This window comes from Chiloscyllium plagiosum, unplaced genomic scaffold (assembly GCF_037043375.1).
Source record: "Chiloscyllium plagiosum isolate Xiang-an unplaced genomic scaffold, Cpla_swu_hap1 HiC_scaffold_12, whole genome shotgun sequence".
In the NCBI taxonomy this organism is placed as follows: Eukaryota; Metazoa; Chordata; class Chondrichthyes; order Orectolobiformes; family Hemiscylliidae; genus Chiloscyllium; species Chiloscyllium plagiosum.
The window spans coordinates 59,539,947-59,612,035 of NW_028270150.1; the positions used below are offsets into that span (position 1 = coordinate 59,539,947).

Sequence of the window (72,089 nt, forward strand, 5' to 3'; positions counted from 1 at the left end):
ATTTTGTAAACCTCTATAAGGTCACCCCCTCAGCCTCCGATGCTCCAGGGAAAACAGCCCCTCCATGCTCAGCCTCTCCCTGGAGCTCAAATCCTCCAACCCTGGTAACATCCTTGTAAATCTTTTCTGAACCCTTTTAAATTTCACAATGTCTTTCTGATAGAAAGGAGACCAGAATTGCACACAATATTCCAACAGTGGCCTAACAAATGTCCTGTACAGCCGCAACATGACCTCTCAACTCTTGTGCTCAATACTCTGACCAATAAAGGAAAGCATAACAAATGCCTTCTTCACTATCCTATCTACCTGCGACTCCAATGAGCTCGCTATCACTCCTTCAGGATTGAAAATAGGTCTAACATGCTAGGGCTATTAATCTGAAGCAGAGAAGGTTAAATAATATTTTAATAGGTTGAAGGAGTTAATAAAATAGAAGAAAGCAATGCAGTGCAACAATGGAATGAGAAACTGTTGTCCTTTCAAGTCCCTTTGCATTTTAAATGCTTTGAGTAAAAAGCCACAATATTCTGAATTTAAGAGTATGAGTTCAAATAATTTATCCTTATAATTTAATTCTTGAATCTTGTTATTATACTAAATCTGCACTGTATTCCCAATAAGACTAGTCTATCTTTTGAGGTACAGTGCACAGAAACCAATATAATTTCTGATGCGGTCTAATGAAGCTTTTATTTAACTAAAATACTACATTATCATCGTGATTTCTCATCTCCTTGGGGAAAGAAGTCATGTCTACTTAGCTGCTTAGGCTAAAATGCCTGGAGAAAGTGGAAATAGCATATACAGGAAATATTCTGATTGCTACCAGAGTCTGACAACAGATGCAAAAAAAAATCATTTTCAAGTGATAAACAAAGCTGGTCGTTAATAATTATCCTGGAAGAAAGTGAGCACTGCAGAGGCTGGAGATCAGAGTCAAAAAGTGTGGCGCTAGAAAACCACAGCAGGTCAGGCAGCATCTGAGGAGCAGGAGAGTCGCCACTTCGGGCACAAGCCCCCCATCATTCCTGATGAAGGGCTTATGCCCAAAACATCAAATCTCCTGCCTATTGGATGCTGCCTGATCCGCTGTGCTCCTCCAGCGCCACACTTCTTGACATTATTAATTACCCTGCCCATCAAGTGATGGGTACAAATTTAAACATGATATTAAAAGGCAGTGATAAAAACCAGGCAGGTGCAAGGACTCAACAATTTTGTTTTTATCAAAGCCCATCTAAGTTCAGTCAAATAAATATAACTAGGTAATAATTCTCATTATTGCTGAATCTATGTACTTAAAAAGAAACAAAGCCAGTTGATTTCCTTGATCAAAAACTTCAATAATGAAGTAAAGGAGCTGATGACTTTGATGCAGCTGTCTAACTTTGCCTACTACACCACCTTGTGGAAACAGGAGCCTCCTCCTAATTAACTAACACCATTCTGTGGCCTGCTCTCAGCACATTCTTCATCCTCCTCCTGTTCCTCTCACTGCCTCCTTTTCTTCAACCTCCTTTCAAAGATTTATGCTTATTCTTATAAAACAGCCTGTTCTTTGTTTTTTTTAATTTATTCATTTTGTGGGATGTGGGAATTGTTGGCTGGGCCAACATTTGTTGTCTCCCCAGTTGCCCTTGAGAAAACTAGATTAGATCAGATTACTTACAGTGTGGAAACAGGCCCTTCGGCCCAACAAGTCCACACCGACCCTCCAAAGAGCAACCCACCCAGACCCATTCCCCTACATTTACCCCTTCACCTAACACTACCGGCAATTTAGCATGGCCAATTTACCTAACTTGCACATTTTTGTACTGTGGGAGGAAATCGGAGCACCTGGAGGAAACCCACGCAGACAGGGGGAGAACGTGCAAACTCCACACAGTCAGTTGCCTGAGGCAGGAATTGAACCTGGGTGCTAACCAATGTGCCACCATGCTGCCCAAAATGATGGTGAGTGCTGCAGTCCACCTGCTGTGGGTTGACCCACAATGCCCTGAAGGAGTGAACTCCAGGATTTGAGCCTTTCCATTTGATTTGAGCAGTATCCCTAATGGTTAAAAATACAAGAACAAAAGTTTGATGGACCTATTTCCTGCTGGGAATACATTTCTCTGATGAGGCTTTTTTTAAGCTTATGGGGGACTGTCTAAAACAGATGTGGGAACCTGTTACTAATTTTAATCAGGGTTCTAGCACTTTGTGGGAACATTTTGGAAATTTATCCTCCTTGTAGCAGGTGGTCAGCATTGCTAAGGAACATTTGACATCAGGTGATAAAACCAAAGAAGCTGTCTTCAAAGAAGGATAGTTTTCATAATTAGCTTAAAATGGAGCTTTGCAAACAATTCCATCCCAATCCCACACCACTCTTCAACAACCTGCAGCATTACCCCACAGCAAAGGATTTCACTTTGGTTTGAGCTCAATAGGGTGTCTGCTCCTCATTGGATAATACCAATTCAGATTATTGCTTCTGGAGGCATAATTGACACCAGCAACACATCCAAGTTATTAAGAAGAGACCCAAAGACTAACTTTGAGCTGCCTCTTGAGGTGTGTACAATATAGTTTCTAATGTACTGTATAGGATAGAAATCTATCTCCTAAGGTTTAATAGCTATTTTTCTGCCCCTTCCCATGTTTACCACTTTCTACTGATTATCCCATTTCATCACAATTGGTGATCCCTCACAGATGAAGATGACTCTCTTCCATTCTCAGGGTGCACCCACAGGAGGCTAGACAGTCTGATGGGACTTGCGCAGACTTGACACACTTTGGACAGAATATGATTGCGGGAAGGGGTCTCTAGGGCAATGGTGTGACAGTGTACTCCTCCTGCTGTTCTTGCCTGGCTTATGCTTATTCTCAATATTCTTCGAGTGTTTGATGCCTTCCCAGTGGTCCTCCTTCACTTTAGACGGTCTTGGTCCAGTGATTTGCAGGTGTCTGTGGGAGTGCTGCATTTAACCAGTGAGGCCTTGAGAGTATTATTGAAGCACTTGCCCTGTCCACCTGAGGTTTTCCTGCCATTTTGAAGCTGGGAGTAGAGTACCTGCTTGAGGAGTCTTGAGTTGGTCATGCGGATGACATGCCCAACCATCGTAGCAGGTCAAGGGGGGGGTCAGTGCCTTGATGCTGGGCATGTTGGTCTGGTTGAGGATGCTGGTGTTGGTGCTATTTCCTTCCCAGCGGATTCGCAGGATCTTGTGCAGGTGGCACTGGTGATACTGCTGCAGTGCCTTGGGGTGTCTGCTGTGGACAATCCATGTCTCAGAGCCATACAGGAGGCTGCGAACCACCACAGCAAATAAACCATGAGCTTGGTGTCAGATCTAGTGTTTTTACTGAAGGCTGCACTAGCACACTGGAGGCTCTTCTTCAATAACTGCTTTGTTGAGAGGACACTCCTGAGATATTGGAAGTGGTCAATATTCTCTATAAGGCCCCTTGTTGATCTTGATGATTGGATGTTCGCTCCACAATGCCGGGCCAGAATGGTGGATGACCTTCATCTTGTGGGTGTTCAAGGTGAGGCCCATGAACTGATATGCCTCTGTAAAGGTGCTGACAATGGTTGGGTATGTGGAGCTGCAGCAGAAACTCTTTGCCTCTGCACTTCAATGCCTCAGTGGGGATACCGTCTGCTCTTAAACTGGTTGACGGTCTTCTCCATTTTGTGCGGGACTGGGGTATTGCTGAGCTTGTGGCATGCTGTGAGATGCCATCAAGGATGCTCCGATCAACGGCAGAGTCCTGACTGCGGAGGTCCCTGAAATGTTACCCCCCGAAGTTTTTTGATGGTTTCTTTGTCTTTGATAAGACTAACTTTGACCTTGGGCACCATTGGAGTGGGGCCTTTGGTCTGTAAATGATCTTGGCAGCTCAGAAGAAACCCTACACACCATGGCTGTCAGCCATTTGTTGGAACTCCTGTGCTTTCTCTACCCACCATCTGTTTGTTATGTCGTGGGTTCGTTGTCAGACCTCGGCTTTCAGTCGCTTGTGGGTCTGCCTTTTCTCTTCTGAGTGCGGTTGCTATTTTACACTCAGGAATACCAGGCGCTTCCAGCTTATCAGTTCTTGGATCTCCTGCTCATTCTTGTCAAACTAGCCTTGGTGTTTCCTGGTTAAGTGACCGACTGGGTCTTTGCAGCCATTGAGGGCAGGCCAGAGGCTGTTGGAATCCTGTGACTCAGTGTTACCTAGAGTCACTAGGTTTGAGGAGAGGTGCTGGTTGTATGAGGCTATCTTTTCTGGGTCTTTGAGTACCTCAACATTGAATTTCTTGCAGCACTGCTTCTGTAGTCTTCACTGTGGCAGATCTATATTGTGCGCCCGCGAGGAGGTTGAGCAATTCATCAACTTCACCAACACATTCCACCTGACCTTAAATTTACCTGGACCATCTCTGACACCTCCCTCCCCTTCCTGGACCTCTCCATCTCCATCAGTGACGACCGACTTGACACTGACATTTTCTACAAACCCACCGACTCCCACAGCTACCTGGAGTATACCTCTTCCCACCCTACCTCTTGCAAAAATGCCATCCCATATTCCCAATTCCTCCGCCTCCGCCGTATCTACTCCCAGGAGGAGCAGTTCCACCATAGAACACACCAGATGGCCTCCTTCTTTAGAGACCGCAATTTCCCTTCCCACGTGGTTAAAGATGCCCTCCAACGCATCTCGTCCACATCCCGCACCTCCGCCCTCAGACCCCACCCCTCCAACCGTAACAAGAACAGAACGCCCCTGGTGCTCACCTTCCACCCTACCAACCTTCGCATAAACCAAATCATCCGCCGACATTTCCGCCACCTCCAAACAGACCCCATTACCAGGGATATATTTCCCTCCCCACCCCTCTCCGCCTTCCGCAAAGACCGTTCCCTCCGTGACTACCTGGTCAGGTCCACACCCCCCTATGACCCACCCTCCCATCCTGGCACTTTCCCCTGCCACTGCAGGAACTGTAAAACCTGTGCCCACACCTCCTCCCTCACCTCCATCCAAGGCCCTAAAGGAGCCTTCCACATCCATCAAAGTTTTACCTGCACATCCACTAATATCATTTATTGTATCCGTTGCTCCCGATGCGGTCTCCTCTACATTGGGGAGACTGGGCGCCTCCTAGCAGAGCGCTTTAGGGAACATCTCCGAGACACCCGCACCAATCAACCAAACCGCCCCGTGGCTCAACATTTCAAATCCCCCTCCCACTCTGCCAAGGATATGGAGGTACTGGGCCTCCTTCACCGCCGCTCCCTCACCACCAGACGCCTGGAGGAAGAACGCCTCATCTTCCGCCTCGGAACACTTCAACCCCAGGGCATCAATGTGGATTTCAACAGCTTCCTCATTTCCCCTTCCCCCATCTCATCCTAGTTTCTAACCTCCAGCAACACTGTCCCCCTTGACTTGTCCGGACTTGTCCGACCTGCCCAGTTCCTTTTCTACCTATCCACTCCACCCTCTTCTCCCTGACCTATCACCTTCATCTCCTCCCCACTCACCTATTGTACTCTATGCTACTCTATCCCCACCCCCACCCTCCTCTAGCTTATTTCTCCACGCTTCAGGCTCTCTGCCTTTATTCCTGATGACGGGCTTTTGCCCGAAACGTCGATTTCGAAGCTCCTCGGATGCTGCCTGAATTGCTGTGCTCTTCCAGCACCACTGATCCAGATCTATATTTATGTCAGTCTTGGGATCAGGTGATGGTCTGTCCAGCAGTCATCAGTTTCTGACATGGTGCAGGTGAATTTCTGATCCCTCCCTGTGATGATAATGTAGTCAAGGAGGTGCCAGTGTTTGGAGTGGGGGTGCTGCCACATTATCTTGTATTTGCCCCTTTGGTGGAACAGTTAGTGATGAGGAGGTTGTGCTAAGCTGTTTGTCTCACAGCACAGGCAAGCTAAGGTTAAGCATCAATGCCTGGACCCAAGTCCTCACCACTGCAAAGCCTACGTGGTAACCGATGTGCAACAGTTTCCCCACTTTAAAAAACTCTCGCATAAGGACCTTCCACAGCCTCAGGATGAATTTTGGGATCTGGAATGTCAGGACCCTTATGGATTATCCTACCAGTGACAGACCGGAACGCCTCATCGCTATTGTTGCTTGGGAACCCAGGTGCTATGGTGCTGACACCACTGGCCTGAGTGAAACACAGTGGGCAGGGGAAGGACAACTCAGAGAGCAAGATGCTGGCTACACCTTTGTCTAGAAAGGCAAGGATGAAGAAGAGCGCCACATCAAAAATGAACTGGTGGACCAACTCAAAGACTCCTCCAACGCAATAAGTGAATGCCTCATGACACTAACTCCTCCTTACTCAGAACCAGAATGTGATGGTAGTCAGTGTACATGCAACAACGCTTAATGCAGCAGCTGAGGGCAAGGGGATATTCCACTCTCGCCTTGACCAATCTTTTTCAAGGGTCCCTGCAGCTGACAAACTAATTTTCCTTGGCAACATTCGCGCCAGAGTAGGCAAAAGTGCAGACCTTTGGGAGGATGTAATTGGGAAAGATGTGATTGGACGATGTAGTAGGGAAGCAAATCTCTAATGTAACCCTTATGATCAAATGCTGTGACACAACCTTATCATATTTATCACTGCTATGGGGGACTTATTTTTATGTTTGAGAATCAAGTTGATTGATTCTTGACCAAAGGCAAATACACAGATACAAAATTTGCTCCATCTACCAACTTATTAAATATTAACCAAACAAAACATCTGAGATCAACAATTGCAACAGTCACTGAAACAAATTGATGCCAGTTTTTCTTGAAGAATGTTTTGTTTAAAGAAATATCAGCAAAATGTTATGAAGAGCAAAACGAAACATATGAAAAACTACTGTAAGCCCTCATTTAATGTTGCCTCCAGTCAACATTGATATGCATCAACATTATTAATAATGGGTAAACACAATCTACTTCATAATTTGTGTTTATCAATAACATTTCTATCCCCAATTACGCTGTTGCTCTGCTGTCAATCTCATCCTCCATTTCTGTTTTTAAAGTCCTTGATTTCTATTGCCACCATCTCAAGAGCTTCTTCATCAGCTCATCTTCCCCTCAATCTTGTTCCCACTCTCAGCATTGAAGTTCCAGAACTTATGCAGCTCATATAGTTCATACACTGACCAACATTGGCCTACTAGGTCAAACCAAACTGAACTGAGGTGAACACAATTTATTTATACAACGATCTATATGTAATTTCTAATATTTCAACTATACAAAGTGAGTTTTACAAGTTATTTCAGCCAGGAATGTACTGTACAGTATTTCAAATGTAGTGCACAATATTTTAACATGTACATTTTTTTCCATGAGCCAAATGTGTGAAATAACTATGTTTTAAATATTAATTCCTATGGGAACTATGCTCACTTTAAATAATTTCAGTTAAAACCACAATTTTCAGTAACACAGCCATAACTTTAAGTGAAGACTTACTGTAATATGCATAGAAAAGTAGTTTTTATTCATTGCAGTTTGAATAAATCCTTAAACGAAAACAAAATTAATTGAGAACCAAATTCCATGGGTCAACAATAGATGACACTACAGTAAATGATATTAATTAGGAAAATCAACACTATTTTTATGAATTCTGAAAAGGCTATCAATAATGCATAATGTTGATCTTTAATTTGTAAACAAGTAATAACAAGAACCTATTTCCATGAGTTATTAATTTAGTTGCTGCATATTCGTAGATCCTTTCTTATTCTCTTGATCTATCCTCAGGATTTTAATCTAATTTACAAAAAAATTCAAAATAAAATTAAGTTTTCAATAATCAATTCATCATCAATAAGAGAGGAAGGCTGGAAAGCATCCAACATAAAATTAGTCAGATCACAATTGGTTTATTTGAAGCAGAAAAGTCAAGTTGTTATAGCAAATACAAATTCTGATTCGTCATTTAATGATATCTTCAACTTCTCTTTGAATTTAAACATATCCTTAAAACCTATTATTTTAGCTGTATAAAAATAGCTATCGCTTTTATTCAAAAATCATCTTGCTTTTGTTCTTTTGTCATTGAATACCAGTGAAATGGCACAATAGAGAAATTGTAGTCTTTGCTTCATTTCACCTGCAGAATCCATAAGATACAGCAGAGGGCAGTATAATTAATTGATAAAAACTACCTAAAGTGACAACTTTCATGATGAATCATGTACCTGGTAAAATTGCCCACATATTTCAATACAAATAACAGTGATGCTATCAGTTCTCTCTTTCATTAAAGAGTAATGAAATAACACAGGTACAGTTAAACACAGAAATCAGGATGCTGCTGTCTGAGGTTCGCTGCTCTTCCGGAAGTTCCACTTCACAAATGTCTCAACCAGGTAGAGTCCGTTGAAATAGATGGAATGTGAGAAGTTTATTATTATTATTCTTTTATATTCACTAAATTTAGCAGATAAAGGTTTATTTATACATTGTAGTGTTAGGGGATTTTCATGCTGTGTTAAGTATTAATTCCTGCCAAATAAACATTAAAAAAATCATTGTTACAAGAGTATAGAGTTTTGTACTTTCCACTTCTAATTATCACCAAGTTAACAAAGTGAAAATAGCATTTCTGTCCTTTCTATTTCTGCATCCAATCTTGCTTACCTTCTCTTCATTTCACCTTCTTTTAGAGATTTTACATTCAATTAAATATTCTGCTTTACACTCCTCGGAGTAGATTCTGCACGCTTTAGTAAGAATTATTTAATTGGGTTGGACAAATATTTGTTCTGATCACATGGGTGCCAAATCCTCTGGTAGATGTATTGCATTGAAATGGATTTATAATCTCAATGGTACCAGTACAAATGCCCATAGACATGTAATGGTCGGGGGCGAGTGTAATGAAACTGGGAAGTTGCTCTTGCTGATTGATTGACAAATATTCAGCTTTACCCTTGGGGCAGGTCAAAATATTGGGAATAACATGCATGTTAATGAAGTGTGTCCTATTTTAATTTTTGTTGAAAAACATATGCTCACCTTTTGGGAGCTAGAAAATAGCTTTCTCTATGTTCCCATGTGTTTTCTTTCTTGAGAAACTAGCATTCTTGTGCTCTCTCAAACCACTATCTCTGTTAATCAGCTGTCTCTGTCTCCTACTTCTCCTGGCTGTGTAGCATGCTCTCAATCAATGTGAGCAATGATACAAAATACTCCACTAGCTGAAAGAGACAGATGGTTATTTGTTACCTTCTTGTTTCCTCAGTTGTCACATTTGGTTTACAAATATTCTGGAGTCATTACAAGCTATATACGAAGGACTAGTTAATGGAAAATTTGACAGAAGCTATAAAGTATTGGAGTTATTTCTGGGATAAATTTTTAACTATTCTGAATGTCAAAACTTTGATCTGTTTCCATCTTTCCAAGGCACAATGTTTCTCCTGCTGTGGAGGCAGCAGCCTTTATCAATAGAGATGTTCTCGGATTGAGAGAAAAGCAAAGCTTAAGAATTGCCACCAGTTTTCCTTTGTTGGATTTTCCAATGATCCCATTACACACTTGCTCTTGTAACCAACTGAGCGAGAAGCTAGGCTGATGCAGGCTCATGTTGGTTTGCTGGTTGGCTTCTAGTGCTTGGCAGGGAATTGATGGCTGCTACGATGATTAGTGTCTGATTGCTGGGATTGGTTTGCTGGCTTCCTGCTACTGGTGGCCAGTCTACTCATGGACATTTTGATAATTTTTGCTGGCATTCAGGTGATGGCTAGCGGCATGTTTGCTACTGCTAGCTTATAGTGTGTAGTGATAGTGATGATGACTTTTAGCAGGTGTCTCCTTCTATTTGTTTATTGATAGTGGTAGCTGGTTGGCTTCGAACTACCATAAAGGTAAACAATGCAACTGAACAGTTTGGAATTGTTGCCATTTTTGCATATTTTTGATTAATTTTGAAACCTTCTGAACACTCTCATGTCTAAGAGCTCCAAAGCAATGGTAGCCATAACAGTATGAAAAATATATTAATGTTAATGTCATGAATTTCCATAAAAATTGTAATGTGTTTCAGAAGGATGTTGCCATGGTTACCTTGGCTTTTGTGGTTGAAATGAATCATAAATGAAATTCTCCATCTGTATAAAAGGTCCATTTGACTGAGACATTTCCTGAAAACAAACATACATCATCATGTTTATACTGGATGTTTAAAAATAATAACCCTATAGTGGAAGCTATATAATCATAGGCCAGGTTTTGATCATTTGGGGAGGGCCCTGATGTTGGAAGAAAACATCAACTACTCATGTGTACAGGCAGTTATTGGCACCTCCTCCTAAATCTTATAGGGAGCAGCCAACTAAATAGCTGCCACTAGACTTGTCAACTCATTAAGGACGATGGAACAATCCCAAGACATGCTGGTCAGTCGGAGGAGTGGCAACTGAGCAGCCTTAGCAGCAACCACCAATCTCAGAAGATCAGGGGCCTACAGCACACAGGACAAAATGAACTGAAAAAGTCGAAGAGTAGAGCACTGAAGAAGCGAAATGATCGGGGTTGTAAGGTTGCCTGCTTTGGCTGCAGTCCCCGCTTTCTGCATTAACACTTTCTCCTCTGAGGTCTCTCATTGGGAGGCCACTTCCATTTAGCATGTTGTGTCGTAAGGAAATGCCATGAAGAAACAGAAGTCGATTGAGCTTGCTTTGGTTCTGGAATGTTTTCCTTCAAGGGTTCCTCCAATTTTCTTTTGAACTCTACATTGAAATATAGAATCCCTAGTGTGGAAACAGACCATTTGGCCCAACAAGTTCCACTGACCCTTTGAAGAGATCCCTTTGGTGACATAACACAAGGCATTGTTAGCCAGAATATGTATAGTTTAATCTTGTCTAAGTTATGTTAAGTGTTTGACATTGTCATCAACATTATACTAGCTTGTTGATTATGGCTATGTCTCAAATGAAGAATTTCTAGCAACTAGTCTGCTGTATGACTCCTGTGTCTCTTTCAATTTCACCTTTAATTCTTGTCATACTGTTTACACACGTACCCTTTCTTCCTTTACTATAATTAATTCCACTTTCCCATTGATGTTCCTGAAACATTTCTCATACTCTGTTAGTTCTGAAGAGCTTCCTCTGATTCTATTGTGCTGACTCTAGCATCAGTATCCTAGCATCTGTTATGGCAAACCATGAAACAACTGAATTGTGAAATCCCAAGGGATTCAGGGAAGGAAGCTTACATTTCTTCCATAGGTTTGTCTATTATAGGAGTCCAGATATTCACCAATATGATTGGTTTGACTAGCTTCTGAAATGCATGAACAAGAAATGAAACTGGAGAATCAAGCACGAGTCAAACTAAAAACCATAGTGTCAACCTAGTGATCCTATCAAGGGTGCATACATACTAAACTGTGGAAGCAGCAGGCAAATAGAGTAATTTGAAACATTGTCCAGGAATATCCTGCCCACAAAAGGCAAGTAAATCTTATCTGACCAATTACAGTTCCATTAACCAATAACCACCAACAACTGATTCAGTTGACAGTGCCATCAATGAACATAATCAATAATGATATGCTTACTGCTGCTCAATTTGGATACTGTCATGACTAATTAGCTTCAGAACTCATTGCACCCTTGGACCAAACACAAATCTAAGAGTTGAAGTCCAGAGATGAGATGAAAGTGACTGCTCTTGATAATGAGTAGCATTTGACCAAATCCGGCATGAGGGAGTCCCTCCAGCAAAACTCAGCACTGTTTGCGTCCATACAAGGCACAAGGAAGGTGGCAGCAGTTGTTGGGAGCCAAGCATTTTGGCTCCAGGACATCACTAAGGGAGTTCCTTGGGACACTATGTGAAGCCCAAAAATCTTCAGCTGCTTCATCACTAGCCATCTCACCATCAACAGAAAGTTTCTAAGGGAGACTCACCATCTTGTGTTTAACTAATGAAGTTTGGAAAGCATTAAATTAATGGAAAAACAGATAACTGCTCAAAATTGATTGACAGGTAAAATGCAACAGATCGAATGTTTGGTCAGAATGTAAAGAATGGCAGAGGATGACTAAAAGAATAATCATAATGAAGGAATTAGAATATAAGAAAAGGATAACTAAATATATAAAAACAGATAGCAACATTTTCCATAGACACTTATAAAAGAAGTAAGTAACATGGGAATTAAAACAGGGAGTTAATGGCAGATAATAAGGAATTGGTTGTGAATTGCGTAAATATTTTAGTTCTATCTTCACTGTAGACTGTACAAAACATGTCAGCAGTAGCTGTAAATCAGGAGGTGGAGTGGAGAATTACTGTCACCAGGGAAGCAATACTTAGCAAACTGATGAACTTGTGAGCTGTCGCTGGGTCCAGATGGATTTCGTCATAGAGTCTTAAAATAAGTTATTAATGAGGTATTAGATGTGTTAGTGTTATTTTCCAAATTCTATAGATCCTACCAGAAATCAGCAGAAAACAGGAAACAGTTGTTCTGTTAGCTTGACATCTCCTTTGGAGATAATGTTAGAATTGGTCGTTAAAGAGATTTTAGCTGTGCACTTAGGTACTCAAGCTAATCAAGAGGCGTCAATATGATTTTGTGAAAAGGAAATCATGTTCAACCAATTTGTTAGAGTTTTTGAGCAAGTAGCCTGTTCTATAGATAAAAGGGAGCATGTGGACAAAATGTACTTGGATTTCCAGAGGCATTTAATAAAGTGTTATATTAAATGTCATAGTGGGATGTAAATGCTTTATGGTATGATGCGCATATTAATGGGGGTAACATTTTAGCATTTATAGAAGATTGGCTGACTGGCAAGAAACAGAGGAATTATGTGTAAGTATGTCCTTGTCTGGGTGGTAAGATGTGATGGATGGAATCCTACTGGGACTATGCTGGGGCCTCAACTTTTTACAATTTATACCAATGACTTAGATGAGAGGAGCAAAAGCATGTTGGGCAAATTTGCAGATGGTGTAAAGATACGCAGGAAATATGTTGTCAGGAAGACATGAGGAATTTGCAGAACAAATTGATGAGTTGAGTGAGTGGGCAAAATATTGTCAAATGGTGTATAATGTAGGACAATGTGAAGTTCACTTTGGCAGGAAGAATTTAAAAAACAAAGTATTACATAAATAATGGCAGAATTCAGAGGTACAGAAGAATTTAGCTGTTCTAATGCATTGTTCACAAAGTGTTAGTTTCCAAGCAGAGTACATAATCAAGAAGGCCAATGGGATACAATCATTCATTATGAGAGCAATTGAACATAAAAGCTATGTTATGCTTCACTTACACAGGGTGTTGGGGAGGCCACATCTTGTATCCTGTGTACAGTTTTTTAAAGAAAGGGTGTGAATGCATTTCAGGTTTACTGGATTGATATCTAGAATGAATGGGTTGTTATATGAGGATATGTTCAACAGTCCGGATTCGTTTCCATTAAAGTTTAGAAGAGTGAGGAGTGAGTTGATAGAAATGGTTAAGTCTGTAAGTGGGCGATCCTGAATGGTCATGAAAAGGTGGACATGGAAAAGTTCTGACTGAGTCCAGAACTAGGGGACTGTGTTTTAAAATTGAGTTGATGCTTTCAAACAGACATGAGGATAATCTTTTCCTCTCAGTAGAGTTGTTCAACTCTGGAAGTCTCTGCCTCAGAAAGCAATGGAAGCAGGGTCATTTCATTCATGATAGCTTTTCATCATGTAACGGAATCAATAGTCTTTGGGGCTAAGTGGGAATGCAGAATTGGAAACACAAACAGAGAGCAAAGACCTTGCTGAATAGCAGTAAAGGCTCAGGGGAACAGCTGGTCTATTTCTGTTCCTATTTTATTGTTTGCACATGAGTTGGTGATGTTTGCTGATCGCTGCACAAGATTCAGTACAATTTATATCTCCTCAGTTTAATGAAGATATCTGTGTCTACGTATAGGCCCTGTACAAAATTCACACTTGGACTTGTAAATGCTAAGAAATATTTGTGCCATACAAACTCAAGGCAATAATGTTTGTGTTAATTCATTCATTTGATGTGAGCATTGCAAGCTGGATCATCATTCATTGCAGAAAACTATGAGTGTGAGAGAACCTAACTACCTGTCCTTGGCATTACCACTGCTAAATCCCCACCTCCAACATCCTGGGGTTGCCATTGACCAGGAAATTAACTAGACCGACCTTTTAAATACTGTGGCTACAAGAGGAGGTCAGAGTCGGAGAATACTTTCTTCCTCTCCTTCTTAAATAGTCCTTCAGGAGAGAGGATGATTTTCTTTTACTCCAGTGTTATGGTTCCTGAGATGAATGAATAGTCCACCGATGGGAAGGTGATATTTTCTGGAGTGGGTGGTTGGGATGTTTCAGTTTTCATACCCTTCATCCTCTCTTTACACTTGACCCCTGCCAGGGTCAGTCAGAGAAACCCAAAAAGGGTTCCACCTTTGTGGATGTTTCTTTTCCAGTTTAGATAGTCTGAGGCAAGAATTCTCATGCGTTGGTTGGGATACTGCATTTTTTCAGTGAGGCTTTGAGGACACTTCCTCAGCCCTACTGGTTGATGATGCCCTCCAGCGCACCTCATCCACATCCTGCATCTCCACTCTTGAGCCCCACCCCCTCAACCACAAAAAGGACAGAAGCCCCCAGTCCTCACCTTCCACATCACTAATCTCCATATACATCGCATCATCCTTCGTCATTTCCACCACCTACAAATGGACATCACCACCAGGGATATATTTCGCTCCCCACTCCTCTCCAATTTCTGTAAAGACTGTTCCCTCTGCGACTACCTCGTCAGGTCCATGCCCCCAACAACCCCCAACAGTCCTGGTACCTTCCCCTGCCACTGCAGGAATTGCAAAACCTACGCCCACATCTCCCACCCCCACCCATCAAAGTTTCAACTGCACTTCCACACATGTCACTTACTGTATCTATTGCTCCCGATGCGGTCTCCTTTACATTGGGGAGACAGGACACCTACTCGCAGAGTGCTTCAGAGAACATCTCCAGGACACCCACACCAACCAAACCCACTGCCCCGTGGCCCAACACTTCAACTACCCCCCACTCTTCTGAGGACATACAGGTCCTGGGCTTCCTTCATCGTCACTCCCTTACCTCTAGACGCCTGGAGGAAGAACTCCTCATCTTCCACCTCGGGACCCTCCAACCCCATGGCATCAGTTTCACCAGTTTCCTATTTCCCCTCCCCTAAACTTACCCCAGTTCCAAGTTTCCAGCTCAGCACCATCCTCATGACCTGTCCCATCTGTTCATCTTCCTTCCCACCCATCCAACCCACCCTCCCGCTGACCTATCACCTTTACCCCACCTCCATCCACCTCAGCTACCTTCCCCAGCCCCACCCTCCTTCCCATTTATCTCTCCACCCCGGAGGCTCCCAGCCTCATTCCTGATCATGGGCTTTAGCCTAAAACGTCGATTTTCCTGCTCCTTGGTTGCTGCCTGACCTGCTGTGCTTTTCCAGCACCACATTCTAGTGAAACCATTGACAACTGCTACCAAAAGATGAAAATATGGGAACAAGTGGAAGAAAATGATCACAATTACTAAATGTTTTTAGACTGCAAGCAGTAATGAAATGACTCTTACCTGACTGGACCTGGAAATGCAGCAATTTCTGTAGAAAGAGAAATTGTGAATCATGGTGGAAAATACACATTTTAGATTTTAGACGTTTTATATTTTTTACTATGATCATGATCATTATAGTATATTTGCTGACAATAAATATAAATGAAGAAAATAAACTGACTTGAATGACAATATTTCTGCTAAAAAGTGACTTTATACACCTAAGCCATTAGGATCACATAATTCGATAGCCTATCAATGTTCATCTGGTTGGAAAGGATTCTTACTCTATGCTATCACTTGTAAAACTTCCAGGAGTGCTCTGAAGGTGGAAACCTTCACTTTATCATTTGTAATCTGCAATGGAGTGTTTCAATTGAATTTACTGAATGCAATGATAGGTTGATGTACGTATGGGATGGGAAGGGATTGGTGTGCAGCAGGCACTGGGTTATAATGCAGTGTGTTGGTTGCTCAGTCAGCACAGCACCATCACCAAGGAGGTGAATGAATGATGGAGGCATGGCCCTCCCTATCAGGAACTGTATGTCTCACTGTTGGGAGGAGTTTATGTAGCCCTCAGTCTCAGTGTACCCCACTGCTGACTGTTCCCAGAGATAAGAACCTGTTTTTCTTCTTACATTCCCAATAAAGGTCATTGTCAGCAAGTCTGATGTACCCAGTGCTGGTGGGATGTTGGACCCTGTGGCTGCCTTCCTAAGAAGGCCAAGATAGATACAGGAGGACTAGGGCCAATGGCAAGCTTGGAAACAGCTGCAGAGGATGAGGAGGATCCAGCTCAGGCAGAGGTCATAGCTGTAGGGCTCCTCAGGATATATCAGGGCCACAGGAGGACCTGATAGTTTTGACTATGAATCCATTTCCAAGGGTGAGTGAGGCACGGTGTTGACGCAGGCTTGATATGTCCTGGGACACTGATGGAACAATGCCAGTTGCTAGAGCGAGGCTGTGGGGCTGCAGGAGTGGGAGGCCATCCTCTCCCAGTGGATGTGAAGATACCAGCTGCATTGAACCTCGATATAACTGATTTCTTCCAGGGATTAATGGGTGTCGTGTATGTGGCTAATCAGTTGTCTACCCACAAATACCTCATGGCCAGTGACCCTGTATCTGTGCACGGATTATATCTGCCTGAGCTGGGTCCTCCTCATCCTCTGCCATTGACTATAAACACCTACCACTGAGAGGGCTATGTCACAAAGCTGTGGCATTTATCAACAGGAAGACAATATAATCCTGTAATGTCTGGCTGATCTGTGATGACCATTCCCACTTTTGTGGGGTGTATGCCTGCTACCCTGGCAGCTGCCATGACTCCTAGATCCTGGAATTACACTCTCATGTAACTGGTGTGTTTGACAGTCCCAGAGCCTTACAATGCTGGTCACTGGGGAGACATTAGTGAACAAGAGCTACCCATTGTGACCATGGCTCATGACATCATTGTCCAATCACTTGATGAATGTGAAGCAGACATACAACGCTGCACATTTTTTTGACTGGACCTGTGGTGGAGCAGACAATCAGGCTCAATTATAAGGTGTTGAAAATGTGGTTCTGCTGCTTGGATCATTTTGCGGGGGGGGGAGTTTCAGTATAGTCCTGACAGAGTGAACCCTATCATCCTGATGTGCTGCGCTCTGCACAAATGGAGCAGGCAACAAGATGATGTGTTGGACACAGAGGGAATGGGGAATTGGGAGCAGCCATCTGAGGGGGATGAGGACAATGAGGACATTGGAGAAGAGAAAACTCTACTTGCGCACAACGGACCTCAACTGTGTCAGACATTACAAGGCAGACAGGGCATGATGGAAACTCAATTCCGGCGGATGAGAGTTGGATGCAGCAGACCATTGCATAACATAGTCATTGGTCATGATGCCAGCATTTGATTTACTTTGTGGAAGTGAAATGCAGCCTAAACTCACTTTGTTTGAAGTCGCTTTTGCTGGATGTATATAAAAGCTCATCATTGGAACGTCAGATTGTTTGTCTGTGTGTGATGTTCTCCTGTTGGACAATGAAAAGATTCGGGTCTCCAGTGGATATCAGGAACAGAGTAGCGGTGACTTAGAACGGGTGCTCATATGGGATATAGGTAAGGACAGATGGAATGCATTGTCTGGTGGTTAAACAGAGACTAGAGTGAGTCAAGGGGGTTGTACATGTGAAGCAGTGTCAGCCATGCCAGCTATTTGCTGTGAAAAGGATGGCTATGCGGTTGCTGTCCCATTATGTTGCCAGTAAGCGGGAAGGCTGTCCACATGTCCAGGTGCACAATGCCCTTTCAAAGATGACGCATGTACCAAGGCTTTTGATGGAGTGAGTGCCAAGTGCGTTCAGGATTGATCTGTTGTAGAAAAGGACCTGAATTGAGCAAAAAAGGGTGAAGTAGTTGTAGAGTAGTTGTGGAGTAGTTAGTTCATGACGCAGATTGGGTGAGATATGGTGAGATGTTACTAGGCCTCGTGATAAGAAACCTTCCACAAAACTCATCAAAACTGACAAATAAACTTAAGATTCAACTCAGGGAAACTATTATAGACCATTGGTGTCTTTGAGTTCCAGGGTTCATATAGTCAGAGATCTCAGTTCACACATGAGGTGGGGGTTGATATAAGGCCCAAAGTGTTAAGCTCTTTGCTAGTCGCATGAAGGGGAATAAGTAGACCAATTCACTGGTGGACCTGATATGCCCATGGCATAAGATCCAAAGTTGTGTAGCAAATTACCTGCATGAGGAAGAAGAGATCTAATAGCAGGCAGGGCAGAGCCAGAAGCCTGGTTCACTGAGTGAAGAAACAACTACTGTCCACAATCCGGAAGTAAGCAAAATGAAGAAGGTAAACGAGGGTGCTTACTGCCACAGCACCACAAATCCTGATAAGCCTTGAAGTACATTGTACCACATAGAGGTTGTTTTTTTCCCATTATAAAAGTAATGATCTAGGCCTAGAATTTCTTTTAACTTACCTCGGAGCTGTTTGTGTTTTGCTATTGTAACTTGCCATAAGCACAGGAGAAACCCCTTTACAAGCTCTTAGGTTTCAGTTTCACTTTGACAAAAGTTATGGCCGCTGGAGCAGGAACAGCAGTTGTTAAAGTATTGGAATAGGATTTATAAATTATAAAAGTTTAGTTTAATAAGATAATGTAACATGCATGCTTATGTAGGCAAGAATACAAATGGGTGGTTCAGGAATTACAATGAGACAGAAGTCGATATCAAGTAGAATATATTGACTTAAAATAAGCATTTCCACTGGTTTAATTGATTTCCATATAAATTTATTCTTCATTTTTAGCATTTCTGGTTTGGTCTCTCTTTTCAGTACTTTGTTCCCCTAAACCCTACAGATGTTTCTACTTTTCAATGCTTCTATTATTACACAGCTTTCAGTAGCTTTGGTCTACTTCACCCTTGTACTACAATTGAATCATTCTGTCCTTTGATGTGATCTCACATTTACAAGAAAATTGCAAATTAGAAAATAGATTACTGCATGAAAATATGACTTACATGTGTAGGAAATGTATTGGTTTCCTTTTAACAAATTATTTTATACCTCATGGCATTGGACTGCACACAACTAGTCCTGTCACTGTCATCATATTCTTCAAGTTCTGTTAAGTTGTTCTATTTTCATGGCACAGAACTGGAGAGTGTAAGCTGGTAACAGAGAACAACAAGCAACTTCATTTTTTTTCCCAAACACTTAGTATGGAGCCAGCATGTCAGACTGGAACCTAGACTTTCTTCTTTGCTGTCAAAAGTGTGGAAGTACTCATCCAATTCACGAATACTGATCCTACCAAAGATGGTGCTCTGAGTTGCATGAGAATACTCAGAGCAAGTTCTTAACATTGTAAATGCACACTTATTGCAGATGGGAAATGATGCAAAGATTGAAATGCTTGAAGTAGTTTTGGCAGACAGAATTGTTGCACGCACAGGCCCTCCAATTGCTAATCACTCAGACTCTGGGGTGAAAAATGTCCAGACATATCACCTGTGCAGAAGCACATGAGATGTAAACTGTTACAGGTCCATCTCAGGGCACCGGCTGTGGTTCACTTAGTAGCACCCTCACATCTGAGTGCAAAGATTAAAGGTTCAGTGCCCAGAGATGCGGTTCGTAAGCAATAAGGAAACTTACAGTAGATTGAGCATGTAACTCAGTGTCAGTATTAGAGTCCAATAGTAGATGTGCTGCCATTCAGGAAATACTGAGAAGGTATTAGTTGTCAAGATCCCGGAAAATATGGAGCATTTTCCATATCTTGGAAGGTAGACAGGATAAAGAAATTCATCATTGGCTTCAAAGTGCGGCTCTGTCCTCACCTGACTAAAGGAAAGAATACATGAGGCTCAGGATTACAATGTTGAGGATTTACTGGCTTGCATTTTTCTCTGTGATCCTGTACCTACTGGAGATTTGGATAACCTACAGCTGGTATATCAAAGCACTGGAGAAGTTCCACCAAGATCTTTTAATTCCATTGGCATGAAAGAAGGCCCCTTCACTCCCAAGCCAACTTGCCCAGCAGTAAGGCACTGATTCTCCAAATAAAGTAATGGACCACCACTAATATATAACGAACAACTTCCTCCACAGACAGCATCCAAACAGTAGAAGTTCCTGCAGTGGAGATTCAGGGATCAGACAAAGGTCAACAGTCTTCAGGGAGAAGACATACCATCCTTCAATATTTGAAGCGAATAGATTTTGGGAATATTATGAAATACCTAGATTTCCTGCATTTGTAAAAACAGAAACTTGGGTTGCGCAGGGGTGTGGTGTAGTTGCAGATGAAGTAGTGATAAATCTAAAAAAGCTATAAATTTGAATATATAATAAATTTCCGGGTTGAGAGAACACTTGCAGCTGACCACCATGCTGTTGGTGTCTTTCTCTCCCCAGAGCTCCGGTATTTCCTTGTGCAATAAACTCTGTCGTTGAACCCTGACTGACTCTGACTCTGAGGCTGCTGGTGATTTTCCTCATAACAATTTGTGCTGCGAGCAGGGTTCTTATTACTGGTGCCTGGGGAGCCCGGGTAAGAACCAATTTGTACCTGCGAACAGGAAGAGTCAGACTAAGCAAATGACACAGTTTAAAAGGTATGCCAATTGTAATGCCTAACATGTTACAGTACTGAGTTTAAAAAAAAAATAGGTGCATGTCTGTGGAGAATAAGTGTTTAACTGTTTAACTGTTGTAAGAACCTGCTGCTTATACTGAAATAGCCAGAGGACAAGGTCGTGCCTGTCTCAAAAACCCTGCCCTAAACTGGTTGTTAAGAGGGGTAATCACCACCCCTCTCTCCCCCCATGCAAAGGATGGGATTTGAAGTGGCATTTGAGGCACCAAGGGCACTAGGAGTTGTGAAGCACAAGTGGCAAAGTCAGGTAACATTGAACTCTGTAGTGGGCGGATGGGGGGGGGGGGGGGGCGGCTGGTGCAGAGTCCAGTTAGAGTTTAAGTTAAAAGTTGGGTCCTGTTTGTATTTGTAATTTCCAATGTGATGAGGATGAGGAGCTGATCACTCTGGCCAAGAGTCAAACCTCAGTTGAGTGCACATTACCAATGTGGGTAGCATGGACACTGTGAGTAACTGTGATACCCTGTCAGTCCATAGTAGAACGACAGAGCTTGAATAGTGACAGTGGCTGGGAGGGTAAACAGTCCCACCGATAGAAAGCACACTGGGCTAGAGACATGTTTCTGGGCCTATCAGGAGATGTTGGAACAGTAGAGATGGCGGGAGGGTAGAGGGATCCCGGTAGAGAACACACCCTATTGAGCCAGCATTGCCAGCTGACTGGTAGGTACTGACTAGTAGTGGTGGCTAGGAGGGTAGAGACATCCCACTGGTAGAGAGCACACCATGCTAGGAGGCTGCTACAGCCGTACGGAGGGTGCTGAGACAGTATTATTGGCCAGGGATAGAGAAGGCCCCTCTGGTTAGGAACACTTTACTGTTGGTGGTATCCGCAGGTACACAATCTGCTAAATGACAGATCAAAGTTTTAAGGGGGATACTGCAGGTTTCCTTATTGAGAAATACAAGGCAGACAGATAAGGGCTGACAAAGCAAATGAAGAAAAGTTATTGGGATACAACCCAGACACTAGCACAACAGAGAGAATAGATAGATAAACTAAAATGAAATAAAACTAAAAAGATAGTGGTAATGTTAGTGTACCAATTAACAGGCTTAATTGAACAAGTGAGTGCCTCCACTAGCAGGTGGAGAAAAGTCCAAGAATGAATTGAGGAGCTGGAGGACAGGATAAAGGAACAAGAACACAGATTAGAAAAAGTACAGGAGGAAAGGGAGATTGACTTTCTTCCCTCCTACAAAACCATCCTGCAGGAACCAACTGCTGCCTCTGTTGGAAAAACCGTGCAAGGGTATAACTTAGCGTCCGTTACCAGAGGAGGAACAGACTTACAGCCCAAACCCTTTACCCCAGGGGAGAGGCAGCAAATTAAGGCCTCCCTGGGCAAAATACAGCCTGGAGCGCAAACAACAGGTTCTGGGAAGAGCTGGATAGTGTATGGGTAGGGCACCAGCTACACCTGAGAGACCAGCTGGTCCGGGCAGTTTGCCCAGCGGAAAAGTGGAGACAGGTAGCTGGTGGACCCGATGCCACAACAGCCAGGGATTTTAGGGGAGGATGGTGGACACATGCTGTTGCCCTTACAGCTGAGATAGATGCCCAGGAGGCCCCCTTCACTGATTTTAAAGACGAAATCCAGAGGGTGCTAGGAAATGCTCCCACGAACTGGAGCAACTTAAAGGGGAAGGAACTTCTGAGGATGGGGAATGATTATTAAGTGTCTATCAAGAAGGCTCAGGGCAAGCAAACCCAGATCGGGGGAAATGGGAAATTCATCCAAGCTTTTAAAGATGGGCTCTCTAGAGCCCACCAAGCCATCTTGAAAATGGGAGTAATGATGTCCCAGGATTATGATGATTTAGTCGAGTGGGCTAGTGGGGTGCAGGAGCAGAAGTTCCTGCAATAAAGGCAAGATATGACAAAGCAGCTGACCGGAATGGAGGCGAGAGTAGAATAAAACAATCTTGCCAAAATGTGGCCAATAGGGACACTTTGCCAGAGAGTGTAGGGCCCCATTAGCCGGGAATAGAGCAGGGAACAATGTAAAATACTGCAGCCACTGCAACAGAATAGGACACAAAGGGCCTCAAAAAGGGGGGATTGGGAGCCATCTGCACCTCTGTCCCCGGAGAATGGACAGAAACAAAGTTAGATACAGGTCTAGTCAACATAGACTCGATAAAGGTTCCTGGATCGGAGCATAAGCCCCACCGGCAATACCCAATAAAACACAAAGCAGAAAAAGCAGCTGTGGAGATAGTGAAAGGCCTAGTGAAAGCAACCACAAGTACAACTAATTCCCTGATGTGGCCAATAATACAGGCTGATGGGAGCTACAGGCTCACCATTGATTATACAGGACTAAATAAGGTCACCCCCAATTGCACCCCATTGTAGCAGACCCCTCCACCATCTTAAATGACTTGGCCCCTGAACACAAAACTCTTACTGTTTTGGACAGAGCCAATTGCTTTTGGTCTATCCCGTTACACTCTGTGTCCCAGAATAAATTGGCTTTTACAGTAAGGAACAGGCAGTACACGTGGACTTGCCTGCCACAAGGGTTCCAAAACAGCCCCACTATTTTTCACAGGGCGATGAGCAACATTATGTAGATTTGCCAGAGGGTAGCACTGCCCTCCAATATGTAGATGATATCCTAATTGCCTCAGAATCCGAGTCAGGACACCAGGAGGATTTATGTCTCGTATTACAGGAATTGGCAACCACAGGGTTAAAAGTTAGCCCCACAAAGGCACAAATTGGCAAAACACAAGTCTTATACCCGGGACACCTTATATCCCAGGGACTCAAAGAGATGTCCAATGACTGCAAGAAGGCAATCCAACAGATTCCGTGACCTGCCACTGTCAGGGGAGTCAGAAAGATCTTGGGGTGATTCAACTACAGTCGGAGCTTTATACCAGAGTTTGCAAGATTGGCTGAACGGATGCAGAGATTAACTAAAGGAGGTAAGCCTGCCTTAGAACCTGTAACCTGGGGGCCAGAACAGGAGGAGGCATATAGTCAGCTTAAAACTTGGCTCATATTGGCCCCCGGGCTAGGGCTGCCAAACCCCAGCATGGATTTTCACATCCACTGTAATAATGAGGGAGGATTTTACTCCGCAGTGGTCACCTAAGACCATGGTAGCAGGAGAAGGCCCGTAGGGTACTACTCACTACAGAAGGGCCAGTAGTCACCGGGTTGCCCAGGTGCATAGCAGCCTTTGACAGTGCTGCTTGGGCCATTAGGGTTAGCGAGCCCATAGTAAAGGCAGAGAATGTCATCCTCCACACTAAACACACTCCAGTAGAGATGCTAAACACAGGGAAACTGAGGTCCATCTCCAATATGAGAAGGGCAAAGTGGGAGGCAGTTCTTTTACCCCCAAGTCAGTCTGTGGTAATAGTTAGGGATATGGGAGAAAAGCCCAGCTAAGGGAATTCTAGACATAAGGGAACCGCACAGCTGTGGGAATATAGATAGGGATGAGGATAGGGGGCGAGTAAAAGATACCCCCTTAGACACAGCCAAGGAGACCCACGGATGGGTCACGAAAATATGTAGCAGGGTCACCCCAAACAGCATGAGCTGTGGCAAATGATAAGTTAAGAACAGTTATGTCCAGAAGGATTGATGAAAGTCAGTTCACACAGATTACAGAACTGATAGCACTCACCAAAGCACTGGAACGAGCAAAAGGAAAAATCATGAATATATATACAGACAGTCAATATGCCTTCGGTATAGTCCATGACTACATGGTGGCATGGGGTAGAAGAGGGTTCATCACTGCGGGGGAACACCTATCAGACACCAATTAAGAAATCAGGCAATATTGCATGCCAGTGAACAGCCAAAGGAAGTTGCAGTAATAAAAAAGAAAGCTCACTAAAAAGAGCCAGCAAAAAAGAGCCCAGGTTGGCTGAAATTCAAAGGAAACTAGGTATCAGACCGAGCAGCTCAGAAAGCTCTAGAACAAGAAGCCATTGATGAGGCTGCAATAGCCATTATTAAATTAGCAAAAGACGCTATCCAAATTCAGCAGCTACAGGAGGACACCCCGCAAGAAGAGAGAGAGCAATTGAAACTGCAGGGGGCATTCAAAGGGGAGGATAGTGTCTGGAGGAGAGCAGACAAGGTGGTAGCACCAGTGTGTATACAGAACACATTGCTCAAACTGCCCCACGGACTCTCCCACACAGCAGAGAGGCCATGATAGCAAGTCGAGGGAGAGAGTGGTGGTGGAATGGAATGGGAATAGACTGCCGCAGATGCATGGTGTGTGCAAAACATAACCCAGGGGGACCTATAAAGGTTAAGATGGGACTCCAGCCCAGACCTAGGGGACGCTGGGATCACCTTTAGGTAGATTTTACAGGGCTACTACCACCTTCCCATCATCATAGACCAATTCACCTGGTGAGTAGGTGCATTCCCAACCAAAAGCTGCACTGCGACCACTGTAGCCAGAATATTAGTGGAGGAGGTAATCCCAAGGTGGTGGTGGGTACCCCTCCAGATCGACTCTGACCAAGGGATGTATTTTACAGGCAAGGTCACGATGACTGTCTGCCAATTACTCGGCATTAGACAAAAAATTCACATCCCCTATCACCCCCGAGCTCAAGATGGTAGAGAGAATGAATAGAATGCTCAAACTTTAGCTAAGGCAATGCCAACCTCAGGCAGAACATGGGCTGAGGTACGGCCCGCCATACTAAGAGCCACCACGAATCAGGCAACTGGGCTAACACCATATGAATTAATGGCCAGGCAAGCAATGTATTTTCTGGACACAATAATCACAGGTGGTGGCAATGTGGGTTCACTAAAAGACAAAATTCAGCAGTATGTGATAGAATTAAGCCCCTGATTGAAAGGGATGCAGTAATCTGGACAAAAAGGACAGGGCAGGGGAACTTGAAATCTTCCCTGAGGTCCCAGCATCAGGAAGCTGTGTCCTGGTGCGAGCACTGCCTGACAAACCAGGCTTTGTCCCAAAATGGAATGGGCCATACGACGTAGTAATAAATGGGGACATCTGTACCTGCATAGATATTAAAGGAAAAGGCACATGGAAGCACTGGACCCAACTCAAACTGTTTAAAGACTTCTGTGACCAAACTAATGTCATTGACCATTCCCCAGGTTAGACAGGAATGGCGGACAAGACGGTCATCCCAGGGAGAGTACCGAAAACACAACAGAACAAAAACCACACAGAAGCATGACTGCACCTCCTGACGAAAACAAAGACTTTGACTGATAACTTTCACTGCAAAATGTATATACCTGTATGTATTTCACTGGGTTTAAGTGTCACGACTGTCGGGAGCAGGTCAGGATTTGAAGATAACCTCTTCTATAAAACCCATCTAAGTGTGCATGGGAATCAAACTGTCTGCTACCCACAGATGTGATCAGTAGAATCCCTATTTGTGGCCACCCCAGTGCGGACCCCTCGTGACCTGTATACAGTAAACACCTCAGGAGCACCGTGTAAGGGACAGATGGGGAAATACAAACCGGGACTCCAGGGTAGATGTGCGCAGTCAGGCAGGACCACCCAGCCTAGGGAAGGGAAGACCCATTTAAAACCCAGTGATTAACCACTCTATTTCACAGGGCAGGGATGGGGAAGCATTTATGCCCTGGTTCCCAAAAATGACTCATGCGTCCAGACACACTACAGTATTAGCACAGTACAGTCACCAGGGGACAGTTTACCTGCACCTGCAGCCAGCAGGCATGCTTGAATGTGACTGCAGCAGACAATTCATATGTGGTCAGTGCAATGGCACCCATGTTAGCTCTGCCACATGGACATACCCGTTTGACACTTACCAGCTGGGAGGCACCCGGGGGATCAGGGGTGACACAGGTGGACAGACAGATGGAAGGACAGGACAATGTATGTTACTGAGTGGAGAAGGGATTTGTTTTTCTATCTAAGGGGACTTATGTGACAGGCACCCCACACCTCCCAAACCCATTCACGGTAGGGACAATTGCACCCCTTACTGTACCATGCCCTATCGGGGTACATGTTCGGGAAAGGATAGTGGATAGTGACCCACTACATCAGCCAGGAGTTCCGTGCTGACTGGCAGGACCCCACCACTTTGGGTTCATCACTGGGATATGGATTTTTGGGATCACTATCTTTTGGGGGGGGGGCAGCAGGTGTCATCAGCACTAAAAACCGAAATTACCTTGTATGTGGTCTGACTATCTCAGGCAATAATACCTTGAAAGCTCTGGAAGCAATTAATACAGAGCTGGCTGAACTCAGACTCTACACATAGCAGGCATGTTAAGTGGTGGATTATCAATTAGTACAGCAAGGGAGAGTTTATACAATTATTGGTGACAATTGTACCACCCATGTTATTGATGCATCTTATAACATTACTGAAGCCATCAAAAATATCTGAGACCAGCTAGATATTTTAGACAGGGAGCTACAATTACAGACAGCTAAATTGGTTGCTAGGTAAATCTTGGGGACCCTAACTGGAACACAGGATAGTTCTCCTAATTACACTCATGCTGGTATTCTGTGTAGGCCTCGGGTGTTTAAAGCCCTGCTATAAGGTGCTACAGATGAGAGCTGTACCAGCAGTGAGTGTCGCCACGGAAGAGCCCTCAACAAAATTGACACTCCATGATACCCCTCAGGAGGAGGAGCTCCTAGAGATGACCTACCTCTATATGTAAATTGGGTGGTCTGCAGGAGATCACCGAAGTTGCCTCCAAGATACAAAGGGGGGAGTGAAGTGGGAGATGGCACGGGGCAGGGTGACAATTGGCACATGGACACATAAGATGACCGCTGAGCCACAAGTTAGCCACTTGACATACAAGATGGCCGCCTGACCACAATATGGAGAGAGACAGCAGAACAAACACAGATACTGCCTGGGGCCACCAGAATGCACTTACAACCCAGTTGATTAGTTTAAGGTGGGTGGGGGAGAGAATACACATGAGTAGCGTATACTGCCCACCAAAGTGTCTGAGTCCAGCCAACGCCTTTAATAGAAATCCTAACTGCTTGATACGAACTCAATACAAAGTGCTAATAGCCAAGGCTGCAGTAATCATCCTTCTCTAGAAGAACGATTAGCCCCCATTATTACAGCAATGGACTTGCGTGCAGACATTGAAACTGACAATGTCTGTGCTGAAACTGACAATCACGCTGAAATTAACAAAGGCTGCATTGGAACTGACAACGACTGCATCAAAACTATCAATGATTCTGCAATGTTTACAACAAGCAAACTATGTTACAAAGACAATAACCTCATCACTGACCTATTGTATCACAAAAAGTATAAAAGTATCTTGACGTGAGAGAAGAATCACAGCTGACCACTGTGCTGTTGATTCTCTCTCTCCCTGGAGCACCACTATTTCCTTGCACAATAAACTCTGTTGTTGAACCCCAACTCTGACCTGGTAATTTTCCCCACAACAGTATTATAATTTAAAATGGGCAACATTGAATTTTATTTCCATTTGACTTTGTGATAACTTTGTTAAATAGATATTTCTATGTATAACAAACAATGACCAAGAAATATGATAGTAACTGAAAGGTGAGGCATATTTACAGGAAAGCTGTAGAACTAGTGACAAGACAATCATTATTAGTAATTGGATGATGTTCATTATATTTGTGCTAATTAGAAGAGTAAAAATAGAATTTTAAGTTTGGATATAATTACTTTTGTTCCTTCCTGACACGATCATAAAGATACTTTCTAGAATTGACAAGCTTACCTGAATGCAGTTTCTATTTGGAGATTAAAGCATCTGACTGTAAAAGCTACTACAGCAAGGAGACACAGGCATGCAGCCAGGACACCAGCAATGAGATATAAAAGGAACAAAATCTTTGGAGATAATTGTGAATCTGCAAAAACATAAGCACAAATTAATATTTTTGCTGATAGCTAGTTACGAGGAACTTTTCTTCAAAAGATTGGGTCTGAAGCGTCAGTCTTTGAACCGGAAAATAAATACCATTGGTTCATTTTTAGCATTGAGTTCATAACTGTATTTATTCACACCACAACCTACATAATTTAGCATTGAATAGAAATTTAGACATTCTTATTTCAAACAAAAGAACAAAAGAGAAGTACAGCATAGGAACAGGTCCTTCGGCCCTCCAAGCCTGTGCTGATCATCATTCCCTAACTAAACTAAAAAACAAACCTTCTACACTCAATCAGTCTGTATCCCTCTATTCCCTCCCTATTCATGTAACCAACCAGATGATTCTTTAAATGCTGCCAAAGTGTTTGCTTCCACCACCTCTTTTGGCAGTGTGTTCCATGCCCTTCTCATAATTTTGTACACGTCTATCAGGTCTCCTGTCAGTGGCTGTCTTTCCAGAAAAAAACAATCCTAGTCTTTTTAACCTTCCCTTATAGCCAATGCTCTTGAGACCAGGCAGCATCCTGGTGAACCGTCTCTGCACTCTCTCCAAAGCCTCCAAGTGCTTCTGGTGGTGTGGCGATCAAAACTGCACACAATACTCCAAATATGGCCTAACAAGGGTTTTATATAGCTGCAACATGGTTTGCCAACTCTTGTACCCCATACAATGAAGACAAGCATGCCGTATGCTTTCTTAATCACTTTGGCCACCTGTGTTGCGACTTATGGAGAAGTGTGGACCTGCATGCTCAGATCCTCCAGTATGTTAATGTTCGGAAGGGTTCCGCCATTTACAGTATAATTCATACCTAAATTTGATCCTGCAAAATGAATCACTTTGTATTTGTCTGGATTAAACTCCATCTGCCATTTCTGTGCCCAAGTCCTTTCTCAGAGTTTTGTATAATCTTTGTAGACTCTTCGGAGCATTTCACAAAGCAGTAATATATTAGCATAATATTATATAAAATGTATAGCTTGAAAACAGGCCATTCAGCCCAAGTCATCTGTGTGTACTGATTCTGAAAGAGGAGATGGATTGGGTACAGTCAAGGTACCTTTCAAAGGAGGTTATGCAAGGCAAACAAATCCACAGCTTCCTGGGTAGCAAGAGAGATAGAGAGTAACATTAAAATAAAAAAGAGGTTATATGATTGACATCAGTTTGTTTAATACAAAAAAGAACCACGCTAAATATAGAGAGTTCAACTGGGAAGTGAAAACCCGGGAAGTGAAAACCGAAATAAAAGAGGTAAAGAGAGAGTATGAATTAAGTCTAAGGAATTGAAAGGTCTTTTATAAGCATGTATATAGTTAGTGCATTAATATTGATAAGGCTGTACCATGACTAAAGTGATGACTGAAAATTTTGTATCTATCTGTACTCAATGAAACAGAAAAGATTCTGTCAAAATCTTCCAATCTTCCTGACGTAAAGGAATGGTTCCAAAGAACTAAAGAAGTACGAATGGTACACCTTTGTTTAAAAAGTCTATAAGGATGAACCTGGCAACTACAAGCATTCAGTTTGGCTTCAGTATTGGGAAAACTTCTAGAAATGATAACCCAAGAGATTTAATTGTCACTTGGGCAAGAGTCAATTAATTTGAAAAAGTCAATATGATTCACTGACGGCAAGTTATATTTAACTAACTTAATAAAAATCTTTGATAATAGAGATGCTTGGTGAAGGTAGTTTTGATTTCATGTGTAGGGACTTCCAAATCATATTTGGTAGAGTGCCACATAATTGCTTGACTGCTGAAGTTGAGGCCACAGTTCAGGTATAAAGTTCATTTACTAGAAACAGAGAAGTGGTGAATGGCTGTTTTCAGATTGGAAGAAGGTGGGCTTTCTCAGCGTAGTTGTCATTAGAGAAGAGAAAGTTGAGAACAGATTTGATAAAAGACCTAGGCAAAGTAGATAGAGAGAAGCTATTCACATTACAGGAAGAGTCAAAAATCAATAGACAAAATTAACATTGCTGCTTCACAGCGACAGGGACCCGGGTTCAATTCCACCCTTGTACAACTGTCTATGTGGAATTTGCACATTTTCCCCATGTCTGTGTGGGTTTCCTCCAGGTGCTCCAGTTTGCTCCTACAGTCCAAAGATGAGCAGGTTAGGTGGATTGGATGTGCTAAATTGCCCCGGAGTGTCCAGGGATGCGTAGGTTAGATGGATTAGCCATGGAAAATGCAGGTTTACAGGGATAGAGTAGAGGGGTGAGTCTGGGTGGGATGCTCTTCAATGAGTTGGTGTGGCCTTGTTGGGCTGAATGGCCTGTTTCCACACTGTCAGGATTCAGTTAAAAAAATAATTAATTGAGAAATGAACTAATGGCAACATGAAGAAGTACCTATTTATGCATCAAGTTTACATATCTTGAAGGTGTTACCTGACAGTATGCTGGAGGTGGATAAAATTAGAGCTTTCAAAAGGATATTGGAAAAATAGCTGAATAGAAATACTTACAAAGTTATGGGCAAAGAGTGGGGGAGTCAAACTCGCTGCATTGATCTTGCAAACAGCTGGCATCAACGCAGCATAAGACCATAAGACCATAAGACATGGGAGTAGAAGTAAGGCCATTCAGCTCATCGAGTCCACTCTGCCATTCAATCATAGCTGATGGGCATATCAACTCCACAGCAGGCTGAATGGCTTGCTGTATTATATTCAATCTATGTATCTCTGTTATGATTTTGTATTTTGTAGTATTATTTTTGAAGCCCGTAGTTTCATACACTTTATCACATAGTCACAGATTTGTTATGGGACAGTAGAAGGCCATTCAGCCCATCATGTCTGCACCAGCTCTCCAATGAGCATTCTGACTTGTACCGTTCTCCTGCCAATCTAGCACATTGATGCGTTCAAATAATCATTTAATACCGTTTTGAATGTCTATATTGAATTTGCCTCCATCACATTTCAAGGAAGTGCATTCAAGAACTGCACCGCCTATGTAAAAAAATCATTTCTCTTGATCCTATGTTTCTTATGTTAAAGAGTTAACGGCAGGAAACAGACAATGGTGGTGGAGGGTTACTTTTTGGATTGGAGGACTGTCACCAGCAGTGGTCTGCAGGGATTGGTGCTAGGTCCTCCTTTGTTTGACATTTTTGTCAATGATTTGAATGAGAATACACAAGGCATGGTTAGTAAATTTGCAGACAACACCAAAATTGGTGATAGTAGACAGTGAAGAAGGTTTTCTCAGATTACAAAGGGATCTTGATCAAATGGGTCAATGGACTGAGAAATGGAAGCTGGAGTTCAATCTGGATAAATGTGAGGTATTGCATTTTGGTACAACAAGCAGGGGCAGGACTTAAACAATTAAAGATAGGGCCTTGGATAGTTTTGTAGAACCGAGAACCTAGGGGTGCAGGTACATATTTTTTGAAGTTTATGTTGCCTCACTAACTTGATTGACTTTTTTGAAGAATTAACAAAGAGGATTGATGAGGGCAGAGCAGTGGACATGTTCTATATGGACTTCAGCAAGGCATTTGAGTAGAAGACAGAGGATAGTTGTGGAGGCCAGTGACCAGTGGTGTGCCACAAGGATCAGCACTGGGTTCACTGCTTTTTGTCATTTGTATAAATGATTTGGATGTGAACATAGGAGGTATAGTTAGTAAGTTTGCAGATGTAGATCTCAGTCTGGATTACAGTGAAGGTGTTGGTTTATATCAACGTTCCTGGCTTGGAAGGATTGGATTGTTAAATGCCTTGTAGTTTTAAAACAAAAGTGGGCGGCTTGGTGGCACAGTGGTTAGCACTGCTGCCTCACAGCGCCAGAGACCTGGGTTCAATTCCCGCCTCAGGCGACTGACTGTGTGGAGTTTGCATGTTCTCCCCGTGTCTGCGTGGGTTTCCTCCGGGTGCTCCGGTTTCCTCCCACAGTCCAAAAATGTGCAGGTCAGGTGAATTGGCCATGCTAAATTGCCCGTGGTGTTAGGTAAGGGGTAAATGTAGGGGTATGGGTGGGTTGCGCTTCGACGGGGCGGTGTGGACTTGTTGGGCCGAAGGGCCTGTTTCCACACTGTAAGTAATCTAATCTAATCTAATGACACCAAAATTGGTGATGTAGTTGACAGTGAAGAAAGTTACCTCAAAGTACAATGGTGTCTTGATCAGATGGGCCAATGGACTGAGGAGTGGCAGATAGAGTTTAATGTGGCTAAATGTGAGGTGCTGCATTTTGGAAAGGCCGAAGGGCCTGTTTCCACACTGTAAAGTAATCTAATGTAATCTAATCTAAATCAGAGCGGGACTTCTACACTTAGTGATAAGGTCTTTGGGAGTGTTGCTGAACAGAGACCTTGGAGTGCAGATTCGTAGTTCCTTGAAAGTGGAGTCGCAGATAGATAGGATAGTGAAGAAGACATTTGGAATGCTTTCCTTTATCGGTCAGAACATTACATATAGGAGTTGGGAGATCATTTTTGTGTCTGCACAGGACATTGGTTAGACCACGTTTGGAATATTGTGTGTAATTTTAGTCTCCCTGCTTTAGGAAGGATATTGTGAAACTTAAAAGGGTTCAAAAATGATTTACAAGGGGGTTGCCGGAATTGGAGGGTTTGAGTTAGAGGAAGAGGCGTAAGAGGCTAGGGCCATTTTCTCTGGAGTATTGGAAGGGGGTCCTTATAGAGGTTTATAAAATCATGAGGGACATGGATGGGGTAAATAGATAAGGTCTTTTCCTTGAGGTGGGCGATTCCAAATCTAGAGGGCATAGGTTTAGGGTGAGGGGGATAGATTTAAAAGGGACGTAAAGGGCAACTTTTTCATGCAGAGGGTGGTGCGTGTTTGGAATGAACTGCCAGAGGAAGTGGTGGAGGCTGGTATAATTACAAAATTTAAAAGCCATGCTGATGGGTATATGAATAGGAAACAGTTAGAGGGATATGGGCTAAATGCTCGCAAATCGGACTAGATTAGTTAGTATATCTGGTCGGCATGGATGAATTGGACTGAAAGGTCTGTTTCTGTGCTGTACATCCCTATGACTCTATGTAGACAGGATGGTTAGAAAGGCGTTTGACATCGTTGTCTTCATTGCTCAGTCCTTTGAGTGTAGGAGTTGGGAAGTCATTGATGAGGCCTCATCTGGAATACTGTGTCCAGTTCTGGTTGCCCAATTATAGGATGAATATTATTAAATTGGAGAGTGTTCAGAAGAGATTTACTAGCATGTTACCGAGTATGGAAGGTTTGAGTTATAAAGAAAGTCTGGATAGGCTGGACTCTTTTCACTGAAGTGTCAGAGATTGAGAGGTGATCTGATAGAAGTTTATAAAATAATGAGAGGTGTAGATAGCAGTGTAATGGTAGTTGTCTTTTCCATAGGATGGAGGATTTCAAGACTAAGGGACACATTTTTAAGGGAAGAGATTTTAAAAAGACATGAGAAGCAAATTTATTAAATAGAGGGTGATATGCACGTGATATGAATTTCCTGAGCAAGTGGTGGATTTGGGTACAATTACAATGCTCAAGAGACATTTGGATAAGGAAAGGTTTTGAGGGATATGGGCCAGGAGCAGGCAGGGGGGATTAATTTAGTTTGGGATTATGTTTGGCATGGACTGGTTAGACTGAAAGGTGTGTTTCTGTGCTGTATGTTATATCATCATAAAGCACAGAAACAGACCCTTTGGTCCAACTCATCCATGCTGACCAGACATTTCAATCTGACCTAGTTCCACTTGTCAGCATTTGGTCCATATCACTCTGACATTCCTATTCATATACCCATCCAGATGCCTGTTAAATGCTGTAATCGTACCTGCCTCCATTACTTCCTCTGCAGCTCATTCCACACAAGCATCACCCTCTGAGTGAAAAAGTTATCCTCCAGTCCTTTTTAAATCTTTCCTGTTTCACCTTAAATCTATGCCCTCTATTTTGGACTCCCCTAACCTGGGGAAAAGACCTTAACTATTCATCCATCCATGCCCCTCATGATTTTATAAACCTCTCTTCTTACTCTGAATTGTCTGTTGTCCTTTTCTATCATCACCCTAAACATTATGATGCAGTGAATATTGTCTCCCTACTGACACCTGATCTACCTGACCCACATCATGTCCAAGAACAAGGTGCAAAATACATCCTTTATAATTGGACTGGACACATACTGCTGTGGGATATTTTCCTGAACACAATCTAGGAATGTACCTATAACTAGTGGAGTCTCTCAGGAATACACTGGGGCCACAATATTTTACAATATATATTAATGGTATAGATAACAGAAGTAGAGTCATAGAGACATAGATATGTACAGCATGGAAACAGACTCTTTGGTCCAACACGTCCATGCTGACCAGATATTCCAATTCAATCTAGTCCCACCTGCCAGCACCCGGTCCATATTCCTCTAAACCCTTCCTATTCATATACCCATCCTGATGCCTCTTAAATGTTGCAATTGTACCAGCCTCCATTACTTCCTCTGGTAGCCCATTCCACACATGCACCAAATGTTCTTTGTTAAAAGTACAGCCAGGAGGCAAATGGTGAGGATTGCACAAAAAATCTATAGCAGGATATGAGCAAGTTAGGTGAGTGAGTTAAAAACTTTACAGATGGAATAGAATGAGGGAAAGTGTAAGGGTTACACGTTTGGCAAGGAAGAATAGAGATGCTGAATATCATTCAAATGGAGAAAGATCATGGAAAACTACAGAGCCATTTGGGGTCTTGGGATACAAAGCACATAAAGCTAGCATGTAAGTTCATCAGGTAAAAGGAAAGGCAAAGGAAATCCTGGCTTTTATTTACCAAGAGAATGTGATATAAAAAGAGGGAGATCTTGCTAAAACCATACAAGCCACTAATTAGACAATACCTTAAATACTGTGGCCGGATGGGTCCCTCAAAATAATGGATTTGTGATGGATTTATGAATAATGGACACTAACTGAGGCATGCTGGGGAGTTAAGACAAGCCTTGACCAAAGTAACTGTGCTAATAAACATGTTGCAGAATCCAGACAGGGTGCAGCTACAGACAGACCGCAAGTGAGTAACCCAGGAGCTGCAGACAATACAATTGCACTTGAATTTATTTTGAATAGAATCAACCTGAATGCCACCCTCAGGATAATCAGAACCTTGAGTTGTTTGTCAGACACAGAGGTGCCTCGCACCCTTTATTGGAGAGGCTACCTCATCTATGTGCACCTAACACCTCCAGGAATGGATGCCCAAGGACCACCCTGTCATCAACATGTCCATGCCTGGTTGGGTCCAATTGATCAGGATGATTGAGCTCTGATTGTTCTTTTGGAGGACCCTAAAGACCATCCCAAAAGGATTGGAAGAACTACTAAGTAAAATAATCACTGAAACACCACATGAGACCAACCACTGTGAAGAGAAGACACCCCTGGGACCATGAGGAGAAGATGGCCAGATGATCATCGCCACGTGGATCAAGGCCAAGATCTGGTGCTGTGATAAATGATCATCCAGCATTAAGTTAAAGCACAAGGTGGTTAATTAGATTTATCGTGTATTTTGTTGCTGCAGGAGAATTGCATGTGAGACAATCTATTTTACTGAATTTGCCTTTGCCAGAGGTGTGTTGATGGGATGTCACTACATTAGAACAATTACTGTTTAATAGTTAAATAATCTGTTATTCTGTTTAAGTTTTCCTGTAGAAAAAAATTATTCCAATTTCTTCTTTCTTTGTTGTATTTTAACTATGGTGTATGAGTGAAGTGTGTTTTGTTTCAAGGCTGGTAGTTTGACCATCAAATTGCAGACAGAACACAATTCCTGGCACTTACCTTTAAAATGAGAAAATGTTGGGGTCTAGGCTGTCTTGTTAATATAGTTTGAAGGACTTTGGTCTGGTCCATAACATTGTACTCATTGGACCTTGGAAGAATGCGAGATGACCTTATTGAAATATGTAAGATTTTTAAGGGGCTTGACGGGGGAGTTTGGAAAGGTGCAGAGGACAGCGATTGTATAGAATTCTTTACCAGAGGGCTCTACAGGTTGTTCATTTAAGAGTAGTTAAGGCTGAGATAATATTTTTGATCAATAAGGGAGTCAAAAGTCACAAGGGAAAAACAGGGATCTCACTGAATGGTGGAGCAGATTTGATAGAACAAATGACCTAATTCTTTTTCTGTTAAGGTCTTATAAAATAAAACCAGCAGGAATTCCAAAACTGAACATTAAAATTCCACTATATATACACTCTGAAGTGCGGAAAACAGATATTTATCAAAACTCTGACTTTCCATTCACTAGTTAACAGCATCAATGTTGTTTTTAGATATTTTCTTAAAATGAACTGTTAGGTTATCAAACAACTCCAGAGCAAGTGAGACTTGAACCTAAGCCTTCTGGCTCAGCGCTAGAGATACTACCACTGCACCACAAGAGCCAATGGTATATCACTGTCATTATCCAACTGCCTCAATTTCGCTCACCTATGCACCTTCTGTTTAGAGCTGTAATTTTGACATAATTTGACTTTGCTAATTTATCAATGATTTTTGCCCTTTGTATTCTCTTGACTTTTTATCATCACGAAAAACTAAGGGTGACTCCGAATTTCCTTACTAAATCCTAGAATTTATGTTCAGGAACAGATACTAATGATTGGATTTACAGTTAACAAGAAGATTGGCTCATTTCACAGATCCAGCCTCATTAATAGATGTGCAGGTACTTGAAACAGTTCATTTAAGAAATCTGAATACTTATGATTTGAAATTGGTTAATAAAAGACTCTTGATGAGCATCCTTTGTTGCGATCACTTCAACTTCTGTGTGTAGATAGAACTTTGAAATAAACCTTCAAACTGTCTACTGATAGCGGCTGATCTTTATTTGTGCCATCTGCACAGTCTGTTTGGCTCCAACGATACATATTTCATGGCTACGTTACTCCAAATTTCTACTTTACCACTGAAGTGATTCTTTCAGGTATTTTCAAACTTGCCACTCACTTATGGTGCAACTTTGCTGTACATGAATAGCACAAATTTGTACTTTCATCACAGTACATGAAGTACAAATAATTTATTGCTATAGAATACATCATTCATGCATAAACAATTCCACCTCATTGAATGCTTTATTTCTAAATGTTGCAGCTAAATCACCCCAGAATAAAACTATTACTTCTACTTCAGATGTTCTAATTTTTGAGTGATAAATGCTATTTTATATTCAGTTTTATTGAACTAGGATTTTCTATAAATATCAGGTACCCTTCATTTGACATACATTTTAGATATGCTTACCATATGAAGCTGGACCGTTTTGATGAATGGTATAGTTTTTTATCCCATCAAATGCTGGGTGGTTTACGGCGCAGATTATCTCCTCACTGAAGTGGTGGATACTAATGTGATACTTGCTTTGTACAGTTACAGTTCTGTTACTGTGATGGGTTATATTGATTGAGAAGTTTCCTAAATTATTTGGATACCAAGTAATTTCTGCAGCTGGTTTCCCATTTGATGCGGTGCATATGGCCATCATTGTATTATTTGGTTTGTTATCAGTACTGAAAGATATAGCAGGTGGAACTGAAAAAGACAGAATGATATTTGAATTGAAACCTGAATTTTGTTTACATTCTGTACTTCTAAAAAAAATGAAATCATCAACTTGAATTGTACATTGATTTCTATGTGAATTCTTAAAAATGCTTTAAATACTGAAACAGACAGTGTTAGTGTCACTCATAATAAGATAACCTTCCATAAGTTCAAACACAAGTATGGAAACTGAGCTAGTAATGATAGCTGCCGGGTTTTGGAAATTCTTATCAATTTAAGATTTCATCTCAATCTTGCTAAACATTCACCAACACTGATTAATACTAATCATTTCTGTATAACTTCTTATGTACTAAATCTATACTAGTAATGACAGAATTAATGAAATAGATTTTGTTTCAATTTGACTTTACAAATGATTTTTTCAATTACCTTAGTAAGAAATTAATGGTGTTCATCCATCAAATTTTGGAGGAATAAAATTTTTGAGAGCTTTACTGAACATAGACAGATTGCTATTAATTCTGTTTTACTAAATTTATAATACATATTTTTCACCTTTATTTTTGTCAAAAGTTAATAAAAGGAAGAAATATAAACTAGAATAATTTATTTGGGTAGAATAATATTAGGATTTTGATATAAATCGAACATACAGTATAAATGATTAAAGTGTATTGTGTTTGGACAGTTCCAAACAATTGTTCAGGAAATTAGGAACAAAACTTCATTACTTAAAGGTGAAAGAAATTGTTAGGGAGTACTTTCTGGTTGACACATTCTCCAATTTTAAAGACTTAGCTATAGTCTGTGCAGTACTTTTGATCTCTTAATAAACATTCTCTCATCAGGTAAAGCTAAAAAAATCCTTTGTTTTATTCTAATATCAGAAAATCATCCTTACTTCACCAGTGTGTTTTTTTCCACAATAAAGCAAGAACAACATTTATAGAATAAAACAGAAATTGCTGGAAAAATCTCAGCAGGTCTGGCAGCTTAATTCTGAAGAAAGGTCACTGGACTCAAAATGTTAACTCTTCTTTCTGCCCACAGATGCTGCCAGATCTGCTGAGATCTTCCAGTAATTTCTGTTCTTGTGTCAGATTTTCGGCACCCGTGGTTCTTTTGAGCTTTTGTCCAGTGAACAACTTTCATGACTCTGGTGTAGAATATCAACTTACTAGCACAATGTCAATTGGAAAAATTCAGCATGTTTTGAGATTAAAACTCAAGAACTTCAAGTACATGATTTCTAGGTATGCGCTCTAAGTGAAAATGGAAAATACTAGGATGATCTTTCTCTGATGCATTTGGTGCTGAAGAGCCTCTGATGCGACCAAGTTGTAGTCTTAATCTGAAATACCAGTTTAGCTCATATTTAGCAAATGGCATCACCTTGGGAAAGAAGATGAAGCCTACAGCAGTTATGACCATCCAACCAATCATTAGCTGGGTGTTTACCACTTCAGCTGCTTCCTAATTTATCAAGTGAGCGAAACAGTATTCCAGTTATTAGCATAACCTAATACCTTCTTCAAACAGAACAGTGACCAGCTAATCAGGATTAAACTCATCGTTGCAGGGGATTTTGAACCCAACTTAAAAGAATGATATTTTCCCTGTTCAATTGTGCTGGATATTTGAAACGACACTTTGAATAGATTAGGAGACTTCCTAAGAGACCTTGTTAAGACTTTGCCAACACTTTCCATATTTGAGGACTTTACATAAAACCAGGAAGTGCTATGCTACTCTACCTTGGGGCTGTGCTCTGGACTTTTAAAATTTTTGGCACTCAGTGTCCAGTCCCCTCTGTTCTGGGGGTTGGGGGAGCAGTGAAATTGTCTCCACAGTGACCATTTGAAAGAAAAGAAAACCAGTGTGTTTAAGTGCAACCAAAACAGTTACCTTCCCAAAAGTTATTTGTCAAAATTAAATATTTTAAGTTTTCTTACCAGTTACTGCGAACGAGAAGGCTAATCTATGAACTCCTCTTTGATCTAGAATTTCACAAGTATAATTCCCATCATCAGCAAGTTGCACAGACTCTATCTGGAGATTCATTTCATTCTTAAAAGTATTGCATGTAGCGTTTTGAATTATTATTCTGCTATTGTTGGAAATCAAAGCCATTTCATTCAAATCACATCGGAGAGCTGCAATTTGAAGCTTTGAATTAAATACCCATGACATCTTCGTCACATTTCCATCAAATGGGCAACTGAAGAGCACCTTGTTGCCTAACAACGTGCTTACTTTTTTTGCAATAGGATAACCTAAAAAAGGAATAGAGAATTGAACATTCTGAATGATAAATAAGACCAACACAAAATTAGATTAGATTCTCTACAGTGTGAAAACAGGCCCTTCAGATCAACAAATCCACACCAACCCTCTGAAGAGTAACCCACTCAGACCCATTCCTCTACAATTACCCCTAATGAATGCAGCTACACATCCTTGAACACGATGGGCAATTTAGCTCAGCCAATTCACCTGACCTGCATATCTTCAGATTGTGGGAGGAAACCCACACAGACATGGGGAGAATGTGCAAACTCCACACAGACAGTCACCCAAGGTTAGAATCGAACCCAGGTGCCTGATGCTGTGAGGTAGCAATGGTAACCACTGAGCCACCATGCTGCCCAATTAGTTGTGGTTCTACTGTAAGAAGCCTTGTCCAGATGGATAATATATTTGTGATTCTTTTCATTGACTTTGTTCTGCATTGAATCAGATCAAATCTGCATTCCAATTGGACAGCATTTTATTTTATTCAATGCAGCACATGCATTACAATGGGTATTTTATAATTAGTAAGCTGCCTTTGAATAGTCCAAACTTGTAAAACTCCTCATTTATTTAAAGTAATAAGTTCCATTTATCAGAAATCTAGAATCAGAAAATGAAAGATTTGGTAGTTGGTAGAAATTTTGTACTGCTTATTGTGTATGCAGCTGAAGAAGGTAAAATGTAATTATTTTGAAATTCGAAATGAAGTTTTAATGCTATGATTGCACTGTAAATCCTGAAAATACAAGTTCATCACAAACAAGGATTTAAAACAAAAATTTGCAGTTACCAGTATGTGTTGAACTTTTATTAAATCTTTCTCGACTGATTTGGTATATTTCTTCTTCTGTGTTTGTGCATTTTTATTCATAATTATAACTCTCCAAATGCACTCTATGAAACTGAAATATGTCTATTTTCTGACTAAGTTATTAAATGTCTCAACGTCCCTCTGTCTCTCTCTCTCTCATTCTCATCTCAGTGTAACTTGGCTGTTCTTGACTTTCATTGTTCTCAGTCGTGAGCCATAGAGTTATACAGCATGGTAACAGACCCTTCAGTCCAAATTGTCCGTGCCAACCAGACATCCCAATCTGACCTGGTCCCATTTTCCAGCATATCCCTCTAAACCCTTCCTATTCATATACCCATCCTGATGCCTTTTAAATGTTGTAATTGTATCTGCCTCCATCACTTCCATTAGCAGCTCATTTCACACATGTAACACGCTCAGTGTGAAAAAATTACCCCTAAGGTCCTTTTTAAATCTTTCCCTTCTCACACTTAAGCAATATCTTCTAGTTTTGGACTCCCCTACTAGACCTCAGCTATTTACCTTATCCATGTGCCCCATGACTTTGTAAATCTGTATAAGGTCATCTCCCGGTCTACAACACTCCAGGGGAAAAGAAAACTCCAGCCTATTCAGCCTGTCCAAGTAAGTGAAACCTTCCAGTCCCGTCAAAAATCCTTGTAAATCTTTTCTGCATCCTCTCAAGTTTAACAACATCCTTCCTATAGAAGGATGACCAGGATTGTATGGAGTATTCTAAAAGTGGCCTCACTAACGTCGTCCTAACTCTTATACTCAGTGTTCTGATTAATGAAGCCAAGCGCAGTAAGTGCTTTCTTCACCATCCTGCCTACCTGCAACTCCACTTTCAAGGAACTATGCACCTCAGCTACAGGAATCAGGAAGCTTGTCAAGGATATTGATAGACAATCTTGCTTCTTCCTTTCCAGCCCAGTTTTCATTACAAGTTCTCAAATAATAAGCATACCCAGTTTCTCATTTCAACTTCCTGACTTGTGAAATATCAGGTCCCCTTTCTCCACCATCACTCTGCAATTTTTTTTAAATTTTACAATCTGTGGTCTTACATGATCTTCCTTTTCCTCTCACTCAAATAATGCTCATTTAATTGTTAACCTTGCAACTTTATAGTACATAGCTGTTTTTATATGATAAACCACTTCATTTCAGTGGTTAAACCATTCTCAAGTCCTCTACATACCAAACCAGTGCATTCCTGCATGCAGCAAGAACTGTACGTACAATATTCTGACTTAGGCTGATAAATGACAAGTGCCACTCACACCCAAAGGTTACATACAATGACCATCTCCAGAAAGAGAAATCTAACCATCTTTTCTTGACATTTAACACCAGTACCATCACTGGTGTTGAATGTCAACTGGTATCACTTTGGGACAGTATGGAATGTTACAATTGACCACAAACTTAACTGGACCATCCATATAAATACTGTGTCTAGGAGTTCTGCAGCAAGTAACTCAACTCCAGTATTCCTAAAGCCTGTCCAACATCCCCAAGGCACACAATGGGAAGTGATGGAATACTCTCCACTTCAATGAGAGCACTGTTTGTATTCTGGTCTGCATAAGTGCAAATTTTTTTTTATAGTTAATGGTGAATAAATGTGAAGTTTTGCTTGCATTGAATCAAAGGCTTATTACAAACATTTAATTTTATATGGATCAACATTTTTAAAGTGCTAGCTACTATTCTTTAGAATATGTAAATTAAATTCCATTAAAACTTAGAATCTTAGAACTGTTTTTATGAAATCAAAAGGAGATATTAATTTAAATAATGGTGTTTGGCATGTTTAATTTAATGTCATACGTCCTCCAAAATTTACCTTAGGAATTTATCAATAAATGGATTTATTCATAAACTGCAGGATTATTTTGATCAGAAAGTTGACGAACATGAAAAACTGAAGTGGCATGTTACTCTATTTTGTAAAAGCCTGATTTTGCCATCTGTTTGCTGGATTTTTAAACTAAATACAAGAGTGAAATGTTTACACAATAGCCCCTTCAAGGTGAGATCTAAAAGTAGTTAATAAAGGGTGTTCAAGTTGCATCCACAGAATGAACTCAATAGTTTTCATATTAATGATATTGACAACCTCTCTGCTATTTTGTTATATTTAATGTATATGATTAATGATCCTGAAATTATTCCTTAATTAAATCCATGTTGATCTTCAAAGTAAAATATATAATCATTCCAAAGATTGTAAGTGTTCCATTTCCAATGCGAGTTAAATTTCATTCCTCAAAATGCCGACTTTGCTCACCATAGTTATTACCTATCCCAATAATTATAATAATTAGTGGATGAAACAAAATATTGAGGCTAACCTTTTTATCAGTTTAATTGTATTTTATTTTATTATATGCAAGAAATCATACAGGAAAACATAGTTTATTAAGTTATGATTTGGTTATAGTAATCACTAAATTCAATGCTTGGTTGATTGTTTTAATGCTCTAGCTTATCACTTTTTTTGAAAGTTATTTTACTTCTCCTCTAGCTTTAGAATTCCGTCTCTATATCTCACAACTTCTTTACTTCACATTCCTCCTTTGAGATGCTCCTTTAAACCTTCCTTGTTAACCATGCTTTTGGTTATCTTCCCCGATAATCCCCTTGCATGGTGTGGTATCACATCATCTTTAATATTTCAGCGGTGAAGCAATTTTAGAAGTTTTACTTCATTAAAAACATTATATAAATAAAATATTTAAAGTTGTTGTCATCTTTTTCTTCAACAATAATGGCTGGATTCCCCAAACTGATAACATTTTCTGTGCCTGAGTACCACTTTCCTTTAAGGAACCATAAGAGATGCCACCCACAACTATTGAAAGTATGAAACTGAGCTGAAATCTGGCAGGTGCTATTTACTTCACTGTAAATGCAAATATCAATATAATCTTTTGGATTTTTGTTTGAAGCGAAGCATTGTGAAATTTTCCAACTATTAGTATGAAGCTAGCAATTGATTTGAAACAAACAATATATGATTAAATTAACTTTTAATACTTCACACGTTACACACTAGGCAGTGGAGTAAAGGAGATACCAACAATCTTTGATACAACAATGAATTGCATTTATGTAGTACCTTTCATTCAGAATAGCACTTCAATGTGATTCATAGGAGTATTATTGGACAGAATTTCACACATAAGCCTCATAAAGTGATTTATCATAGGTCATTAAAAGCTTGCACAAATGTGTACATATTAAAGAGCGTTTTAGTGCAGGAGAGATAGGTGAAGAAATGAAGAGTGGAGAGATTTACACAGTGAAATCTAGAGCTTAGGACATAAGCAGTTGAAGACACAACTACTGGTTGTAGTATATGGAAATCTAGGATGTGTAAAAATATTTAAAGGCACTATTGGTTTAAGCAACTTCTTAATAAAAGATAACGTACCTGGTCGCGCAAAAGCCATAAGAAAGGCCACAGGTAGAAGAACAACGTGTAGTCTTGTGCTTACAGATATCATTTCTACTGATATTGCTTTTTTTGAATTAAATCCTATTTCTAAGAAACTCATCAGGTCACATCATCGAGCAGTGTCTGAATAATGGATTTCTACAGGTACAGAAGATGAGAATAATTCTTCACAGTCAAGAGGTTTTCAAACCAGACAAATGCCATGATATTTATATCTGCGATATATTTCCTGTTCTATGCAACATATGTGAATTGCTCTAGCTCTTTTAGATTGGATAGAATTGCCAGCGAACATCAATACGCAATGACACTACTAACCCCGTAACAATGTTTGTGGTTAGATGTGTCAGAGTTAGGAACTTTCAAAACCATATGAACAATGCAAGCTTATCCTTATGTGAATAGAATTGGGTTTTATGTGTATGGAGGTATATCACAGACTATGTGTATATATACATATATGTATAATATAAAATGTGGAAAGAATGGTAAGGTTAATTATGGTTCCTTTGATCAATTGTGTAAACATAGAAACATAGAAAATAGAGCAGGAGCAGGCCATTTGGCCCATGTAAATATTTTACATAGCCTCATGCTGAGCCACACTCTTTCTGCTTTCATTTTGTCAACATCACAGACAAATACCCACATTCAGCCAACATTAAATGGGGAGCAACAACTAAAACAGGCATGATCTGCTGATATGATGGTCGTGATAATGAAAACTTTGAAATGGAAATAATCTAATGAATATTTCAAGTTTTGAGACTAAAACTAATTCCTTTGGCAGTGTGTGGGATTATGGAATTGTCCATCAGAAGAAAGATATAGATACACTGTCTTGGAATGAAATGTTGTTTATAATTTTGTGCATATCCACTTCGTGTTTTAACATCTGTAAATTAATTGTACCTTGTCTTTTTTAAAATTTTTGGTAAGATTATTTATGTATGTCAAGACTAAAAGTCCCAACACATTTCTCTGAGGGACTCAGGAGGGGATGATTCCCCATCACATGTGCTCAGTAACACAGCCTCATGCTCACTCTCTGATCTATATGGAGCTAACTTATCTTAAGTTTACATATTACTCATAGTTTAATAGACTTCATGATTCGGAGATGCCGGTGTTGGACTGGGGTGTACAAAGTTAAAAATCACACAACACCAGGTTATAGTCCAACAGGTTTAATTGGAAGCACACTAGCTTTCGGAGCGACGCTCCTTCATCAGGACAATCACCTGATGAAGGAGCGTCACTCCAAAAGCTAGTGTGCTTCCAATTAAACCTGTTGGACTATAACCTGGTGTTGTGTGATTTTTAACTTTAATAGACTTGGTATTGACACAGGATTAATTATTGAATTTGGCCAACTCTAGGCAGTAGCAAGCTCAACATAATTGAATTTTAAATCCATTTTGAAAAGGAAAAGTGTGGTTCTATGATTAATATTTTCAACTTGATTAATGACAATATTGTGGACATGAAATCTGAGAGAACTGAAATAAGTTGGCTCATTAGGTTGGGAGATGGATCAATACAGATACAGTGGCAGACATTCAAGGTGAGATTTCAGAACATTCCAAACAAGTATGAAGAAAAGTTCCTAGCGGTGGACCCATCATTCGTTAAGGAAAATGTCAAATATAAGGAAATAGTATTTTATTGTGCAAAGGTGAGACACAGGTCAGATGAATGGTCTGAATATAAAGGTTGACAGAAAATGAATAAAGTGTTAATCAGGACAAAGAAATTCGAGTGTGAAAGGAAGCTATCTAGAAAGGTAAAAATGGAGAGCAAGATCTTCTGCAGATATCTAAAATGGAAAAGTTTAAATTGAAAGAGTACTTGTGTGTGTGGTCTGGGAAATATTTTAGGTGATAAGAAAATGACAGATGAAATAAACAACAGTTTTGCTCCTGTCTTCAGTATAATAGCTGTAAATCAAGAGTTGGAAGAGAGTACAGAATATAATGAAATTACAATTACCAGGGAAGATGTAACAAACAAACTGATGGAGCAACAGACTGACCTGTCCAGATGAATTTCATTCTCAAATTGAGAGGGGTGGCTGATGAGGTAGTAGATGTGTTGGTGTTTATTTTCTATAATTCACGAGATTCTGTAAGTATTCAATTTGACTGGAAAGTAGCAAATGTAACTCTTATATTCAAGAAGAGAGGAAATTCTAGTTAATTTGATGTTTGTCACTTGAAAAATGTTAGAATCAATCATTTACAGAAGTCATAGTAGGTCACCTCAAAAAAATCAAGGTCACTGCAAAGCATCAGTGTGGAAGGGAAATCATGTTTAAACAATTTATTGGAGTACTTTAAAAGAGAAGCATGCACTATTGATAAGGACAGCTCATTGATGTACTGTACTTGGATTTTGAGAAAGCATTTGATAATGCCACACAAAAGGCACTGTTCAAAATAGAAGCATGTTGTAGCTGGTAACATCAATAAAGGATTGGATGGTAGGAAACAGAGTATGAATAATTGGTAAGCTGTGGAGTCCTTTTTAACTTTTTTATAATTTGCGTCAATGACTTGGGTGAGAGAAGTGAAGGCATGGTCGTCAGTTTTGCAGATAATATAAAGCTAGCGAAGTAGATAGAAATAGATAGAAGAAAAAGCTGGAGTGTGGTATAAATGTTTAAGTCTCACTCTGGGATATCCTGATGAAACACAGGATATACATCATGGAATTGATGTGATGTTTCATGATCTTGCTCCCTCTTGTAGTCATATCTCAGAACACCGTTTTAATATTCTTCAAAAGCATATCAAGACTAAGAATATTATATGGTAGCAATAAATGAAACAACAATCTGGAAAAGTCTGTGTCTTTACAAAAAAGTTTTGAGCGAGTTTAATGTCCTGAGCAGGTAGAACTGGAGCTGAACAGGCATCAAAGACTTACAAGGTATTACACTTCATCCAGCCTCACTGCAAAACTAAGCAGAGGTATGCAAAAGATGCCTGTACAGACAATATCCTAGACAGGCAAGCGATTCATAAAGAGAAAGCTACATACAAGAAGTACTAAGAGCTCTCAGTCTGTGAAAAACATGTCTTTGTCAATGTACTGAATGTAATTAGCACAGCCTGCAACAAGGGAAATGTTTTGATGTGTTTATTAATGATCTGCACAGACTTACAGAGAACTGAGAGCTTAAAACCCAAACTAATCAGACCTTAAGAGATATTTAGATAAATGATTGATTAATTATTTTCAGTTGAAGGATGATTTAACATTGACAAAGACAATTCCAATGAACAGATAACTTGAGGTCAAGAGGTAAAGTAGATCTGTAATTTGGGTGACAAGGAGAACCATATCACAAAATCAAATGGGTCAATGGAGTATCTTAAATCTAAAAGCAGAGAGGTGGTTGCACAAATACACAGTAGGCAGGAAGAGCATTCATCAGCCATTGCAGCAAACTGTAATTGGTGTAGCATGACATCAACACTGCTACAAATATTGTCCTGTCAAGATGATTGAAGATCATTTTTTTGCAAGAAGAAGGGTCACTTTCATGCTGCATTTTTCAGCAAGAGGCTTGTACAGAATAGTCCGAAAGGGAAGTGCTCAACAAGAACTGCAAGGTCCATGAAGTAGAAGATACCAATGATGAGTCCTTGGCAGGTCAAGGACTCAAGCAGAAGATACTGGAGTGCCAATGTCTTAGAGGAAGCCAAAACGTGCTTAACTTAGGTACAGGTACAGTGATTTGATGTTTTTGATGCTGAACTATGATTGGAGAAAAACAATCATTTTAGTCATCACACATAAATCTAAATGGACCAGGAAGGGATAGAATCCAATATCATAGGGATAAGAGGATCTAAACCTTCAGTATAGAGACTAAGGGCTGAATCTAGCCCCTTTATTTGATAGTGCCAGCCCCGTCGGATTTTTGGAAGGCCTCTCTCTACACGTCTTAGCACAATTTCTGTCTATCATATCAAATTTGCCTCATTAGTTAACCTATCCCACACTCATGGTGGCCCTCGTGCCCGTATTTATCCCTGACAACTACTCATTGTCTCTGGAACAACTCACCAGTCACCAGACACCCACAGAAAGACCAGTATCCTTGGCACCTGTGTCATTCTGCATACACAGATGATCTGTGGGGTTCCAAAGCTGTCCTGGTCAGTAACAGACAGTGGTATGGTGGCACAGTGGTTAGCACTTCTGTCTCACAGTATGAGGGACCTGGATTTGATTCCAGCCTTGGGTGACTGCTTGCACGTTCTTGAGTTTGCACATTCTCCCTGTGTCTGCGTGGGTTTCTTCCAGATACTCTGTTTTCCCCCCCACAATCCAAAGATGTGCAGGTTATATGACCTGGCTATGCTAAACTGCCCATAGGGTTCAGGGATGTGCAGGTTAGATGCATTAGTCAGGTGTAAATGTAGAGTAATATGCTGGGAGAATGGGCCTGAGTGTGACTATCTTCGGAAGGTTGGTGTGGACTTGTTGGGCCAAATGGCCTGTTTCCACACTGTAGGATTTCTATGATTTTATGAGACAGTCATTTGGAAGGTGTCTTAGAAGGGGAAGATGACATGGTGATTCTCTGACAGTGACCTGGAAGTCCTAGTGGACAGAGTAGTGCAGAGGAGGGGAATCCTCTTCCCACAGGACTGGCAGAGGGGGCTACAATACCAGACCCTAGCGACCTGGTCTGATGTTGTTAGCTGGGCTGGTGTTACCTACACAGTACAGAGTGATGGCCAGCAAGTGTCACAAGAAGGTCAGTAACCTTCTCTGCTACTTGAGGGTAGGAGTTACACTCTTCCCACCAGTACCTGATAGACTCAAACTGTGCTACTGAATCCATTTCCCACCAAAACTCATACCCTACCATTCTCACTGTTGCCTGCAACATCTTCTTTCACTGGCTCAGTTTAACCCCCACCTTCTGACACCATTAAGCCTGCATGGCCTGTACACAGCCTGCTTACTCCCCCAGGACACATCATCACTTTTTGATACAACACGAACAGCTGTGCTATCACTTACTCTCATCTCACCAAAACTCTCTACTTCCCTCATTCCAGGTGAAAGCAGCCCCTCACTGGGCATAAAATGCCAGGATAGATAGAGAGGTGCCCAGAATTGGGATCCTTATCCTTTCAAGGAGAGAATCCTGCCCTTCACAGGAACAGACCAGAACTGCTCCTGGGGAGATGTTGAGCTATCCATGTCTTGCCAACTATTCATTCCACAGCAACTCTCACATGAATCCTGCTGTCAAAGTCATTCATTACATATCATTTCAATAATTGGCAGTGATGTCTCCTCCTCCTTCTGACTTGCAGGTACCAACTGGGTGTCTCTAACCTATCTCCTCAATCTCAAAAAATGGGAGATCAGAGATCTCAGCAGAAACATGGGCAAGGCTGCCTCCTGCACCCCTCTTCCCCTAACTCAGATATTGACCCCTCTATGGGAATGCCACGTTTAGAAAACTTGGGACTACAACCTGCTGAACAGCTCACAAAAATACTCTGCGGTTGATCAAGAAAGAAATGTCCCCATGGCCACTTGCACTTAGAGCACTGCTGGAGCCTAGGTACCTGCATAAACCCAGGCAGGAGAGGATCCAGTGCTGTTGGCAATCAGGAGATTAGACCACACACACACACAGTGAGGAAGAGGGTGTGGGAGGCAGTGCCTCTCTTTGACCAGAGGCTGCAGGAAAGCAGCTTGCTATGGGGACTCTGCAGCCTCAAGGATATGATCATTCGACTATTTCCATAGAAATTTAAGGTGGTCAGGGCCCAGCATTTCCAAGGTCTGTGGCATACAACCACCCCCTCCCCCCAAACCCCTCACATACACACACATACATGCCTGCATTCAATTTCCCCAGCCATTTGCCATGATGCCTGAAGTCATGGTGAAGTGGGATGGGGAGCCTGGAATACACTCCACAAGGAGACAGGGGGGTTTCAGGTGATGGAACCACACCCAGGCCTGTCAGACATCTCTTATAAGGACAGACCAGTCATGGCCCCTCCATCTCTGAAATAACTCTACAAAACCAGAATTCTGTCAGTAAGTCATCCTTTATTTACACATGGACAGTCCTTGACACTGATCCAGTTCTCTCAGAACCAGCTCTCAGGGTAATAAGGATATCTGACACTCCTATTTCTATCTGTCAGCCAGGACTCCCTGATTAGACCAGCCCCAATCAGGGGTCTTATATTCTATGAGGTCCAACTTGCTGATGTTGTTACAATCACTCCAGTCTCCACCCTGCTTGCCCGCACTGACCCTTGCCTCTGGAAGGAAGACCTCAGTATGTCTGGGCTGTCCAGTTTCTAATGCCCCCAGCATTGCATAATCAAACTTCCAGGGACAATAATCTCCATCATTGGGCTGGCTCTTCTCAGGGGAGAAAGTGAGGTCTGCAGATGCTGGAGATCAGAGCTGAAAATGTGTTGCTGGAAAAGTGCAGCATGTCAGGCAGCATCCAGGGAACAGGAGAATTGACGTTTCGGGCATAAGCCCTTCTTCAGGAATGAGGAAAGTTTGTCCAGCAGGCTAAGATAAAAGGTAGGGAGGAGGGACTTGGGGGAGGGACGTCGGAAATGCGATAGGTGGAAAGAGGTCAAGGTGAGGGTGATAGGTCAGACTGGGGTGGGGGCGAAGAGGTCAGGAAGAAGATTGCAGGTTAGGAAGGCGTTGCTGAGTTCAATGGATTTGACTGAGACAAGGTGGGGGGAGGGGAAATGAGGAAACTGGTGAAATCCGAGTTCATCCCTTGTGGTTGGAGGGTTCCTAGGCGGAAGATGAGGTGCTCTTCCTCCAACCGTCGTGGTGTTGTGGTCTGGCGATGGAGGAGTCCAAAGACCTGCATATCCTTGGTGGAGTGGGAGGGGGACTTGAAGTGTTGGGCCACAGGATGGTTGGGTTGGTTAGTCCGGGTGTCCCAGAGGTGTTCTCTGAAATGCTCCACAAGTAGCCGGCCTGTCTCCCCAATATAGAGGAGGCCACATCGGGTGCAGAGGATGCAATAGATGATGTGTGTGGAAGTGCAGGTGAATCTGTGGCGGATATGGAAGTTTCCTTTGGGGCCTTGGAGGGACGTGAGGGGGGAGGTGTGGGCGTAAGTCTTGCACCTCCTGCGGTTGCAGGGGAAGGTGCCGGGAGTGGAGGTTGGGTTAGTGGGGGGTGTGGATCTGACGAGGGAGTCACGGAGGGAATGATCTTTACGGAATGCTGATAGGGGAGGGGAGGGAAATATATCCTTGGTGGTGGGGTCCGTTTGGAGGTGGCGGAAATGACAGCGGATGATGCGCTGTACATGGAGATTGGTGGTGTGGTAGGTGAGGACCAGTGGGGTTCTGTCCTGGTGGCGGTTGGAGGGGCGGGGCTCAAGGGCGGAGGAGCGGGAAGTGGAAGAGATGCGGTGGAGGGCATCGTCGACCACGTCGGGGGGGGAATTGCGGTCCTTGAAGAAGGAGGCCATCTGGGTTGTACGTTTTTGGAACTGGTCCTCCTGGGAGCAGATGCGGCGGAGACGAAGGAATTGGGAGAATGGGATGGCGTTTTTACAGGGGGCAGGGTGGGAGGAGGTGTAGTCCAGGTAGCTGTGGGAGTTGGTCGGTTTGTAGTAGATGTCCATGTTGATTCGGTCGCCTGAGATAGAAATAGAAAGGTCGAGGAAGGGGAGGGAGGAATCTGAGACTGTCCAGGTGAATTCACCCCAGCTGCACAACCTAGGACAACACTGAGACCCAGTGGGACGGATGGGAAAAATCCTTTTGAGGCAATTTAGTGACACAGGTGACAGCACATCATATATAGAGTTTCATACTTGAATAAATGCTATTAGTTTTGCAATGCATCTGCTTGTTTGAATGTCTGTGTAACTCCAAATGTCACAGTCCAAGAATGCTGTTGAACTCCATGCCCATTCGGCATGTGCCCTCATAGATTGATGTGCATTGAGAGCCACTGCAGCATGTGGAAACAAGATGAACAAGGTGCATATAGGGCAATGGGTTCTGCTGACATCATTACCACTATTGGTCAAGATCCCTATTTTGTTCTGTGATCTCAGTGTATGTAAGTGCTGGTGTGAATGAAGTGCCCAGCAATGTCTGCAGCAGGGAGCTGTGCAGCAGACAGGGAGCCCATGTATTAGGATTGTTCAGGATTAGGGCAGGGGCCATAGGTCTGTGCCTTATACAATGCATGGTTCTGTGTGTAATGTTCTATTCCTTTAAAAGGCCTCATATTGGGCAATCCTACAGCCCCCTCTGTCACAGACTGAAATACTTACCCCGCCCACTCAGCATGTGATCACAGCCACTTTCTTCCCTAGTGTGTTCTTTTGTCTTCCAGCCAGTGGGAGGTGACAGTGAGTACGCTTTGGCCACAGATTCCAGCCTCCACTTGTATGTGTTAATGACTCTTCAGACATCCAGATCCCCTTCCTGCAAATCCTATGAGCATTTCACCTTCTCTGGTCCCAATCCAAACCATCTGAGCCTGCTCCTGCCCAAATTTATCCCCAACCCCTCCCAATAAGGTGACCGTGTCAGGTGTGGTCATACACTATCACCCAATTTAAAGCCAGCATAGTCCTGACCCTCCCACATTATCCTGTTAACAACAAGACATTGCTGTACTCTGCCCCACCTTAGAAATAAGTTGCCCCCCTTCACAATTGTCATCCCCCTTTCCAACAGCCTGCAGCTTATAGCTCCATAAATAGGTTCAAAAACAGCAGTTGCTGGAGAAACTCAGCAGGTCTGGCAGCATCTGTTGGGAGACCAACATGAGTTGATATTTCAAGCCCTGTGGCCTACAATCAGGTTCCTGAACTTCCTTTGTGCAACAAGGGAACCCTTGTCCATCCCCCATCCCCCATCCCCCATTCCCCCATCCCCCATCCCCCATTCCCCCATTCCCCATCCCCCATTCCCCCATTCCCCATCCCCCATTCCACCATCCCCCATCCCCCATCCCCCATTCCCCCATCCCCCATTCCCCATTCCCACATCCCCCATCTCCCTTTCTCTTTATTTCTCTGTGGCCCAACCCCTTGAATGACATAACCATTTTGCCCCAGTTGACTGCTGCACAGACTGTTGTCCAATGGCTGTACATTTCCCTGGACGTGTTAACCCTACTCCATAGTCTGACCACTAAGATATCACAGGTCTTACTGTGCACCCGTTCCTGGACTGCAGGTGGAACAGTGAGGTACCATTAGGATAGAAAGGGGTGGACAAATATCAGATACCAATGTCTGTGGGTGAGCTCTGTCCATGGATCATGCCCTGAGAGGCTGTTGTGTGGTGACCAACATTCTCAGGACTATGAAAGTAAAAACTGCATACCTGTTCATTCTGTATCCTGAAATGAAGGTTATCCCTCAGAAAAGTTTGTCATTCACTTTTGCAAAAGATAATGAAAGACCTTGACTGCATGTTGAAATGCCGGATTTTATTAACTGTGACATATCTGACAAGATAGATCTTAGGGATTGTCCCAGTGTCAAAATTGAATGGATCTGACAGAATCTGTATAGATCTTAACACAGCTTGACCGTGCAATTATTCACAAAGTTCATATAATGCTGTCTGGGGATGAGCGATTGAGAAAATTTGGAAAGAGGCCAATTTTCATGAAGCAATATGCAAATCATGACTGATGAAGAGTCAAACAACCTAATTTCTCTGGTTTGAAGTCTTTTTTTTGTTTTCAGCAGGTTACACTTCAGCTGCTGAAGATCACAGTGGATTCTGGGAATGAACATGCTTTCCAGCAAATAATCAGCGCTCCCAGAAATGAGCATTCCTGTATATAAATGGGACACTCCAGATAGACACATCATGCAGGAAACAGATCTCCAGTTAAATAAAAGCAAATTACTGCAGATGCTGGAATCTGAAACCAAAAGAGAAAATGCTGGAAAATCTCAGCAGGTCTGGCAGCATCTGTAAGGAGAGAAAAGAGCTGACATTTCGAGACTAACTGACCCTTTGTCAAAGCAGCTTTGACAAAGGGTCAGTTAGACTCAAAATGTCAGCTCTTTTCTCTTGTTCAGATGCTGCCAGACCTCCTGAGATTTTCCAGCATTTTCTCTTTTCGTTTCAGATCTCCAGTTAATATTTGTTAGGAAATGGGACTGTGTTCATCCTCTTGTCTGTTTACTCTCTCCCCATTAAATACTTCAAGGACAGGAACAGCGGAGGGTTAGATACAGAGTAAAACTTCTTCAACACTGTCCTCATTAAGTACTCCCAGCATGGAGTTGGTTACACAGTAATCTACGTACTGACTATTTACATGGACAGTAATTACAAAGGGAAAGAGTGATGGAATGACTCTCCCAAGTTTTTGGACAGACCTACAAAACCTGGGGCTTGTTGCAGAGTGAAGATGCGAGGCCTTGCAGCTTCTCTTCTCCCAATGGAGAGTCACATGATCGTGAGAATAGAGTTATGACCAATTACTGTGATTAATCTCTGATCAACGAGGAAGCCCCTGGTGGTGGAAAGAGCTGGGAGCAAGGGAAACTCTCATGTTTGTTCCACACAATTCACTCAGCACCCATTGTGTCCACAATAACTCAGAGACTTTATTGGAAAATGTTTGATAGCTAGATTTGCACTGCATCCACAAGCACCCACTCCCTCCACCACCAACCCTTAGTAGCAGCAGTGTGTACCATTTACAAGATGTACTGCAGAAAATTGCCAAGGCTTCTTAGACAGCACCTTCCAAACACATGACCACTTTCATCTCAAAGAACAAGGGCAGCATATGCATGGGAACACCACCAACTTCAAATTCCCCTCTAATCTACTCACCATCCTGTCTTGGAAATATATCACCATTGCTTCACTGTCACTGGATCAAAATCCTGGAATTCTCTCTCTGAGGGCATTGTGCACCCACCTACAGTACGTAGATTGCAGCAGTTCAAGAATGCAGCTCACCTTCACCTTCTCAAGGGTAACAAGGCATGGGCAAAAATGCTGGCTCAGCCAGTGATGTCTACATCCCATGAGTGAGTAAAGAAGAGCATTACATCAGTAACAAAACTCTTCCAGAATCCAACACCTAGTGTCTTAGAAGGACTGGGTGGAATTGCTTGTTACATGGATGATGTCCTGATCCATAGATCCACTCAGACATAACATGACCCTAGAATGCAAGCTTCAGCAACAACTACAGCAAGCAGGTCCTATACCCAAGAGCAAATGTAAATTCTTGCAGATGCTTGTTAATGTCTTTGGGCATATTGTGGATGGAATTGGTCTCAGTGCGGGTCTTATAAGAGTTAAGCATGTGGAAGAAGATTCCAATTCCTTTGAACATGATTGAATTCCAAAGAATAATGGGTAGGCTAAAGCAGTTTCAACAAATCTTTTGGAGAATATTAAAGAGATGTTGATATCAGCTGATATTTTGTCTTATATTGACCAAGAACTATCTACTGTCATTGCTGAAAAAGTAACTTCTACATGGACTGGGAGCTGAACTGTTTTAAATACAGATGTATGTGGAAAACATAGATCACTTTTCTATGCATCCTGTTCACTGACAGAAAAAGTAGCATTAACTTATACATAAGCTAGTTTGCAGAAAGCTTTGCTGAATATGTTCTTGATTTTCTCTTCAGGATTGAGGCAGTGACTGGTGTCCCCCTTAAATTATACTGAATTTTTAAAATGCTTCCTCATATACCATGGTAGATTTGATACAATGTGAACGTTGGATATGACAAAAACGAGTCTCTTCCAGGAGAGCAGCAGACCATATCAGAAGCATTTTCGTAGTGAGGCCTGAACAATATGATGCAGGTTTGTTAAAGCGGTAGACACCTTTACATCAATAACAACCACAGTTCTAACAAAACCAAGTCAGCAATTGAGTGAAAGTGGAAATTTACTGAATTCTAACAAAGAAGAATGTGTTCAGGTCAGACTATTATGCCAAAGGTTGGTCAGCATACTTGCCACATAATACTGTTCTCAGGCCATATTATGAAATGTGTTATAAAGATACTTTAACATTGCTTCAAGGTCTTACATTCTGAATATTGTTATTGCCACCAAATTAAACCCTGATGCGATCAATTAATGGCCTTTAAGGTTTTCAGTTCAATTCCAGCCAGATTGCCTGCCTCAGAGAAGGTGTAAAAACTGGCTACCTTCTTTTCCATCAGTGAAACCAAGGGGCTTTCTGCCGGGTTCAAGGAGTAACCTTCAATTTGACTGTGCGTCTGGGTAATTGGATCATGATTGCTGGGCAGGAATATATTCAGTGAAAGCCACCACACGATCCTTGTCTCTGAACTTCTCCTTCCCATAATTCTCAGCTCATAATCCCTTGAAAAGAAATCCACTCAGCTGCTCACCACTGCAGTACTTCATGGCTTCACAATTTGGGTCTTCTCAAACAGCCACCACTTCCCTATACAAGCCTGCTCTATTAGGCCATCTTTCCAGAGGTCCTGAAGCACATCTTTCAGGAGAAATCCAGTCCCCCAGTGTCTGGAGTCTGGTAGAATGGGACTATTGTTATTTGGTGTTCAGTCCCTAAATAGAAACCCAAGGCAGTAAGAGAATAGATCATTGAAAGCAGGATAAGCTGACAATTGAATAAACAGATTTTTTTTTCTATTTAGAAATTTTCAGTTTTCAAATTAAATGAGAAAATGTGGAACAAAATTTTTGTGTATTTTATGATTTGGACACATTTTAAAGAATTTTTTTGATTCTTTATTTAATTTTAAAGGTAGGCCCTTTTTAATTGAATTCTTGTTAACCCAGTTAAATTACAGATCCTGACTTCTGTGAGAAGAATAGGAAAGACTCTTGCTACATTTTAGAATCATCCATTAGACAGTTTAAGAAGTAACCGGCATTGTTCAAAGCTGAGGTTAAAGACTCACTCTCTTTCAAGTGGTTGATTTTAAGAACCAAATTGGGTACTGTGATAGTAAGGTCTGAGCTGCTTCGGCGTTGGGAACTTGAAAATGTGGCAAGGGAATACTGTGGTTAAAGTTATGCAACAGGTTTGAGATGACCAACTTTGGTTCTTGACCACCATAAGCCACTACAATCCAGACTGTTCGTCTTCAAGAGTTGAGTGTAAGTTTCCATAGAGCAGCCATCCCCAATCACACACACAGACCCCTCACCAATCACTCATTCTGACTCTTCTCCAATCTCTTATGATGACCCCTCCTCATTCACTCACTCTGACACCTTTCAAAACCCTCTAACTGACTCCTCTACAATGACACACACTGACACCTCACCAATCACTCATACTGACCCCTCACCAATCACTTACTCTGACCTTTCTCCAATCACTTATACTGACCCCATCTCATTCACTCACTCTGACACCTCCCCAATCGCTCTAACTGACTCCTCTACAGTCATTCACACTGACGCCTCCCCAATCTCTCACACTGATCCTACCCCAATAACTCACACTGACCCCTCTTCATTCACCCACTCTGACCTCTCCCCAATCACTCACACTCACCCTTCTCCAATCACTCAGACTGACCTCTCCTCATTCACTCACTCTGACCCCTCCACAATCTCTCACTCTGACCCCTCCCCAATCACTCACACTGACACCTCCACAATCATTCACACTGACCCCTCCCCAATCAATCACACTGACCCCTCCCCAATCACTCACACTGACCCCTCCTCATTCACTCACTCTGACCCCTCCCCAATCTCTCACTCTGACCCCTCCCCAATCATTCACACTGACCCCTCCCCAATCAATCACACTGACCCCTCCCCAATCACTCACACTGACCCTTCTCCAATCACTCACACTGACCCCTCCTCATTCACTCACTCTGACCCCTCCCCAATCACTCGCACTGACCCCACCCCAATCTCTCACACTGAACCCTTCACAATCACTCACACTGACCCCTCACTAATCACTCACACTGACCCCTCCCCAATCACTCACACTGACGCTTCCCCAATCTCTCACACTGACCCCTCCCCAAACATTCACTCGGACCCCTCCAAAATCACTCACACTAACCCCTCACTAATCACTCACACTGACCCCTCACCAATCACTCACACAGACGCCTCCCCAATCACCCACTCTGACCCCTCCCCAATCACTCACACTGACCCCCTCCTCATTCACTCACTCTGATCCCTCCCCAATCACTCACACTGACACCACCCCAATCACTCACACTGATCCCTCCCCAAACAATCACTCTGCCCTCCACAATCACTCACACTGACCCCTCACCAATCACTCACACTGACCCCTCACTAATAACTCACACTGACCCCTCCCCAAACATTCACTCGGACCCCTCCACAATCACTCACACTAACCCCTCACTAATCACTCACACTGACCCCTCACCAATCACTCACACTGACCCCTCCCCAAACATTCACTCTGCCCTCCACAATCACTCACACTGACCCCTCACCAATCACTCACACTGACCCCTCTTCATTCACCCACTCTGACCCCTCCCCAATCACTCACACTGACCCCTCCTCATTCACTCACTCTGATCCCTCCCCAATCACTCACACTGACCCTTCTCCGATCACTCACACTCACCCCTCCTCATTCACTCACTCTGACCCCTCCCCAATCACTCACACTGACCCCTCACCAATCACTCACACTGACGCCTCCCCAATCACCCACTCTGACCCCTCCCCAATCACTCACACTAACCCCTCCTCATTCACTCACTCTGATCCCTCCCCAATCACTCACACTGACACCACCCCAATCACTCACACTGATCCCTCCACAAACAATCACTCTGCCCTCCACAATCACTCACACTGACCCCTCCACAATCACTCACACTGACCCCTCCACAATCACTCACACTGACCCTTCCCCAATCACCCAATCTGATCCCTCCCCAATTACTCACACTGACGCCTCCCTTAATCTCTCACACTGACCCCTCCCCAAACATTCACTCTGACCCCTCCACAATCACTCACACTGACCCCTCACTAATCACTCACACTGACCCCTCCCCAATCACTCACACTGACCCCTCCTCATTCACTCACTCTGCTCCCTCCCCAATCACTCACAATGACACCACCCCAATCTCTCACACTGACCCCTCCCCAAACATTCACTCTGACCTCTCCCCAATCACCCACACTGACCAATCATCAATCACTCACACTGACCCCTCTTCATTCACCCACTCTGACCCCTCCCCAATCACTCACACTGACCAATCGTCAATCACTCACACTGACCCCTCTTCATTCACCCACTCTGACCCCTCCCCAATCACTCACACTGACCCCTCCTCATTTACTCACTGTGATCCCTCCCAAATCACTCACATTGACCCTTCTCCAATCACTCACACTGACCCCTCCTCATTCACTCACTCTGACCCCTCCCCAATCACTCACACTGACCCCTCCTCATTCACTCACTTTTATCCCTCCCCAATCACTCACACTGACGCTTCCCCAATCTCTTACACTGACCCCTCCCCAAACATTCACTCTGACCCCTCCACAATCACTCACACTGACCCCTCACTAATCACACACAATGACTCCTCACCAATCACTCACACTGACCCCTCCCCAAACAATCACTCTGCCCTCCACAATCACTCACACTGACCCCTCACCAATCACTCACACTGACCCCTCACCAATCACCCACTCTGACCCCTCCCCAATCACTCACACTGACCCCTCCTCATTCACTCACACTGATCCCTCCCCAATCACTCACACTGACGCCTCCCTTTATCTCTCACACTGACCTCTCCCCAAATATTCACTCTGACCCCTCCACAATCACTCACACTGACTCCTCACTAATCACTCACACTGACCCCTCACCAATCACTCACACTGACCCCTCTTCATTCACCCACTCTGACCCCTCCCCAATCAATCACACTGACGCCTCCCCAATCTCTCACACTGACCCCTCCCCAAACATTTACTCTGACCCCTCCACAATCACTCACATTGACCCCTCACTAATCACTCACAATGACCCCTCACCAATCACTCACACTGACCCCTCCCCAATCACTCACACTGACTCCTCACTAATCACTCACACTGACCCCTCACCAATCACTCACACTGACCCCTCTTCATTCACCCACTCTGACCCCTCCCCAATCAATCACACTGACCCCTCCTCATTCACTCACTCTGATCCTTCCCCAATGACTCACACTGACCCTTCTCCAATCACTCACACTCACCCCTCCTCATTCACTCACTCTGACCCTCCCCAATCACTCACACTGACCCCTCCTCATTCACTCACTCTGATCCCTCCCCAATCACTCACTCTGACCTCTCCCCAATCACTCACACTGACCCCTCTTCATTCACCCACTCTGACCCCTCCCCAATCACTCACACTGACCAATCATCAATCACTCACACTGACTCCTCTTCATTCACCCACTCTGACCCCTCCCCAATCACTCAAACTGACCCCTCCTCATTTACTCCCTCTGATCCTGCCCCAATCACTCACACTGACCCCTCCCCAATCTCTCACACTGACCCCTCCTCATTCACTCACTCTGACCCCTCCCCAATCACTCACACTGACCCCTCCTCATTCACTCACTCTGACGCTTCCCCAATCACTCACACTGACCCCTCCTCATTCACTCACTCTGACCCCTCCCCAATCACTCACACATACCCCTCCTCATTCACTCACTCTGATCCCTCCCCAATCACTCACACTGACGCCTCCCCAATCTCTCACACTGACCCCTCCCCAAACATTTACTCTGACCCCTCCACAATCACTCACATTGACCCCTCACTAATCACTCACAATGACCCCTCACCAATCACTCACACTGACCCCTCCCCAATCACTCACACTGACTCCTCACTAATCACTCACACTGACCCCTCACCAATCACTCACACTGACCCCTCTTCATTCACCCACTCTGACCCCTCCCCAATCAATCACACTGACCCCTCCTCATTCACTCACTCTGATCCTTCCCCAATGACTCACACTGACCCTTCTCCAATCACTCACACTCACCCCTCCTCATTCACTCACTCTGACCCTCCCCAATCACTCACACTGACCCCTCCTCATTCACTCACTCTGATCCCTCCCCAATCACTCACTCTGACCTCTCCCCAATCACTCACACTGACCCCTCTTCATTCACCCACTCTGACCCCTCCCCAATCACTCACACTGACCAATCATCAATCACTCACACTGACTCCTCTTCATTCACCCACTCTGACCCCTCCCCAATCACTCAAACTGACCCCTCCTCATTTACTCCCTCTGATCCTGCCCCAATCACTCACACTGACCCCTCCCCAATCTCTCACACTGACCCCTCCTCATTCACTCACTCTGACCCCTCCCCAATCACTCACACTGACCCCTCCTCATTCACTCACTCTGACCCCTCCCCAATCACTCACACTGACCCCTCCTCATTCACTCACTCTGACCCCTCCCCAATCACTCACACATACCCCTCCTCATTCACTCACTCTGATCCCTCCCCAATCACTCACACTGACGCTTCCCCAAACATTCACTCTGACCCCTCCACAATCACTCACACTGACCCCTCACTAATCACACACAATGACCCCTCACCAATCACTCACACTGACCCCTCCCCAAACAATCACTCTGCCCTCCACAATCACTCACACTGACCCCTCACCAATCACTCACACTGACCCCTACCCAATCACTCACACTGACCCCTCATCATTCACTCACTCTGATCCCTCCCCAATCACTCACACTGACGCCTCCCCAATCTCTCACACTGACCCCTCCCCAAACATTTACTCTGACCCCTCCACAATCACTCACATTGACCCCTCACTAATCACTCACAATGACCCCTCACCAATCACTCACACTGACCCCTCCCCAATCACTCACACTGACCCCTCCTCATTCACTCACTCTGATCCCTCCCCAATCACTCACACTCACCTTTCTCCAATCACTCACACTGACCGTTCTCCAATCACTCACACTGACCCCTCCCCAAACATTCATTCTGACTACTCCACAATGACTCACACTGACCCATCTCTAATCACTCACACTGACCCCTCACCAATCACTCACACTGACCCCTCCCCAAACATTCACTCTGATCCCTCCACAATCACTCACACTGACCCCTCACCAATCACTCACACTGAGCCCTCTTCATTCACCCACTCTGACCCCTCCCCAATCACACTGACCCCTCCTCATTCACTCACTCGGATCCCTCCCCAATCACTCTCACTGACCCTACTCCAATCACTGACCCCTCCTCATTCACTCACTCTGACCCCTCCCCAATCACTCGCACTGACCCCACCCCAATCTCTCACACTGAACCCTTCACAATCACTCACACTGACCCCTCACTAATCACTCACACTGACCCCTCACCAATCACTCACACTGACCCCTCTTCATTCACCCAATCTGACCCTTCTCCAATCACTCACACTGACCGCTCCTCATTCATTCACTCTGACCCCTCCCCAATCACTCACACTGACCCCTCCTCATTCACTCACTCTGATCCCTCCCCAATCTCTCACACTGACCCCTCCCCAAACATTCACTCGGACCCCTCCACAATCACTCACACTGACCCCTCACTAATCACTCACACTGATCCCTCACGAATCACTCACACTGACCCCTCCCCAAACATTCACTCTGACCCCTCCACAATCACTCACACTGACCCATCACTAATCACTCACACTGACTCCTCACCAATCGCTCACACTGACCCCTACCCAAACATTCACTCTACCCTCCACAATCACTCACACTGACCCCTCACAAATCACTCACACTGACCCCTCCCCAATCATCCACTCTGACCCCTCCCCAATCACTCACACTGACTCCTCACCAATCACTCACACTGACCCCTCCCCAAACATTCACTCTACCCTCCACAATCACTCACACTGACCCCTCACCAATCACTCACACTAACCCCTCCCCAATCACCCACTCTGACCCCTCACCAATCACTCACACTGACCCCGCCCCAATCACTCACACTGACGCCTCCCCATCTTTCACACTGACCCCTCCCCAAACATTAACTCTGACTCCTCCACAATCACTCACACTGACCCCTCACTAATCACTCACACTGACCCCTCACCAATCACTCACACTGACCCCTCACTAATCACTCACACTGACCCCTCACGAATAACTCACACTGACGCTTCCCCAATCTCTCACACTGACCCCTCCACAATCACTCACACTGACCCATCACTAATCACTCACACTGACCCCTCACCAATCACTCATACTGACCCCTCCCCAAACATTCACTCCGCCCTCCACAATCACTCACACTGACCCCTCACCAAACACTCACAGTGACCCCTCCCCAATCACCCACTCTGACTACTCCCCAATCACTCACACTGACCCTCCTCATTCACTCACTCTGATCCCTCCCCAATCACTCACACTGACCCTTCTCCAATCACTCACACTGACCCCTCCTCATTCACTCACTCTGACCCATCCCCAATCACTCACACTGATCCCTCCCCAATCACTCACACTGACGCTTCCCCAATCTCTCACACTGACCCCTCCACAATCACTCACACTGACCCCTCACTACTCACTCACACTGACCCCTCACCAATCACTCACACTGACCCCTCCCCAAACATTCACTCTGCCCTCCACAATCACTCACACTGACCCCTCCCCAATCAACCACTCTGACCCCTCCCCAATCAACCACTCTGACCCCTCCCCAATCACTCACACTGACCCCTACTCATTCACTCACTCGGATCCCTCCCCAATCACTCACACTGACGCCTCCCCAATCTCTCACACTGACCCCTCCCCAAACATCCACTCTGACCCCTCCACAATCACTCACACTGACCCCTCACTAATCACTCACACTGACCCCTCACTAATCACTCACACTGACCCCTCACCAATCACTCACACTGACCCCTCTTCATTCACCCACTCTGACCCCTCCCCAATCACTCACACTTACCCCTCCTCATTCACTCACTCTGATCCCTCCCCAATCTCTCACACTGACCCTTCTCCAATCACTCACACTGACCCCTCCTCATTCATTTACTCTGACCCCCTCCGCAATCACACACACTGACCCCTCCCCAATCTCTCACACTGACCCCTTCACAATCACTCACACTGACCCCTCACTAATCACTCACACTAACCTCTCACCAATCACTCACACTGACCCCTCTTCATTCACCCACTCTGACCCTTCCTCAATCACTCACACTGACCCCTTCTCATTCACTCACTCTGATCCCTCCACAATTTCTCACACTAACCCTTCTCCAATCACTCACACTGACCCCTCCTCATTCACTCACTCTGACCCCTCCCCAATCACTCACACTGACCCCTGCTCATTCACTCACTCTGATCCCTCCCCAATCACTCACACTGATGCTTCACCAATCTCTCACACTGACCCCTCCCCAAACATTCACTCTGCCCTCCACAATCACACACACTGACCCCTCACCAATCACTCACAGTGACCCCTCCCCAATCACTCACACTGACCCATCCCCAATCTCACACTGACCCCTCCACAATCACACACACTGACCCCTCACCAATCACTCACAGTGACCCCTCCCCAATCACTCACACTGACCCATCCCCAATCTCACACTGACCCCTCCACAATCACTCACACTGACCCCTCCCTAAACATTCACTCTGACCCCTCCCCAATCACTCACACTGACCCCTCTTCATTCACCCACTCTGACCCCTCCCCAATCACTCACACTAATCCCTCCTCATTCACTCACTCTGATCCCTCCCCAATCACTCACACTGACCCCTCACCAATCACTCACACTGACCCCTATCCAAACATTCACTCTGCCCTCCACAATCACTCACACTGACCCCTCCCCAATCACCCTCTCTGACCCCTCCCCAATCACTCACACTGACCCTTCTCCAATCACTCACACTGACCCCTCCTCATTCACTCACTCTGATCCCTCCCCAATCACTCACACTGACGCCTCCCCAATCTCTCACACTGACCCCTCCCAAACATTCACTCTGACCCCTCCACTATCACTCATACTGATCCCTCACCAATTATTCAGACTGACCCCTCCCCAATCACTCACACTGACCCCTCCCCAATCACTCATACTGATCCATCACTAATCACTCACACTGACCCCTCACCAATCACTCACACTGACCCCTCCCCAAACATTCACTCTGCCCTCCACAATCACTCACACTGATCCCTCACCAATTATTCAGACTGACCCCTCCCCAATCACTCACACTGACCCCTCCCCAATCACTCACACTGACCCCTCCCCAATCACTCACACTGACCCGTCCCCAATCTCACACTGACCCCTCCACAATCACTCACACTGACCCCTCACCAATCACTCACACTGACCCCTCCCTAAACATTCACTCTGACCCCTCCCCAATCACTCACACTGACCCCTCTTCATTCACCCACTCTGACCCCTCCCCAATCACTCACACTAATCCCTCCTCATTCACTCACTCTGATCCCTCCCCAATCACTCACACTGACCCCTCACCAATCACTCACACTGACCCCTCCCCAATCTCTCACACTGACCCCTCCCAAATCACACACTGACTTTCACCAATCACTCACACTGACCCCTTCCCAAACACTCACACTGGCCCCTCCTCAATCACTCACACAGACCGCTCCCCAATCGCTCACACTGCCCCTCCCAAATCACACACACTGACCCTTCATCAATCACTCACACTGACCCCTCCCCAAACATTCCCTCTGACCCTCCACAATCACTCACACCGACCCCTCCCCAAACACTCACACTAGCTCCTCCTCAATCACTCACACAGACCACTCCTCAATCGCTCACACTGACACTACATAGTCCCTCACGCTGACCCCTTCCGAATCTCTCACACTGACCCGTCATCAACCTCTCATGCTGGTCCCTTCCAAATCTCTCAAAAATCTCTCATACTGACCTGTCTTAAATCACTCACACAGACCCCTCTCCAATCACTCACTCTGACTCTCGAACACTCACATTTATATCAATCACTCACCCTAAACCTACACTGACAGATCAATATAGACCTGACAAACTATGTCCTCCCTACAGATCTAACCCACATTGTTCTAATACAGCCCTCCCATTCATGTCACTCCCCTGGGCACCTGACCCCCTTCCTCTCTTACCCACATACTTGCCACCTGTATGCACATCCATATTGCACCCTCTACCACTGTCCACCTAATCACATATCTCTGACACAACTGCTAGGGCAGCTCCTCACCGCCTCTGCTGACCTACACTGCAACCATTTGATACCGTATCCACAAAAACCTGACACCATACCTGCGATAACCTGACACCTATACTCTTCAACCACTTGGCATCCAACCCTCCCACCCACTTGCCAACTTACAACATTATACTTCATCACTTACCTTACAAAAGTAACTTTCTCTCTTGAGTTCCCAAAATGACTTTGGGCTGTTAAAAACATTAAAGAATATAACTATTGTTGTATAAAAGATCTGAATTTCAACGCCAATCGAGTCTGTTTCTGCCTGTGTGATTTGCTAGACTGCTTCCCTTATAAAGGTTTCTGTCACGAAGGTTTGGCTGATTCACATACCTGATGGTAAGTAGGCAACATTTTGTCTAATCAAGTTTGGAAACTGAATTTTGTTGCTGATTGGAAGTTTTGGGGCATTATGTCTGGATTGTTGCATGTTTTAGGATATTATCTGAGGATTCTTAAACTCTGCAAATACAACAGTTACTTTAACACATTTCATTATTCAATGTTTTGTACTGAAAAATACAAGTAGAAAAGTTCTATTTAAAATATTGTTCAACTCGACTAATCAAACATATATATTTAAATGCTTCTTCTAAGTAATTGCCTGAGAGTAATAAATATAACTTGGAGTTACAATTTTCAGGACCTTGTCAAAACCACATTAAAGTTACTAAAGAAACACTTCTGCACTTTGTTACCTATACCCGATGCATATGACCTTTAGCTGTGTTGGAGAAGGATTGCAATTTTTTTCTGTTATGAAGTTAAATATATAATGTGATCAGTAAATTGCAGATGACTTTTTTTTATTGACAATGTAAAGTGTTGACCGAAGATTGCAAGAGGACATTTCAGATCAGCCATATTGCTTTATGAAATGTTGAGTCAGTTTTTAATCAAATAAAAATATTTGCCTGAAAGACAAAAATTATGCTGAAAAGATCAAATTTTTGTTAAATCTCAACTGTGGTAAGCTTGTGTGATTCTTGCCAATGGGCTGTTGGTCGCCCATTCATGTCTCCCAGCAAGCTTACTGTCTGCATTTCATGAGAATGCCACCATGATCCTCAAGGTGATTTCACATTTGTAAGTGCATTAGGATTGTATGAAAAACTATTACCATATTTGCAAGATTGCCACCAACTGTATAAGATAATATGAATTGTCTGTCTCCTTGGCTACAAATTTCAAATATGACATGGTCTTCTTGGCTTGGTTTTTGATGTAATGATAATGGTGAGCTTGCATTACCTTTGTTACAGGTTAAATCTGACATCAATTTCTGGGGACCACGCATTTACAGTTAAAGTCAGAGGTTTCTGTCAGAGATACCTTAACCTTTCACAGAGAGTAGTTCACAGCCCTCACTGATAAACTGTGCAGTGAAATCACTGAATGGTGTGAACTTAGCGTAATCAGTAGCTAGTTTTGCATAAAAATGGCTGCAATCTTCATGACTATTGTTTTCAGTAGTGAACTATGTAATGGTTAATAATTACGGCTGAATTATCTCCCTGATTGGAAAAATTAAATTTACAAATATAAAGTTTCAAATTCCTACAGAAAAGAAGTTCCGATTTTTTAAAAATAGAATTAGTTTTCTGTGAACAAAGTTAACAATTTTTCTGTTTCATATTTCACCTTCATTTCCATTTGTTTGTCTCAAATTATATTTTGCTTCCTGTTCAATGACTTAAGGGAAATTTATAGTTCCTTTTTTTGACTTCCTGGTTTTGATTTCCTACTTTCTACTTCCCAGTTTTGTAGTTTGCATGTCTTAATCTTCATTCTTAGTAGTTGATGACCCTTGTACAATTTGCCATACTTAGTGATGCTGTGGACCTCAGTGGAAGATGTAGACTGGATTAGGTACATGATTCATACAAATCATCCCACGTGAATCCACAAAATAAATCTTTGGGCAGGTGTATATGGGATTTAACAGCAAAAATCATTTGTGAAATCATCACATTTGAAAACAAGATCAGGGCCAGAGAAGTAGCTTTGTTCAATGTTGAAAACTAATTAAACACATTATTTTGATTTGTACATAGGAATTACTTTTGTTTTTCAATGACAAAAATAGTATACTGATAACTATCATAAACTGGATTTAGACATGAGATGTTTTAAATTTTTTGAGGATACAATGGAAAGGGTTTCCTCTGTTAATCATATAGAACACATTTGGTGAGATGCCTTTGAGTGTGAGATCAAGAAACCTCAGAAAAACTGGAGTCAATAGAAATCATAGGAATACTTTCCACTGGTTAGAGTCAAATCAAGGTCAAAGCAACCTGTTTGATTGGCACCATATCCACTACCATTGAAGCTCATTCCCTTTATAACTGACACATGGAAGCAGCTGAATGCACTTTTTGAGATGCATTGAAGCATCTTACTGAGGTTCTATTTACGCCACCTTCCAAATCTACAACCTGTATCAAACAAAACGACAGGCAAAAGATGTAAAGGAAAACCACCAGATGTAAGATCCTCTCAAACTCCTGACTTTCATACCATCCTCTCAAACTACTGATCTCCTCTCATACCATCCTGACTTTAAATTATATTATCATTCTGATGAAGTTGCTGGGTTGAAATCCTCTAATGTCTTTTCAAACAGCACGGTCAGTGAATCGGCCCTCCAAGAAGGATCACAACTAACTTTTCAACTTCCCATTAACAAATAAATAGAAAGTAATGTTTTATGTAGAATCATTTCACAATTCACTGTAGTTGATCAAAAACAGAAAGCTTGCCCTATTTTGTTAACAGCATCTTTCCTAATATCTCTGTAAAGGGTTGAATGCCAAAGTTTAACCTATAGTGTGTCTGTATATATGAGATGATCTGGGATGTTTCCACCATGCTAAAAGTATATAAATAAATATACATTGCTGTTGCAGTAAATGGGGATTCAACTGCATGTCTGTGAATTTTCAGCAATAGAGTGAAAATCTCTGATAAACAGCATCCATTAATAATGAATTAATACTGCAAATCCAACCAATATTATTGCTTTCAAGAAAGGAATAATAAACCATTAAATACAGTACAGAAGCATGTTATTCTGTTCAACCAGTTCATGTCAGTTTTCTATCCCATATTAATTTTGATTCATCTTTATTGGAACACAGGTATCAGTTAATTTCTGCAAAGTACAGCTTGAAGGACATTGTTAATTATGTGTCCATACATTATATCATGTCTGCAGAATACTGTGCTTCATATCATAGGAAATATCAAGATAGATTGTTTTAGAAAACCTCTTTGTGGTAATATCAACAAGGTGTCCATTGTCCTCAATCATTATAACTCAGGCTCTGACAGACTAGCCGAGAGGACATCTGAAGTAAATGGAGCTGATTCTATTTGCATATGTTTGATAACTTGTTCAGGGCTGTGCTAATTCCATCAGTTTAAAAGATGCACATGTGGTTTTTTTAATTTAAAAAAGGAAATAATTGAATGATAGGAACATAGACCTATTATATAGAGAGTAGTTGTCAGGAATTTGCTGGGAAGTGCAACAGGGATATGATTGATGATCACTTGGAGAAATTAGTGTCGGTGGACAGTCCCAATATGGCTTGAAAAATACATGTCCTACTTCACTAACAGGATTAAAATCGATAAGTGTACTTTGAATGATGAATAATAACATTTGTTGATGCTGAACATTTTGATTTTCTAGGAACATTTGTAAAATGCTGCACTGAAGCTCATTGGATAAAATTTGAACTTTGTGCATTAAAAGGACAATAACTTTGCAGAATACGTAATTGGCATAAGCTAAATAACCAAAAATATCATCATTAATAACTGAAGTGAGGAGGCATTCTCCACCCCATTGGGCTAGGCAACTGAGTATGATCAAGGCAGAGATTGATAGGTTTGTATACATTAATTTTGTGATCAGCCAGCAAACTGACTGTAAGGTGGATAATCACCCAGGAACTAAAATGGCAGAGAAGATTTGCGGGTCTGAATGGCCTACTCACTGCTCTTATGTCTCTTAAATGGAGAGAGAAAATAAACAGAATTATAGACCTCTTGGTTTAACATCAAAAGCAGGGAAAATGGTGGAGTCTTTTATGAAAGATATGATAACAGAGTATTTGAAAAACATGAAACAAGATTGGACAAAGTAAGCATGGGTTTATGAAAAGAAAATTTTGTTTAAGAAATCTACTAAATTTCTTTGGAGAATATGCCTGGTAGAATAGAAAAGGGAGAACTAGTGGATGTGATGTATTTGGATTTTCACAAAGTTTTTGATAAGATTCCTCATTAGGGGTCAGAGGGTAATGTTGAAAAAGAAGTGATAAGGAATAATTTATTGGCGTGAATCAAGAATTGGTTGATAGCCAGGAAATAGCGAATGGTAATAAATGGGTCTTTTCCCAATTGGCAGGCTGTAACTAGAGGTGTACCATAAGTATCAGTGTTTAGGTGCCAGCTATTCATTTTATATGTAAATAACCTGGATCTGGGAACCAAATGCAATATTTCCAAGTGTGCTGATGACACAAAATTGGGAAGGACGGAGAATTGTGAGGAGGATGCAAGGATGCTTCCAGGTAATTTTGATAAGTTGACTGAGTGGGCAAATACATTGCATATGCAGTCCAACGTGACTAAATGTGAAGTTCATACTTCAGCGTCCAAATAAAGGAAGAGTACTATTTGAATGGTGATATGAAATGTGAAGTGTCGTAAGTAAGTAGGCAGGTACAACAAGCAAAATAGTATATTGGCCTCCACTGCAAGAGGATTTGAGCTGACAAGAAGGGATGTCTTAATGCAGTTATAGAGGGCCTG

General features: G+C 42.8%; 1 protein-coding gene across 3 annotated transcripts; it reads right to left on the minus strand.

Moving 5' to 3' along the window:
- Nucleotides 1-7,888: 7,888 nt before the first annotated feature.
- Nucleotides 7,889-45,045, minus strand: LOC122555099 (cell surface glycoprotein CD200 receptor 1-B-like). 3 transcript variants are annotated; one of them, XM_043700778.2, is made up of 7 exons: nucleotides 44,820-45,045; nucleotides 40,227-40,547; nucleotides 38,011-38,298; nucleotides 28,565-28,697; nucleotides 15,643-15,670; nucleotides 10,093-10,169; nucleotides 7,889-8,529 (listed from the first exon to the last, which is right to left on the minus strand). In XM_043700778.2, the coding sequence occupies exons 1-7, from the start codon at nucleotides 44,941-44,943 to the stop codon at nucleotides 8,523-8,525; spliced, it is 978 nt and encodes a 325-aa protein (XP_043556713.2). In that variant the 5' UTR covers nucleotides 44,944-45,045; the 3' UTR covers nucleotides 7,889-8,522. The 3 variants fall into 3 exon arrangements, with proteins under 3 accessions (XP_043556713.2, XP_087848988.1, XP_043556715.2); XM_087992862.1 differs by lacking the exon at nucleotides 38,011-38,298; XM_043700780.2 differs by lacking the exon at nucleotides 28,565-28,697.
- Nucleotides 45,046-72,089: the final 27,044 nt, after the last annotated feature.

Coding starts and splice junctions, on each gene's coding strand:
- LOC122555099 (XM_043700778.2), bottom strand. CDS start 44,943: ATGAGTTTCTTAGAAATAGGATTTAATTCAAAAAAAGCAATATCAGTA. Junction 28,698..38,010: donor AAACGGTCCAGCTTCATATG/GTAAGCATATCT, acceptor ATGTTTTTGCAG/ATTCACAATTATCTCCAAAG. Junction 10,170..15,642: donor GCATTTCCAGGTCCAGTCAG/GTAAGAGTCATT, acceptor GTTTGTTTTCAG/GAAATGTCTCAGTCAAATGG.